General features: G+C 39.0%; 4 protein-coding genes across 4 annotated transcripts; all 4 read right to left on the reverse strand.

Moving 5' to 3' along the window:
• Positions 1-31586: 31586 nt before the first annotated feature.
• LOC124771053 (piggyBac transposable element-derived protein 2-like) lies at positions 31587-32981 on the reverse strand. Its single transcript, XM_047249277.1, has 4 exons — positions 32848-32981; positions 32597-32715; positions 31863-32506; positions 31587-31616 (listed from the first exon to the last, which is right to left on the reverse strand). Exons 1-4 carry the CDS (start codon positions 32979-32981, stop codon positions 31587-31589), a joined length of 927 nt encoding a protein of 308 aa, XP_047105233.1.
• Positions 32982-37527: 4546 nt separating this feature from the next.
• LOC124771054 (piggyBac transposable element-derived protein 4-like) lies at positions 37528-38244 on the reverse strand. Its single transcript, XM_047249278.1, has 2 exons — positions 37860-38244; positions 37528-37769 (listed from the first exon to the last, which is right to left on the reverse strand). Exons 1-2 carry the CDS (start codon positions 38242-38244, stop codon positions 37528-37530), a joined length of 627 nt encoding a protein of 208 aa, XP_047105234.1.
• A 2322-nt stretch (positions 38245-40566) lies between these two features.
• LOC124771055 (piggyBac transposable element-derived protein 2-like) lies at positions 40567-41961 on the reverse strand. The gene is made up of 3 exons (XM_047249279.1): positions 41577-41961; positions 40843-41486; positions 40567-40596 (listed from the first exon to the last, which is right to left on the reverse strand). The coding sequence occupies exons 1-3, from the start codon at positions 41959-41961 to the stop codon at positions 40567-40569; spliced, it is 1059 nt and encodes a 352-aa protein (XP_047105235.1).
• A 7712-nt stretch (positions 41962-49673) lies between these two features.
• Positions 49674-52764, reverse strand: LOC124771056 (piggyBac transposable element-derived protein 2-like). Its single transcript, XM_047249280.1, has 4 exons — positions 52380-52764; positions 51646-52289; positions 49863-49994; positions 49674-49685 (listed from the first exon to the last, which is right to left on the reverse strand). Exons 1-4 carry the CDS (start codon positions 52762-52764, stop codon positions 49674-49676), a joined length of 1173 nt encoding a protein of 390 aa, XP_047105236.1.
• Between the last annotated feature and the right edge of the window lie 19325 nt (positions 52765-72089).

Below are 72089 nucleotides of genomic sequence, written 5' to 3' on the forward strand. Positions count from 1 at the left end.
AAGGCACAATGCCGACGTAAATAGAAGAAGACTGACTTTTCTTACTGTCTATGTTTTGAACCTTTCCTGAGAGACCACGTCTAGATATCGATGCTTCACTTCAGGTTTACTGTATCCCTTGGACCTTCTTATTGACGATGAAACACAGAAATTGTGTCGGAATTTTCTATAAAAGGCACAATGCCAACTTAAGTAGAAGAATACTGACTCTGCTTACATTCAATGATTTGAACCTTACCTGTAAGACCGTTCTTAGATTCTGATGCTTCACTTCATGTTTACTGTATCCCTTGGACCTTCGTATTGACGATGGAACACAGATATGTCATCGGAATTAAATACAAAAGGCACAATGCCGACTTAAGTGCAAGAAGACTGACTCTTGTTACTGTCTCTGTTTTGAACCTTTCCTGTGAGACCAGTTTTAGATTCCGATGCATCACTTCAGGTTTACTGTATCCCTTGAACCTTCTTATTGACAATGAAGCACTGAAATTGCGTCCGAATTAAATACAAAAGGCACAATGCCGACTTAAGTACAAGAAGACTGTCTCTTCTTACTGTCTATGGTTTGACCCTTTCCTGTGAGACCAGTATTAGATTCCGATGCTTCACTTTAGGACTACTGTATCCCTTGAACCATCTTATTGACGTTGGAACACAGAAATTGAATCGGAATTAGATACAAAAGGCACAATGCCGACTTAAGTACAAGAAGACTGAATTTTCTTACTGTCTATGTTTAGAACCTTTCCTGAGAAACGACGTCTAGATATCGATGCTTCACTTCAGGTTTACTGTATCCCTTTGACCTTCTAATTGACGATGAAACACTGAAATTGCATCGGAATTCAATACAAAAGGCACAATGCCGACATAAGTACAAGAAGACTGACGCTTGTTACTGTGTATGATTTGAAGCTTTCCTGTGAGACCAGTATTGGATTCCGATGCTTTACTTCAGGTTCACTGTATCCCTTGGACCTTCTTATTGACGATGAAACATCGATATTGCATCGGAATTAAAGACAAAGGGCACAATGCCGACTTAAGTAGAAGAAGACTGACTCTTCATACAGTCAAAGTTTTGAACCTATCCTGTGAGACCAGTTTTTGATTCTGATGCTTCACTTCTGGATTACTGTATCCCTTGGACCTTCTTATTGACGATCAAACATAGAAATTGCATCGGAATTAAATACAAATGGCACAATGCCGACTTAAGTACAAGAAGACTGACTCTTCATTCAGTCAATGTTTTGAACCTATCCTGTGAGACCTGTTTTAGAGTCCCATGCTTCAGGTTTACTGTATCCCTTGGACCTTGGTATTGACGATGATACACAGAAATTGCATCGGAATTAAATACAGAATGCACAATGCCGACTAAAGTAATAGAAGGCTGACTCTTCTCACTGTCAATATTTTGAACCTTTCCTGTGAGACCAGTATTAGATTCCGATGCTTCACTTCAGGTTTACCGTATTCCTTGGACCTTGTTATTGACGATGAAACAAAGAACATTCATCGCAATGAAATACAAAAGGCAAAATGCCACTTAAGTACAAGAAGACTGACTCTCCCAACTGTCTGTGATTTGAACCTTTCCCGTGAGACCAGTTTTAGATTCCGATGCTTCACTTCAGGTTCACTGTATCCCTTGGACCTTCTTATTGACGATGAAACAAAGAAATTGCATCGGAAATAAATACAAAAGGCACAATGCCGACTTAAGTGCAAGGGGACTGACTCTTCTTACTTTCTATCTTTTTAGGCGTTCCTGTGAGGCCAGTTTTGGATATCGAAGCTTTACTTCAGGTTTACTGTATCTCTTGGGCCTTCTTATTGACGATGAAACCCAGAAATTGCATCAGAATTAAATACAAAAGGCGCAATGCCGACTTAAGTAGAAGGAGACTGACACTTCTTACTCTCGATGTTTTGATCCTATCCTGTGAGACTACTTTCAGATATCGATGCTTCACCTCAGTTTTACTGTGTCCCTTAGACCTTCTTATTGACGATGAGTCACTGAAATTGCATCGGAATTAAATACGAAATTCACAATGGCTACTTAACTACAAGAAGACTGACTCTCCATACTGTCTATGATCTGAACCTTTCCTGTGAGACAAGTTTTAGATTCCGATGCTTCAATTCAGGTTTACCGTAACCCTTGGACCTTCTTATGGACGATGAAACACAGAAATTACATCGGAATTAAATACAAAAGGCACAATGCCGACTTAAGTACAACAGGACTGACTCTTCTTACATTCCATGATTTAAGCCTTTCCTGTGGGACCAGTTTTAGATTCCGATGCTTCACTTCAGGTTTACTGTATCCCTTGGACTTTCTTATTGACGATGAAACACAGAAATTGCATCGGAATTAAATACAAAAGGCACAATGCCGACTTTACTACAAGAAGACTGATTTATCTCACTGTCTATGTTTTGGACCTTTCCTGAGAGACCACATGTAGATATCGATGCTTCACTTTGGGTTTACTGTATCCCTTGGACCTTCTAATTGACGATGAGACACTGAGATTGCATCGGATTTAAATACAAAAGGCACAATGCCGACTTAAATACATGAAGACTGACTCTTCTTACTGTCTATGATTTGAACCTTCCTGTGAGGCCAGTTTTAGTTTCCGATGCTTTACGTCTGGTATACTGTATCCCTTGGACCTTCTTATTGACGATAAAACACAGAAATTGCATCGGAATTAAATACAAAAGGCACAATGCCGACTAAAGTTAAAGAAGGCTGACTCTTCTCACTGTCAATGTTTGAACCTTTCCTGTGAGACCAGTATTAGAATCCGACGCTTCACTTCAGGTATACTGTATCCCTTGGACATTGTTATTGACGATGAAACACAGATATTGCATCAGAAATAAATACAAGAGGCACAATCATGACTTAAGTACAAGAAGTCTAACACTTCCTACTGTCTATGTTTAACACCTTTCCTGTGGGACCACTTCTAGATATCGATGTTTCACTTCAGGTTTACAGTATCCCTTGGACCTTCTTATTGACGATGAAACACTGAAATTGCAACGGAATTAAATACAAAAGGCACAATGCCGACTTAAGTACAAGAAGACTATTTCTTCTTACTGTCTATGTATTGAACGACACCTGTGTGACCATTTTTAGATTCCGATGCTTCACATCAGGTTTGCTGTATGCCTTGGACCTTCTTATTGACGGTGAAACACAGAAATTGCATCGGAATTAAATAAAAAATGCACAATGCAGACTCAAGCACAAGAAGACAATTTCTTCTTACTGTCTGTGTATTCAAACTTTCCTGTGACACCAGTTTTACATTCCGATGCTTCACTTCAGTTTTACTGTGTCCCTTGGACCTTTTTATTGACGATGAAACACAGAAATTGCATCGGAATTAAATACAAAACGCACAATGCCGTCTTAAGTACAAGAAGACTTTCTCTTCTTACTGTCTATGATTTGAACCTTTCCTGTGGGACCAGTTTTAGATTCCGATGCTTCACTTCAGGTTTACTGTTTCATTTGGACCTTCTTATTGACGATGAACCACAGAAATTGCATCGGAATTAAATACTAAAGGAACAATGCCGACTTAAGTACAAGAAGACTGACTCTTCTTACAGTCTATGCTTTGAGCCTTTCCTGTGAGACCAGTTTAAGATTCCGATGCCTCACTTCAGGTTTACTGTATCCCGTGGACCTTCGTATTGACGATCAAACGCAGAAATTGTATCGGAATTATACAAAAGGCACGATGCCGACTTAGGTACAAGAAGACTGACCCTTCTTACATTCTATGATATGAACCTTTCCTGTGAGACCAGTTTTACATTCCGATGCTTCACCTCAAGTTTACTGTGTCTCCTGGACCGTCTTATTGACGATCAAACACAGAAATTGCGTCGGAATTAAATACAAAAGGCACAATGCCGTCTTATGTACGAGAAGGCTGACTCCACTTACTGTCTATGTTTTGAACCTTTCTTGTGAGACCAGTTTTAGATTCCGATGCTTCACTTCATGTTTACTGTATCCCTTGGACCTTCGTATTGACGATGAAACACAGAAATTGCATCGGAATGACATACAAAAGACACAATGCCGACTTCAGTACAAGAAGATTGACTCTTCTTACTGTCTAGGTTTGAAACTTTCCTGAGAGACCAGTTTCAGATTCCGATGCTTCACTTCATGTTTACTGTAACTCCTGGACCTTCTTACTGACGATGAAACACAGTAAAGCCTTCAGAATTAAATACAAAAGGCACAATGCCGACTTTAGTACAAGACGACTGACTCCTCTTACTGTCTATAATTAGAACCTCTCCTGTGAGACCAGTTTTAGATTCCGATGCTTCACATCAGGTTTACTGTATGCCTTGGATCGTCTTACTGACGATGAAATACAGAAATTGCATCTGAATTGCATACAAAAGGCACAATGCCGACTTAAGTAGAAGAAGACCTATTCTTCTCACTGTCTATGATTTGAACCTCTCCTGTGTGACGAGATTCAGCTTTCGTTGCTTCACTTCAGGATTACTGTATCCCTTGGACCTACGTATTGACGATGGAACACAGAAATTGCATCGGAATTTAATACAAAAGGCACAATGCTGATTATGTACAAGAAGACTGACTCTTCTTACTGTCTCTGATTTGAACCTTTCCTGTGAGACCAGTTTTAGATTCCGATGCTTCACTTCAGGTTTACTGTATCCCTTGGACCTTCTTATTGGCGATGAAACACAGAAATTGCATCAAAATTAAATACAAAATGCACAATGCAGACTCTAGTACAAGAAGACTGATTTTTCTAACTGTCTATATTTTGAGCCTCCCTGTGAGACCTGTTTAGGATATCGATGCTTCACTTCAGGTTTACTGTATCCTTTGCACCTTCTTATTGACGATAAAACACAGAAACTGCATCGGACGTAAATACAAGAGGGACAAAGGTGACTGATGTACAAGAAGACTAACACTTCTTACTGTCTATGTTTTCAACATTTCCTGTGGGACCACTTCTAGATATCGATGCTTCACTTCAGCTTTACAGTACACCTTGGACCTTCTTATAGGCGAAGAAACACAGAAATTCAACCGGAATTAAATACAAAATGCACAATGCCACTTAAGGACAAGAAGACTGACGCTTCTTACTGTCAATGTTTTGAAACTTTCCTGTGAGACCAGTTTTACATTCCGATGCTTCACTTCAGGTTTACTGTATCCCTTGGACCTAGTTATTGACGATGAAACACAGAAACTGCATCGGAATTATTTACAAAATGCACAATGTCGACTGAAGTACAAGAAGACTGACTCTTCGCACTGTCTATGATTTGAACCCTTCCTGTGAGACCAGTTTTGGATTTCGATGCATCACTTCAGGTTTACTGTATCCGTTGGACCTTTTTATTGACGATGAAACACAGAAAATGCATCGGAAATAAATACAGAAGGCACGATGCCGACTTAGGTACAAGAAGACTGACCCTTCTTACATTCTATGATATGAACCTTTCCTGTGAGGCCAGTTTTACATTCCGATGCTTCACCTCAAGTTTACTGTGTCTCCTGGACCGTCTTATTGACGATCAAACACAGAAATTGCATCGGAATTAAATACAAAAGGCACAATGCCGTCTTATGTACGAGAAGGCTGACTCCACTTACTGTCTATGTTTTGAACCTTTCTTGTGAGACCAGTTTTAGATTCCGATGCTTCACTTCATGTTTACTGTATCCCTTGGACCTTCGTATTGACGATGAAACACAGAAATTGCATCGGAATGACATACAAAAGTCACAATGCCGACTTCAGTACAAGAAGATTGACTCTTCTTACTGTCTAGGTTTTGAAACTTTCCTGAGAGACCAGTTTCAGATTCCGATGCTTCACTTCATGTTTACTGTAACTCCTGGACCTTCTTACTGACGATGAAACACAGTAAAGCCTTCAGAATTAAATACAAAAGGCACAATGCCGACTTTAGTACAAGACGACTGACTCCTCTTACTGTCTATAATTAGAACCTCTCCTGTGAGACCAGTTTTAGATTCCGATGCTTCACATCAGGTTTACTGTATGCCTTGGATCTTCTTACTGACGATGAAATACAGAAATTGCATCTGAATTGCATACAAAAGGCACAATGCCGACTTAAGTAGAAGAAGACCTATTCTTCTCACTGTCTATGATTTGAACCTCTCCTGTGTGACGAGATTCAGCTTTCGTTGCTTCACTTCAGGATTACTGTATCCCTTGGACCTACGTATTGACGATGGAACACAGAAATTGCATCGGAATTTAATACAAAAGGCACAATGCTGATTATGTACAAGAAGACTGACTCTTCTTACTGTCTCTGATTTGAACCTTTCCTGTGAGACCAGTTTTAGATTCCGATGCTTCACTTCAGGTTTACTGTATCCCTTGGACCTTCTTATTGGCGATGAAACACAGAAATTGCATCAAAATTAAATACAAAATGCACAATGCAGACTCTAGTACAAGAAGACTGATTTTTCTAACTGTCTATATTTTGAGCCTCCCTGTGAGACCTGTTTAGGATATCGATGCTTCACTTCAGGTTTACTGTATCCTTTGCACCTTCTTATTGACGATAAAACACAGAAACTGCATCGGACGTAAATACAAGAGGGACAATGGTGACTGATGTACAAGAAGACTAACACTTCTTACTGTCTATGTTTTCAACATTTCCTGTGGGACCACTTCTAGATATCGATGCTTCACTTCAGCTTTACAGTACCCCTTGGACCTTCTTATAGACGAAGAAACACAGAAATTCAACCGGAATTAAATACAAAATGCACAATGCCACTTAAGGACAAGAAGACTGACGCTTCTTACTGTCAATGTTTTGAAACTTTCCTGTGAGACCAGTTTTACATTCCGATGCTTCACTTCAGGTTTACTGTATCCCTTGGACCTAGTTATTGACGATGAAACACAGAAACTGCATCGGAATTATTTACAAAATGCACAATGTCGACTGAAGTACAAGAAGACTGACTCTTCGCACTGTCTATGATTTGAACCCTTCCTGTGAGACCAGTTTTGGATTTCGATGCATCACTTCAGGTTTACTGTATCCGTTGGACCTTTTTATTGACGATGAAACACAGAAAATGCATCGGAAATAAATACAGAAGGCACAATGCCGACCCAAGTACAACAAGACTGACTCTTCTTACTTTCCATGATTTGAGCCTTTCCTGTGGGATCAGTTTTAGATACCGATGCTTCACTTCAGGTTTACTGTAACTCTTGGACTTTCATTTTGACGATGAAACACAGAAATTGCATCTGAATTAAATACAAGAAGCACAATTCCGACTTAAGTACACGAAGACTGACTCTTGTTACTGTCTATGATTTGATCCTTTCCAGTGAGTCCAGTTTTAGATTCCGATGCTTCACTTCAGGTTTACGGTATCCCTTGGACCTTGCTACTGACGATGAAACACAGAAATTGCATCGGAATTAAATACAAAATGCACAATGCAGACTCAAGTACAAGAAGACTATTTCATCTTACTGTCTATGTATTGAACGATTCCTGTGAGACCAGTTTTAGATTCCGATGCTTCACATCAGGTTTGCTGTATGCCTTGGACCTTCTTGTTGACGGTGAAACACAGAAATTGCATCGTATTAATTACAAATTGAACAATGCCGACATAAGTACTAGAAGACTAACTCTTCTTACTGTCTCTGTTTTGAACCTTTCCTGTGAGATCAGTTTTAGAGTCCGATGCTTCACTTCAGGTTTACTATATCCCTTGGACCTTCTTATTGGCGATTAAACACAGAAATTGCATCGGAATTAAATACAAAATGCGCAATGCAGACTCAAGTACAAGAAGACTATTTCTTCTTACTGTCTGTGTATTGAAACTTTCCTGTGACACCAGTTTTACATTCCGATGCTTCACTTCAGTTTTACTGTGTCCCTTGGACCTTTTTATTGACGATGAAACACAGAAATTGCATCGTAATTAAATACAAAAGGCACAATGCCGTCTTAAGTACAAAAAGACTTTCTATTCTTACTGTCTATGTTTTGAACCTTTCGTGTGGGACCAGTTTTGATTCCGATGCTTCACTGCCGGTTTACTGTATCCCTTGGTCCTTCTTATTGACAATGAACCACAGAAATTGCATCGGAATTAAATACACATGTCACAATGCCAACTTAAGTACAAGACGACTGACTCTTCTTACTGTCTATGTTTTGAGCCATTCCTGTGGGACCAGTTTTAGATTCCGATGCTTGTCTTCAGGTTTATTGTATCCCTTGGACGTTCTTATTGTCGATGAAATACAGTAATTGCATCGGAATTAAACACAAAAGGCACAATGCCGACTTAAGTACCAAAAGACTGACTCTTCTTACTGTCTATGTTCGAACCATTCCTGTGAGACCAGTTTTAGATTCCGATGCTTCACTTCAGGTTTACTGTATCCCTTGGACCTTCTTATTGACGATGAAACACAGAAATTGCATCGGAATTAAATAAAAAGGCACAATGCCGACTTTAGTACAAGAAGATTGACTTTTCTCACTGTCTATGTTTGGACCTTTCCTGAGAGACCAGTTCTAGATATCGATGCTTCACTTCAGGATTACTGTATCCCTTGGACCTTCTTATTGACGATGAAACACATAAATTGCATCGGAATTAAACACAAAAAGCACAATTCCGACTTAAGTACAAGAAGACTGACTCTTCTTACTGTCAATGTTTTAAACCTTTCCTGTGAGACTAAAATTAGATTCCGATGCTTCACTTCAGGATTACTGTATCCCTGGGACCTTGTTATTGACTATGAAACACAGAAATTGCATCGGAATTAAATACAAAAGGCACAATGCCGACTTAAGTATAAGAATACTGAATCTTCTTACATTCAGTGATTTGAACCTTCCCTGTAAGACAATTTTTAGATTCCGATGCGTCACTTCATGTTTACTGCGTCCCTTGGACCTTCTTATTGACGATGGAACTCAGATATTGCAACGGAATTAAATACAAAATCCACAATGCCGACTTAAGTACAAGAAGACTGACTCTTCTTACTGTCAATGTTTTAAACGTTTCCTGTGAGACTAAAATTAGATTCCGATGCTTCACTTCAGGTTTACTGTATCCCTTGGACCTTGTTATTGACTATGAAACACAGAAATTGCATCGGAATTAAATACAAATGGCACAATGCCGACATAAGTGCAAGAAGACTGACTCTTCTTACTGTCTCTGTTTTGTACCTTTCCTGTGAGACCTGTTTTAGTTATCGATGCCTTGCTTCAGGTTTACTGTATCCCTTGGACCTACTTATTGACGATGAAACACAGAAATTGCGTATGAATTAAATACAAAAGGCACAATTCCTACCTAAGTACAAGAATACTAACTCTTCTTGCTGTCTAGGTTTTGAAACTTTCCTGAGAGACCGGTTTCAGGTTCCGATGCTTCACTTCACGTTTACTGTAATTCCTGGACCTTCTTATTCACGATGAAACACAGTAAATGCATCGGAATTAATTACAAAAGGCACAATGGAGACTTAAGTACAAGAAGACTGATCTCTCTTACTGCCTATGATTTGAACCATTCCTGTGAGACCAGTTTTAGATTCCGATGCTTCACATCAGGTTTGCTGTATGCCTTGGATGTTCTTACTGACGATGAAATACAGAAATTGCATCGGAATTAAATTCAAAATGCACAATGCCGACATAAGTACAAGAAGACTGACTGTTCTTACTGCCTATGATGTGAATCTTTCCTGTGAGACCAGTTTTCGATATCGATGCCTCACATCAGGTTTACTGTATAACTTGGACATTCTTGTTGAGAATGAAACGCAAAAATTGCATCGGAATTAATACAAAAAAGCACAATGCCGACTTTAGTACAAAAAGATTGACGTTTCTCACTGTCTATGTTTGGACCTTTCCTGAGAGACCACTACTAGAAATCGATGCTTCACTCCAAGAATACTGCATCCCTTGGACCTTCTTATTGACGATGAAACACAGATATTGCTTCGGAATTAAATTCAAAACACACAATTCCAACTTAAGTACAAGAAGACTGACTCTTCTTACTGTTTAGGTTTTGAACTTTTCCTGTGAGACCAGTTTTAGATTCCGATATTCACTTCATGTTTACTGTATCCCTTGCACTTTATTATTGACGATGAAACACAGAAATTGTATCGGAATTAAATACATAAGTCACAATGCCGACTTAAGTACTAGGAGACTGATTCTTCTTGCTGTCTAGGTTTTGAAACTTTCCTGTGAGACCAGTTTCAGGTTCCGATGCTTCACTTCATGTTTACTGTAATTCCTGGACCTTCTTATTCACGATGAAACACAGTAAATGCATCGGAATTAAATACAAAAGGCACAATGGAGACTTAAGTACAAGAAGACTGACCCCTCTTACTGTCTATGATTTGAACCATTCCTGTGAGACCAGTTTTAGATTCCGATGCTTCACATCAGGTTTCGTGTATGACTTAGATATTCTTACTGACGATGAAATACAGAAATTGCATCTGAATTAAATACAAAAGGCACAATGCCGACTTAAGTAGAAGAAGACTGATTCTTCTCACTGTCTATGATTTGAACCTTTCCTGTGTGACGAGATTCAGATTCCGATGCTTCACTTCAGGTTTACTCTATCCCTTGGACCTACGTATTGACGACGAAACACAGAAATTGCATCGGAATTAATTACAAAAGGCACAATGCTGATTTAAGTACAAGAAGACTGAATCCTCTTACTGTCAATGATTTGAACCTTTCCTGTGCGACCAGTTTTAGATTCCGGTGCTTCACTTCAGGTTTACTGTATCCCTTGGACCTTGTTATTGACGATGAAACACAGAAATTGCATCGGAATTAAATACAAAAGGCGCAATGCCGACATAAGTACAAGAAGACTGACTCTTCATACAGTCTCTGTTACGAACCTCTCCTGTGAGACCAGTTTTGAATTCCGATGCTTCACTTCAGGTTTACTGTATCCCTTTGACCTTCTTATTGACGATGAAACACAGTAATTGCATCGGAATTAAATATGAAAGGCACAATGCCGACTTAAGTACAAGAGGAATGTCTATTCTTACTGTCTATGTTTTGAACATATCCAGTTTGACAAGTTTCCGATTCCGATGCTTCACTGCTAGTTTTCTGTATCCCTTGGACCTTCTTATTGACGATGAAACACAGAAATTGCATCGGAAATTTAATACAAAAGGCACAATGCCAACTTAAGTACCAGAAGACTGACTCTTCTTACTGTCTATGTTAGAACCTTTCCTGTGAGACCAGTTTTAGATTCCGATGCTTCACTTCAGAATTACTGTATCCATTGGATCTTCATATTGACGATGACACACTGAGATTGCATCGGATATAAATACAAAAGGCACAATGCCGTCTTAAATACAAGAAGACTGACTCTTCTTACTGTCTATGATTTGAACCTTTCCTGTGAGTCCAGATTTAGATTCAGATGCTGCACTTCAGGTTTACTGTATCCTTCGGACCTTCTTATTGACGATGAAACACAGATATTGCGTTAAATACAAAAGGCAGAATGCCGACTTAAGTACAAGAAGACTATTTCTTCTTACATTCAGTGATTTGAACCTTCCCTGTAAGACAATTTTTAGATACCGATGCTTCACTTCATGTTTACTGTATCCCTTGGACCTTCTTATTGACGATGGAACACAGATATTGCATCGGAATTAAATACAAAATCCACAATGCTGATTTAAGTACAAGAGGATTGACTCTTCTTATTGTCAATGATTTGAACCTTTCCTGTGAGACCAATTTTAGATTCCTGTGCTTCACTTCAGGTTTACTGTATTCCTTGGACCTTCGTATTGACGATGTAACACAGAAATTGCATCGGAATTAAATACAAAAGGCACAATGCCGTCTTATGTACAAGAAGACTGACTGCACCTACTGTCTATGTTTTGAACCTTACCTGTGAGACCAGTTTTAGATTCCGATGCTTCACTTCACGTTTACTGTATCCCTTGGACCTTATTATTGACGATGAAACACAGAAATTGCATCGGAATTAAATACAAAAGTCACAATGCCAACTTAAGTACAAGGAGACTGACTCTTCTACTGTCTAGGTTTTGAAACTTTCCTGAGAGGCCAGTTACAGTTTCCGATGCTTCTCTTTATGTTTACTGTAATTCCTGGACATTCTTATTCACGATGAAACACAGTAAATGCATCGGAATTAAATACGAAAGGCACAATGCCGACTTAAGTACAAGAGGAATGTCTCATCTTACTCTCTATGGTTTGAACCTTTCCTGTGAGGCCAGCTTCAGATTCCGATGCTTCACTTCACGTTTACTGTATCCCTTGGACCTTATTATTGACGATGAAACACAATAATTGCATCGGAATTAAATACAAAAGTCACAATGCCAACTTAAGTACAAGGAGACTGACTCTTCTACTGTCTAGGTTTTGAAACTTTCCTGTGAGACCAGTTTCAGGTTCCGATGCTTCTCTTTATGTTTACTGTAATTCCTGGACCTTCTTATTCACGATGAAACACAGTAAATGCATCGGAATTAAATACGAAAGGCACAATGCCGACTTAAGTACAAGAAGACTGACCCCTCTTACTGTCTATGATTTGAACCATTCCTGTGAGACCAGTTTTAGATTCCGATGCTTCACATCAGGTTTCGTGTATGACTTAGATATTCTTACTGACGATGAAATACAGAAATTGCATCTGAATTAAATACAAAAGGCACAATGCCGACTTAAGTAGAAGAAGACTGATTCTTCTCACTGTCTATGATTTGAACCTTTCCTGTGTGACGAGATTCAGATTCCGATGCTTCACTTCAGGTTTACTCTATCCCTTGGACCTACGTATTGACGACGAAACACAGAAATTGCATCGGAATTAATTACAAAAGGCACAATGCTGATTTAAGTACAAGAAGACTGAATCCTCTTACTGTCAATGATTTGAACCTTTCCTGTGCGACCAGTTTTAGATTCCGGTGCTTCACTTCAGGTTTACTGTATCCCTTGGACCTTGTTATTGACGATGAAACACAGAAATTGCATCGGAATTAAATACAAAAGGCGCAATGCCGACATAAGTACAAGAAGACTGATTCTTCATACAGTCTCTGTTACGAACCTCTCCTGTGAGACCAGTTTTGAATTCCGATGCTTCACTTCAGGTTTACTGTATCCCTTTGACCTTCTTATTGACGATGAAACACAGTAATTGCATCGGAATTAAATATGAAAGGCACAATGCCGACTTAAGTACAAGAGGAATGTCTATTCTTACTGTCTATGTTTTGAACATATCCAGTTTGACAAGTTTCCGATTCCGATGCTTCACTGCTAGTTTTCTGTATCCCTTGGACCTTCTTATTGACGATGAAACACAGAAATTGCATCGGAAATTTAATACAAAAGGCACAATGCCGACTTAAGTACCAGAAGACTGACTCTTCTTACTGTCTATGTTAGAACCTTCCCTGTGAGACCAGTTTTAGATTCCGATGCTTCACTTCAGAATTACTGTATCCATTGGATCTTCATATTGACGATGATACACTGAGATTGCATCGGATATAAATACAAGAGGCACAATGCCGTCTTAAATACAAGAAGACTGACTCTTCTTACTGTCTATGATTTGAACCTTTCCTGTGAGTCCAGATTTAGATTCAGATGCTGCACTTCAGGTTTACTGTATCCTTCGGACCTTCTTATTGACGATGAAACACAGATATTGCGTTAAATACAAAAGGCAGAATGCCGACTTAAGTACAAGAAGACTATTTCTTCTTACATTCAGTGATTTGAACCTTCCCTGTAAGACAATTTTTAGATACCGATGCTTCACTTCATGTTTACTGTATCCCTTGGACCTTCTTATTGACGATGGAACACAGATATTGCATCGGAATTAAATACAAAATCCACAATGCTGATTTAAGTACAAGAGGACTGACTCTTCTTATTGTCAATGATTTGAACCTTTCCTGTGAGACCAATTTTAGATTCCTGTGCTTCACTTCAGGTTTACTGTATTCCTTGGACCTTCGTATTGACGATGTAACACAGAAATTGCATCGGAATTAAATACAAAAGGCACAATGCCGTCTTATGTACAAGAAGACTGACTGCACCTACTGTCTATGTTTTGAACCTTACCTGTGAGACCAGTTTTAGATTCCGATGCTTCACTTCACGTTTACTGTATCCCTTGGACCTTATTATTGACGATGAAACACAGAAATTGCATCGGAATTAAATACAAAAGTCACAATGCCAACTTAAGTACAAGGAGACTGACTCTTCTACTGTCTAGGTTTTGAAACTTTCCTGAGAGGCCAGTTTCAGGTTCCGATGCTTCTCTTTATGTTTACTGTAATTCCTGGACCTTCTTATTCACGACGAAACACAGTAAATGCATCGGAATTAAATACGAAAGGCACAATGCCGACTTAAGTACAAGAGGAATGACTCATCTTACTCTCTATGGTTTGAACCTTTCCTGTGAGGCCAGCTTCAGATTCCGATGCTTCACTTCACGTTTACTGTATCCCTTGGACCTTATTATTGACGATGAAACACAATAATTGCATCGGAATTAAATACAAAAGTCACAATGCCAACTTAAGTACAAGGAGACTGACTCTTCTACTGTCTAGGTTTTGAAACTTTCCTGAGAGGCCAGTTTCAGGTTCCGATGCTTCTCTTTATGTTTACTGTAATTCCTGGACCTTCTTATTCACGATGAAACACAGTAAATGCATCGGAATTAAATACGAAAGGCACAATGCCGACTTAAGTACAAGAAGACTGACCCCTCTTACTGTCTATGATTTGAACCATTCCTGTGAGACCAGTTTTAGATTCCGATGCTTCACATCAGGTTTCCTGTATGCCTTGGATCTTCTTACCGACGATGATATACAGAAATTGCATCTGAATTAAATACAAAAGGCACAATGCCGACTTAAGTAGAAGAAGACTGATTCTTCTCACTGTCTATGATTTGAACCTTTCCTGTGTGACGAGATTCAGATTCCGATGCTTCACTTCAGGTTTACTGTATCCCTTGGACCTACGTATTGACGACGAAACACAGAAATTGCATCGGAATTAATTACAAAAGGCACAATGCTGATTTAAGTACAAGAAGACTGAATCTTGTTACTGTCCATGTTTCGAACCTCTCCAATGACACCAGTTTTAGATTCCGATGACTCACTTCCGGTTTACTGTATCCCTTGGACCTTCTCATTGACAATGAACCACAGAAATTGCATCGGAATTAAATACAATTTGAACAATGCCGACTTAAGTACAAGTGGACTGACTCTACTTACATTCTTAGGATTCAGCCTTTCCTATGAGACCAGATTTAGATTCCGATGCTGCACTTCATATTTACTGTATCCTTGGGACCTTCTTATTGACGATGTAACACAGAAACTGCATCGGAATTAAATACAAAAGGAACAATGCCGTCTTATGTACAAGAAGACTGACTCCACTTACTGTCTATGTTTTGAACCTTTCCTGTGAGACCAGTTTTAGATTCCGATGCTTCACTTCACGTTTACTGTATCCCTTGGACCTTATTATTGACGATGAAACACAGATATTGCATCGGAAATAAATACAAAAGTCACAAATATGACTCAAGTACAAGAGGGCTGACTCTTCTTACATTCTATGATTTGAGCCTCTCCCGTGAGACCAGATTAAGATATCGATGCTTCGCTTCTGGTTTACTGTATCCCATGGACCTTCTTATTGACGATGATACACAGAAGTTGCATCGGAATTAAATACAAAAGGCACAATGCCGACTTAAGTACAAGAACACTGACTCTTCTCACTGTCTATGCTTTGAACCTTTCCTGTGAGACCAGTTTTAGATTCCGCTGCTTCACTTCAGGTTTACTGTATCCCTTGGACCTTCTAATTGACGATGAAACACTGCAATTGCATCGGAATTAAATACAAAAGGCAAAATGCCGACTTATGTACAAGAAGACTGACTCTTCTTACTGTCTATGTTTGAACTTTACTTGTGAGACCACATTTAGTTTCCGATGCATCACTTCAGGTTTACTGTATCCCTTGGACCTTCTTGTTGACGATGAATCACAGACACTGCATCTGAATTAAATACAGAATGCACAATGCCGACTTCAGTACAAGAAGACTGACTCTTCTTACGGTCTATGCTTAAAAGATTTCCTGTTGGTCCAGTTTTAGATTCCGATGCTTCACTTCAGGTTTTCTGTATCCCTTGGTCCTTCGTATTGACGATGAAACACAGAAATTGCATCGGATTTAAATACAAAAGGCAATATGCCGATTTAACTACAAGAAGTCTAACTCTTCTTACTGTCTATGTTTTGAACCTTTCCTGTGAGACCAGTTTTAGATTCCGATGGTTCACTTCAAGTTTACTGTTACCCTTGGACCTTCTTATTGACGATGAAACACAGAAATTGCATGGGAATTACATACAAAAGCTACAATGATGACATAAGTACAAGACGAATCTTTCTTCTTACTGTCTATGCATTGAACCTTTCCAGTGAGACCAGTTTTAGATTCCGATGCTTCACTTCAGCGTAACTGTATCCCTTGGACCTTCTTATTGACGATGAAACACAGAAATTGCACCGGAATTAAATGTAAAAGTCACAATGCCGACTTACGTACAAGAAGGCTGACTCTTATTACTGTCTATCTTTAGAGCCTATCCTGTTACACCAGTTTTAGATTCCCATTCATCACTTCAAGTTTACTGTAACCCTTGGACATTGGTATTGACGATGGAACACAGAAATTGCAACGGAATTAAATACAAAAGGCACAATGCCGACTTAAGTACAAGTATACCGACTCTTCTTACTGTCTATGAGTTGATCCTTTCCTGTGAGACCAGTTATGGATATCGATGCTTCACTTCAGGGTTTCTGTATCCCTTGTACCATCTAATTGACGATGATACAGAGTAATTGCATCGGAAATAAATACAAATGCACAATGCACAAGTACAAGAAGACAGACTCATCTTACTCTCTAAGATTAGAGCCTTTCCTGTGAGACCAGCTTCAGATTCAGATGCTTCACTTCAGGTTTACTGTATCCCTTGGACCTTCTTATTGACGATGAAACACAGAAATTGCATCGAAATTAAATACCAAAGGCACATTGCCGACTTACGTACAAGAGGACTGACACTTCTAACATTCTATGATTTGAATCTTTCCTGTGAGACCAGTTTTAGTTTCTGATACTTCACTTCAGGTTTGCTGTATCCCTTGCACATTCTTATTGACGATGAAACACAGAAATTGCATCGGAATTAAATACAAAAGGCATAATGCCGACTTAACTACAAGGTGACTGTCTCTTCTTACTGTCTATGTTTTGAACCTTTCGTGTGAGACCAGTTTTAGATTCTGATGCTTCACTTCACGTTTACTGTAGCCCTTGGAACTTCTTATTGACGATGAAACACAGAAATTGCATCGGAATTAACTACAAAACGCACAATGCCGACTTAAGTACAAGAAGACTGACTCTTCTTACTCTCTATGTTATGAACCTTTCCTGTGAGACTGGTTTTTGAGTCCGATGCTTCACTTCAGGCTTGCTGGGTCCCTTGGCCCTTCTTATAGACGATGAAACACAGAAGTTGCATCGGAATTATATACAAAAGGCACATTGCCGACTTACGTGCAAGAGGACTGACCCTTCTAACATTCTATGACTTGAACCTTTCCTGTGGGACCAGTTTTGGATTCCGATGCTTCACTTCAGGTTTACTGTATCCCTTTCACCTTCTTATTGACGATGAAACACAGAAATTGCATCGGAATTAAATACAAAAGGCACAATGCCGACTTATGTTTAAGAGGACTGAGTCTTCTAACATTCTATGATATGAACCTTTCCTGTGAGACCTGTTTTATAGTGCGATGCTTCACTTCAGGCTTACTGCATTCCTTGGACCTTCTTATTGACGATAAAACACAGAAATTGCATCGGAATTAAATACAAAAGGCACAATGCCGACTTAAGTACAAGAAGACTGACTCTTCTTACTGTCTAAGATTTGAACCCTTCCTGAGAGACCAGTTTTTGGTTACGATGCTTCACTTCTCGTTTACTGTATCCCTTGGACCTTCCTATTGACGACAAAACACAGAAATTGCGTGGGAATTACATACAAACATCACAGAGCCGACTTAAGTACAAGAGGAATGTCTCTACTTACCGTCTAGGTTAAGAACTTTACCTGTAAGACCAGTTTTAGATTCCGATGCTTCACTTGAAGTCTACTGTATCCATTGGACCTTCTTAATGACGAAGAAACACAGAAATTGCATCGGAAATAAATACAAAATAGCCCAATGCCGACTTAAGTACAAGAAGACTGACTCTTCTTACTGTCTATGACTTGAGCCTTTCCTGTGAGACCAGATTTAGATTCCGATGCTTCACTATAGGTTTACTGCAACCCTTGGACCTTCTTATTTACGATGAAACACAGAAACATCACAGGAATTTAAAAGCAAATGGCACATGCCGACTTAAGTACAAGAGGACTGACTCTTCTTTCTTACTATGATTTGAACCTTTCCTGTGAGACCAGTTTCAGATTCCGATGCTTCACTTTATTTTTACTGTATCCCTTGGACCTTCTTATGGACGAAGAAACACAGAAATTGCATCGCAATTAAATACAAAAGGCACGATGCCGACTTAAGTACAAGAGGAATGTCTCATCTTACTCTCTATGGTTTGAACCTTTCCTGTGAGGCCAGCTTCAGATTCCGATGCTTCACTTCAGGTTTGCTGTTTCCTTTGGACATTCTTATTGACGACGAAACACAGATATGGCATCGGAATTAAATACAAAAATCACAATGCCGACTTAAGTACAAGAAGACTGCCTCTTCTTATTGTCTATTTTTTGAACCTTTCCTGTGTGACCAGTTTTGGATTCCAATGCTTCACTTCAGGTTCTCTGTATTTCTTGGACTTTCTTATTGACGATGAGTCACAGAAATTGCATCGCAATTAAATACAAAAGGCACGATGCCGACTTGAATACAAGAAGGCTGACTCTTCTCACTGTCAATGTTTGTACCTTTCCTGTGAGACCAGTTTTAGTTACCGATGCTTCACTTCAGAGTTACTGTATTCCTTTTACCTTCTTATTTACGATGAAACAGAGAAATTGCATCGGAATTAAATACAAAAGGCACATTGCCGACTTAAGTACAAGAGGACTGACTCTTCTAACATTCAATAAATTGAACCTGTCCTGTGACACCAGTTTTAGATTCCGAAGCTTGACTTCAGGTATACTCTAATCTTGGACCTTCTAATTGACGATGAAAAACAGAAATTTCATCGGAATTAAATAGAAATGGCACAATGCTGACTTAAGTACAAGAGGACTGACTCTTTTCACACACTATGATTTGAACTTTTAGTGTGAGACCAGTTTTAGATTCCAATGCCTCATTTCAGGTTTACTGTTTCCCTTAGACCTTATTATTGACGATAAAACACAGAAATTTCATCGGAATTAAATACAAAAGGCACAATGTAGACTTTAGTACAAGAAGACTGTCTCTGCTTACGGTCTATGTTATGAACCTTTGCTGTGATACCAGTTTTAGATTCCAATGTTTCACTTCAGGTTTACTGTATCCCTTGGAATTTCTTAATGACGATGACACACGGAAATTGCATCGAAAATAAATACAAAACCCACAATGCCGACTTAAGAAACAGAAGACTGACTCTTCTCACTGCCTATGTTTTGAGCCTTTCCTGTGGGACCAGTTTTAGATTCCGATGCTTCACTTCAGGTTTACTGTATCCCTTGGACCATCTTATTGACGATGAAACACAGATATTGCATGGGAATTAAATACAAACATCACAGAGCCGACTTAAGTACAAGAGGAATGTGTCTTCTTACGGTCTATGTTTAGAACTCTTCCTGTAAGACCAATTTTAGATTCCGATACTTCACTTCAAGTCTACTGTATCCATTGGACCTTCTTATTGACGAAGAAACAATGAAATACCATCGGAATTAAATACAAAAACGCCCAATGTCGACTAACTACAAGAAGACTGACTCTTCACACTGTCTATGATTTGAGCCTTTCCTGTGAGTCCACATTTAGATTCCGATGCTTCATTTTAAGTTTACTGTAACCTTTGGACCTTCTTATTCACGATGAAACACAGACATTTGATCGGAAATAAATACAAAAGGAACAATGCCGACTTAAGTACAAGAAGACTGACTCTTCTTACTGCCTATGTGTTGAACCGTTCCTGTGGGACCAGTTTTATATATCGATGCTTCACTTCTGGAATACTGTATCCCTTGGACCTTCTTATTCACGACGAAACACAGAAATTTCATCGGAATTAAATACAAAAGGCACAATGCCGACTTAAGTACTAGAAGACAGACTTTTCTTAATGTCGATGTTTTGGACCTTTCCTGTGAGACCAGTTTTACATTCCGATGCTTCACTTCAAGTTTACTTTATCCCTTGGAACTTCTTAATGACGATGAAACACGGAAATTGCATCGAAATTAAATACAAAACGCACAATGCCGACTTAAGTACAAGAAGACTGACTCTTCTTATTGCCTATGTTTTGAGCCTTTCCTGTGGGACCAGTTTTAGATTCCGATGCTTCACTTCAGGTTTACTGTATCCCTTGGACCATCTAATTGACGATGAAACGCAGAAATAGCATCGGAATTAAATACAAAAGTCACGATGCCGACATCAGAACAAGAAGACTGACACTTCTTACTGTCTACGATTTGAACCCTTCCTGTGAGACCAGTTTTTGATTACGGTGCTTCACTTAAGGTTTACTGTATCCCTTGGACCTTCTTATTGTCGATGAAACACAGAAATTGCATGGGAATTAAATACAAACATCACAGAGCCGACTTACGTACAAGAGGAATGCCTCTTCTTACCGTCTATGTTTAGAACTTTTCCTGTAAGACCAGTTTTAGATTCCGATGTTTCACTTCAAGTCTACTGTATCCATTGGACTTCTTATTGACGAAGAAACACAGAAATAGCATCGGAATTAAATACAAAAAACGCCCAATGCCGACTTAAGTACAAGAAGACTGACTCTTCTTACTGTCTATGATTTCAGCCTTTCCTGTGAGACCAGATTTAGATTCCGATGCTTCACTTTCGGTTTACTGTAACCCTTGGTCTTTCTTATTTACGATGAAACACAAAAATTTGATCGGAGTTAAATACATAAGGCACAATGCCGACTTAAGTACAAGAAGACTGACTCTTCTTACTGCCTATGTGTTGAACCTTTCGTGTAGGACCACTTTTAGATATCGATGCTTCACTTCTGGAATACTGTATCCCTTGGACCTTCTTATTCACGACGAAACTCAGAAATTGCATCGGAATTAAATAACAATGCATGATGTTGACTTAAGTACAAGAAGACTGACTCATCTTAATCTCTATGGTATGATCCTTCCCTCTGAGGCCTGCTTCAGTTTCCGATGCTTCACTTCAGGTTTGCTGTTTCCTTTGGACATTCTTATTGACGATGAAACACAGAAATTGCATCGGAATTAAATACAAAAGGCACAATGCCGAAATAAGTACAAGAAGACTGATTCTTCTTACTGTCAATATTTTGAATCTTTCCTGTGAGACCAGTTTTAAATTCCGATGTTTCACTTCCGGTTTACTGTATCCCTTGGACCATCTTATTGGCGATGAAGCACAAAAATTGCATCGGAATTAAATACAAAAGTCACGTAGCCGACTTAAGTACAAGAAGACTGACTCTTCTTACTGTCTACATCTACATCTACATTGATACTCCGCAAGCCACCCAACGGTGTGTGGCGGAGGGCACTTTACGTGCCACTGTCATTACCTCCCTTTCCTGTTCCAGTCGCGTATGGTTCGCGGGAAGAACGACTGTCTGAAAGCCTCCGTGCGCGCTCTAATCTCTCTAATTTTACATTCGTGATCTCCTCGGGAAGTATAAGTAGGGGGAAGCAATATATTCGATACCTCATCCAGAAACGCACTCTCTCGAAACCTGGCGAGCAAGCTACACCGCAATGCAGAGCGCCTCTCTTGCAGAGTCTGCCACTTGAGTTTATTAAACATCTCCGTAACGCTATCACGGTTACCAAATAACCCAGTGACGAAACGCGCCGCTCTTCTTTGGATCTTCTCTATCTCCTCCGTCAACCCGACCTGGTACAGATCCCACACTGATGAGCAACACTCAAGTATAGGTCGAACGAGTGTTTTGTAAGCCACCTCCTTTGTTGATGGACTACATTTTCTAAGCACTCTCCCAATGAATCTCAACCTGGTACCCGCCTTACCAACAATTAGTTTTATATGATCATTCCATTTCAAATCGTTCCGTACGCATACTCCCAGATATTTTACAGAAGTAACTGCTACCAGTGTTTGTTCCGCTATCATATAATCATACAATAAAGGATCCTTCTTTCTATGTATTCGCAATATATTACATTTGTCTATGTTAAGGGTCAGTTGCCACTCCCTGCACCAAGTGCCTATCCGCTGCAGATCTTCCTGTATTTCGCTACAATTTTCTAATGCAGCAACTTCTCTGTATACTACAGCATCATCCGCGAAAAGCCGCATGGAACTTCCGACACTATCTACTAAGTCATTTATATATATTGTGAAAAGCAATGGTCCCATAACACTCCCCTGTGGCACGCCAGAGGTTACTTTAACGTCTGTAGACGTCTCTCCATTGATAACAACATGCTGTGTTCTGTTTGCTAAAAACTCTTCAATCCAGCCACACAGCTGGTCTGATATTCCGTAGGCTCTTACTTTGTTTATCAGGCGACAGTGCGGAACTGTATCGAACGCCTTCCGGAAGTCAAGAAAAATAGCATCTACCTGGGAGCCTGTATCTAATATTTTCTGGGTCTCATGAACAAATAAGGCGAGTTGGGTCTCACACGATCGCTGTTTCCGGAATCCATGTTGATTCCTACATAGTAGATTCTGGGTTTCCAGAAATGACATGATACGCGGGCAAAAAACATGTTCTAAAATTCTACAAGAGATCGACGTAAGAGATATAGGTCTATAGTTTTGCGCATCTGCTCGACGACCCTTCTTGAAGACTGGGACTATCTGTGCTCTTTTCCAATCATTTGGAACCCTCCGTTCCTCTAGAGATTTGCGGTACACGGCTGTTAGAAGGGGGGCAAGTTCTTTCGCGTACTCTGTGTAGAATCGAATTGGTATCCCGTCAGGTCCAGTGGACTTTCCTCTATTGAGTGATTCCAGTTGCTTTTCTATTCCTTGGACACTTATTTCGATGTCAGCCATTTTTTCGTTTGTGCGAGGATTTAGAGAAGGAACTGCAGTGCGGTCTTCCTCTGTGAAACAGCTTTGGAAAAAGGTGTTTAGTATTTCAGCTTTACGCGTGTCATCCTCTGTTTCAATGCCATCATCATCCCGTAGTGTCTGGATATGCTGTTTCGAGCCACTTACTGATTTAACGTAAGACCAGAACTTCCTAGGATTTTCTGTCAAGTCGGTACATAGAATTTTACTTTCGAATTCAATGAACGCTTCACGCATAGCCCTCCTTACGCTAACTTTGACATCGTTTAGCTTCAGTTTGTCTGAGAGGTTTTGGCTGCGTTTAAACTTGGAGTGGAGCTCTCTTTGCTTTCGCAGTAGTTTCCTAACTTTGTTGTTGTACCACGGTGGGTTTTTCCCGTCCCTCACAGTTTTACTCGGCACGTACCTGTCTAAAACGCATTTTACGATTGCCTTGAACTTTTTCCATAAACACTCAACATTGTCAGTGTCGGAACAGAAATTTTCGTTTTGATCTGTTAGGTAGTCTGAAATCTGCCTTCTATTACTCTTGCTAAACAGATAAACCTTCCTCCCTTTTTTTATATTCCTATTAACTTCCATATTCAGGGATGCTGCAACGGCCTTATGATCACTGATTCCCTGTTCTGTACATACAGATTCGAAAAGTTCGGGTCTGTTTGTTATCAGTAGGTCCAAGATGTTATCTCCACGAGTCGGTTCTCCGTTTAATTGCTCGAGGTAATTTTCGGATAGTGCACTCAGTATAATGTCACTCGATGCTCTGTCCCTACCACCCGTCCTAAACATCTGAGTGTCCCAGTCTATATCTGGTAAATTGAAATCTCCACCTAAGACTATAACATGCTGAGAAAATTTATGTGAAATGTATTCCAAATTTTCTCTCAGTTGTTCTGCCACTAATGCTGCTGAGTCGGGAGGTCGGTAAAAGGAGCCAATTATTAACCTAGTTCGGTTGTTTAGTGTAACCTCCACCCATAATAATTCACAGGAACTATCCACTTCTACTTCACTACAGGATAAACTACTACTAACTGCGATGAACACTCCACCACCGGTTGCATGCAATCTATCCTTTCTAAACACCGTGTGTACCTTTGTAAAAATTTCGGCAGAATTTATCTCTGGCTTAAGCCAGCTTTCTGTACCTATAACGATACAGCTTCGGTGCTTTCTATCAGCGCTTGAAGTTCCGGTACTTTACCAACGCAGCTTCGACAGTTGACAATTACAATACCGATTGCTGCTTGGTCCCCGCATGTCCTGACTTTGCCCCGCACCCGTTGAGGCTGTTGCCCTTTCTGTACTTGCCCAAGGCCATCTAACCTAAAAAACCGCCCAGCCCACGCCACACAACCCCTGCTACCCGTGTAGCCGCTTGTTGTGTGTAGTGGACTCCTGACCTATCCAGCGGAACCCGAAACCCCACCACCCTATGGCGCAAGTCGAGGAATCTGCAGCCCACACGGTCACAGAACCGTCTCAGCCTCTGATTCAGACCCTCCACTCGGCTCTGTACCAAAGGTCCGCAGTCAGTCCTGTCGACGATGCTGCAGATGGTGAGCTCTGCTTTCATCCCGCTAGCGAGACTGGCAGTCTTCACCAAATCAGATAGCCGCCGGAAGCCAGAGAGGATTTCCTCCGATCCATAGCGACACACATCATTGGTGCCGACATGAGCGACCACCTGCAGATGGGTGCACCCTGTACTCTTCATGGCATCCGGAAGGACCCTTTCCACATCTGGAATGACTCCCCCCGGTATGCACACGGAGTGCACATTGGTTTTCTGTCCATAATTTGAACCTTACCTGTGAGACCAGTGTTGGATTCCGATGCTTCACTTCAGATCTACTGGATCCCATGGCTCTTCTTCTTGACGACGAAACACAGATATTGCATCGGAATTAAATACAAATATCACAATGCCGACTTAATTACAAGAAGACTGCCACTTCTTACTGTCTATATTTTGAACCTTTCCTGTGTGACCAGTTTTGGATTCCAATGCTTCACTTCAGGTTGTCTGTATTTCTTGGACTTTCTTATTGACGAGGAATCTCAGAAATTGCATCGCAATTAAATACAAAGGGCACAATGGCGACTTAAGTACAGGATGACTGACTCTTCTTACCGTCCATGTTCTGAACCTTTCCTGTGAGACCAGTTTTAGTTTACGATGCTTCACTTCAGGGTTACTGTATTTCTTTTACCTTCTTATTTACGATGAAACAGAGAAATTGCATCGGAATTAAATACAAAAGGCACATTGCCGACTTAAGTACAAGAGGAATGTCTCTTATTACTTTCTATGTCTTGAACCTTTCCTGTGAGACCAGTCTTACATTCCGATGCTTCACTTCTGGTTTACTGTAACCATTGGACTTTCTTATTGGCGATGAAACACAGAAATTGCATCGGATTTAAATGCAAAACGCACAATGCCGACTTAAGTACAAGAAGACTGATTCTTCTTACTGTCTATGCTTTGAGCCTTTCCTGTGAGACCAGTTTTAGATTCCGATGCTTCACTTCAGGTTAACCGTATTCCTTGGACCATCTCATTGACGATGAAACACAGATATTTCATCGGAATTAAATACAAAAGGCCCAGTGCCGACTTAAGTACAAGAGGACTGACTCTTCTTTCATTCTATGATTTGAACCTTTCCTGTGAGACCAGTTTCGGATTCCGATGCTTCACTTTATTTTTACTGTATCCCTTGGACCTTCTTATGGACGAAGAAACACAGCAATTGCATCGCAATTAAATACAAAAGGCACGATGCCGACTTAAGTACAAGAGGAATGTCTCATCTTACTCTCTATGGTTTGAACCTTTCCTGTGAGGCCAGCTTCAGATTCCGATGCTACACTTCAGGTTTGCTGTTTCCTTTGGACATTCTTATTGACGACGAAACACAGATATTGCATCGGAATAAAATACAAAAATCACAATGCCGACTTAAGTACAAGAAGACTGCCTCTTCTTATTGTCTATTTTTTGAACCTTTCCTGTGTGACCAGTTTTGGATTCCAATGCTTCACTTCAGGTTCTCTGTATTTCTTGGACTTTCTTATTGACGATGAGTCACAGAAATTGCATCGCAATTCAATACAAAAGGCACGATGCCGACTTGAATACAAGAGGGCTGACTCTTCTCACTGTCAATGTTTTGTACCTTTCCTGTGAGACCAGTTTTAGTTTCCGATGCTTCACTTCAGAGTTACTGTATTCCTTTTACCTTCTTATTTACGATGAAACACAGAAATGTCATCGGAATTAAATACAAAAGGCACAATGTAGACTTTAGTACAAGAAGACTGTCTCTGCTTACGGTCTATGTTATGAACCTTTGCTGTGATACCAGTTTTAGATTCCAATGTTTCACTTCAGGTTTACTGTATCCCTTGGACCATCTTATTGACGATGAAACACAGAAATTGCATGGGAATTAAATACAAACATCACAGAGCCGACGTAAGTACAAGAGGAATGTGTCTTCTTACGGTCTATGTTTAGAACTTTTCCTGTAAGACCAATTTTAGATCCCGATACTTCACTTCAAGTCTACTGTATCCATTGGACCTTCTTATTGACGAAGAAACAATGAAATACCATCGGAATTAAAAACAAAAACGCCCAATGTCGACTAAGTACAAGAAGACTGACTCTTCACACTGTCTATGATTTGAGCCTTTCCTGTGAGTCCACATTTAGATTCCGATGCTTCATTTTAAGTTTACTGTAACCTTTGGACCTTCTTATTCACGATGAAACACAGACATTTGATCGGAAATAAATACAAAAGGAACAATGCCGACTTAAGTACAAGAAGACTGACTCTTCTTACTGCCTATGTGTTGAACCGTTCCTGTGGGACCAGTTTTATATATCGATGCTTCACTTCTGGAATACTGTATCCCTTGGACCTTCTTATTCACTACGAAACACAGAAATTTTATCGGAATTAAATACAAAAGGCACAATGCCGACTTAAGTACTAGAAGACAGACTTTTCTTACTGTCGATGTTTTGGACCATTCCTGTGAGACCAGTTTTACATTCCGATGCTTCACTTCAAGTTTACTGTATCCCTTGGAACTTCTTAATGACGATGAAACACGGAAATTGCATCGAAATTAAATACAAAACGCACTATGCCGACTTAAGTACAAGAAGACTGACTCTTCTTATTGCCTATGTTTTGAGCCTTTCCTGTGGGACCAGTTTTAGATTCCGATGCTTCACTTCAGGTTTACTGTATCCCTTGGACCATCTAATTGAAGATGGAACACAGAAATAGCATCGGAATTAAATACAAAAGTCACAATGCCGACATCAGACCAAGAAGACTGACACTTCTTACTGTCTACGATTTCAACCCTTCCTGTGAGACCAGTTTTTGATTACGGTCCTTCACTTAAGGTTTACTGTATCCCTTGGACCTTCTTATTGTCGATGAAACACAGAAATTGCATGGGAATTAAATACAAACATCACAGAGCCGACTTACGTACAAGAGGAATGCCTCTTCTTACCGTCTATGTTTAGAACTTTTCCTGTAAGACCAGTTTTAGATTCCGATGCTTCACTTCAAGTCTACTGTATCCATTGGACTTCTTATTGACGAAGAAACACAGAAATAGCATCGGAATTAAATACAAAAAACGCCCAATGCCGACTTAAGTACGAGAAGACTGACTCTTCTTACTGTCTATGATTTCAGCCTTTCCTGTGAGACCAGATTTAGATTCCGATGCTTCACTTTAGGTTTACTGTAACCCTTGGTCTTTCTTATTTACGATGAAACACAAAAATTTGATCGGAGTTAAATACATAAGGCACAATGCCGACTTAAGTACAAGAAGACTGACTCTTCTTACTGCCTATGTGTTGAACCTTTCGTGTAGGACCAGTTTTAGATATCGATGCATCACTTCTGGAATACTGTATCCCTTGGACCTTCTTATTCACGACGAAACTCAGAAATTGCATCGGAATTAAATAACAATGCATGATGTTGACTTAAGTACAAGAAGACTGACTCATCTTCATCTCTATGGTTTTATCCTTCCCTGTGAGGCCTGCTTCAGTTTCCGATGCTTCACTTCAGGTTTGCTGTTTCCTTTGGACATTCTTATTGACGATGAAACACAGAAATTGCATCGGAATTAAATACAAAAGACACAATGCCGAATTAAGTACAAGAAGACTGATTCTTCTTACTGTCAATATTTTGAATCTTTCCTGTGAGACCAGTTTTAAATTCCGATTTTTCACTTCCGGTTTACTGTATCCCTTGGACCATCTTATTGGCGATGAAGCACAAAAATTGCATCGGAATTAAATACAAAAGTCACGTAGCCGACTTAAGTACAAGAAGACTGACTCTTCTTACTGTCCATAATTCGAACCTTACCTGTGAGACCAGTGTTGGATTCCGATGCTTCACTTCAGATTTACTGGATCCCTTGGGTCTTCTTCTTGACGACGAAACACAGATATTGCATCGGAATTAAATACAAATATCACAATGCCGACTTAATTACAAGAAGACTGCCACTTCTTACTGTCTATATTTTGAACCTTTCCTGTGTGACCAGTTTTGGATTCCAATGCTTCACTTCAGGTTGTCTGTATTTCTTGGACTTTCTTATTGACGATGAATCTCAGAAATTGCATCGCAATTAAATACAAAGCGCACAATGGCGACTTAAGTACAGGATGACTGACTCTTCTTACCGCCCATGTTCTGAACCTTTCCTGTGAGACCAGTTTTAGTTTACGATGCTTCACTTCAGGGTTACTGTATTTCTTTCACCTTTGTATTGACGATGAAACACAGAAGTTGCATCGGAATTAAATACAAAAGGCACTTGCCGACTTAAGTACAACAGGACTGACTCTTTTCACTGTCCATAATTTGAACCTTTCCTGTGAGACCAGTTTCAGATTACGATGCTCCACTTCAGGTTTACTGTATCCCCTGGACCTTCTTGTTGACGATGAAACACAGAAATTGCATCGGATTTAAATGCAAAACGCACAATGCCGACTTAAGTACAAGAAGACTGATTCTTCTTACTGTCTATGCTTTGAGCCTTTCCTGTGAGACCAGTTTTAGATTCCGATGCTTCACTTCAGGTTAACCGTATTCCTTGGACCATCTCATTGACGATGAAACACAGATTTTTCATCGGAATTAAATACAAAAGGCCCAGTGCCGACTTAAGTACAAGAAGACTGACTCATCTTACTGTCTAAGTTTTGAACCTTTCCTGTGAGACCAGTTTTAGTTTCCGATGCTTCAGTACAGGTTTACTGTATCCGTTGTACCTTCTTATTGACGATGAAATTGCATCGGAATTGAATACAAAAGACACAATGCCGACTAAGTACAAGAGGACTGACTCTTCTTCCATTATATAATTTGAGCCTGTCCTGTGGCACCAGTTTTAGATTCCGATGCTTGACTTCAGGTTTACTCTATTCTTGGACTTTCTAATTGACGATGAAAAACAGAAATTTCATCGGAATTAAATACAAATGGCACAATGGCGACTTAAGTACAAGAGCACTGACGCTTCTCACATACTATGATTTGAACTTTTAATGTGAGACCAGTTTTAGATTCCGATGTTTCACTTCAGGATTACAGTATCCCTTGTTCCTTCTTATTGACGATGAAACACAGAAATTTCACCGGAATTAAATACAAAAGGCACAATGTTGACTTTAGTACAAGAAGACTGTCTCTGCTTACGGTCTTATTTTGAACCTTTGCTGTGAGACCAGTTTTAGATTTCGATGCTTCACTTCAGGTTTACTGTATCCCTCGGACCTTCTTATTGACGATGAAACACAGAAATTGCATCGGAATGAAATAGAAAACGCACAATGCCGACTTAAGTACAAGAGGACTTACTCTTCTTACTGTCTATGTTTTTAACCTTTCCTGTGAGACCAGTTTTAGATTCCGATGCTTCACTTCAGGCTTACAGGATCCCTTGGAACTTCTTATTGACGATCAAACACAGAAATTTGATCGGAATTAAATACAACGGGCACAATGCCGACATAAGTACAAGAGGACTGACTCTTCTTACATTCTATCATTTGAACCTGTCTTGTGACACCAGTTTTAGATTCCGATGCTTGACTTCAGGTTTACTCTATTCTTGGACTTTCTAATTGACGATGAAAACAGAAATTTCATCGGAATTTAATAGAAATGCACAATGCCGACTTAAGTACAAGAGGACTGACTCTTTTCACATACTATGATTTGAACTTTTAGTGTGAGACCAGTTTTAGATTCCGATGCTTCACTTCAGGTTTACTGTTTCCCTTAGACCTTCTTATTGACGATGAAACACAGAAATTTCATCGGAATTAAACACAAAAGGCACAATGTAGACTTTAGTACATGAAGACTTTATCTGCTTACGGTCTATGTTTTGAACCTTTGGTGTGATACCAGTTTTAGATTCCAATGTTTCACTTCAGGTTTACTGTATCCCTTGGACCTTCTTAATGCCGATGAAACACAGAAACTGCTTCGAAATTAAATACAAAACGCACAATGCTGACTTAAGTACAAGAAGACTGACTCTTCTTACTGCCTATGTTTTGAGCCGTTCCTGTGGGACCAGATTTAGATTCCGATGCTTCACTTTAGGTTTACTGTAAGCCTTGGACTTTCTTATTTACGATGAAACACAGTAATTTGATCGGAATTAAATACAAAAGGCACAATGCCGACTTAACCCTTAAATGCATGATTTTTTTTTTCAAGCTGTAAAAATTACCGTATTTAGTTTATAGTGCCTGCATTTCGAAAAAAATATTGTAAATTTTTTTAAATTAAATTAACATAGCACTATTGTTGGAAATCGCTTTGTAGCTGAGCAGCTACATTTTGAGTTAACACCTTACAAGCCACAATAAATGTGCTTATTTTGCTCCCTCAATTTTGACCAATTCTCTCGTAATTTAATTGTTGATTATGATTAAATACTCTGTATAGGAAGGGAAAAATCCTAAAATAATAAATAGGTCATTAATGTTGTAAATATTGAGCATTTATTGTATATTTTATACACTTTTATATATGAACAATAAGGTATCTAATTCCAACAGGTTTGTACCCAGGCATGTGATAATCACTTTACATGAAAAGTTTGAAAACAGTTCTTTTGTTTGTGCAAACACAATGCAACTGCACATTTATTACACTGAACCCAGGAAAATCCCTTGCATCCTGGCATTTTGCACCTCCGTCTCACTTGCAAGTACGAAGGCAGGTGACCTACTTGATCCAGCCTTACATCTTGTGGAGGTACATATGCTGTGGGCCCCTTTGTCTTCTTAGCTTGTATTTGGTTTTCGAGTTCATTACTTGGCCTTCCACGTTTTGCTGAAGTTTGACCTGAGCGACACAAACAGTGAGCAATTTCCATTCGAAATTCGGAGAGTTTCATAGTTCTCCTAATCCCTTTGGTTTCTGCTACTCTCCTATACAACAGCCAGGAATTGACTACTCCCATGTCCAGGAGATGGTAAAGCAATCTTATATACCATTTTCGACTTTTCACAAGAATTTTATGTCGACCCATTATGCTGTCAAGAAGGTCAACACCTCCCATATGTTTATTGTAGAGCTTAATTATTTGTGGACAAGGTATTGTTATTCTTGACTTTGTTTCTTTGTCATACCTCCCTGCTTCATGAATAGGCTGCTGTCCAGCAAGTGTAGAAAGCAACATCACACTCTTGTTATCTTTCCACACTACATTTGATATGTCGACACCATACACTGTTGCGACGTCCTCTACTGATGCACCTCGTGCCATTTTCTTCAGCTCAGCTTCTGAAGGGAGCTTGCAGTCTGGCACTCTGTTTCTTCTGACTGTCCCAAGTGAGTAAATTCCTTGTTTATGTAACCATACAAGCAGTGGCAGACTTGTCTAATAATTGTCACAGTACAGTTTGTGGTTCATATTTCTTGGTAGTATCCTACTGAGTCGAACTACAACATTTGCACTTGCTCCCAAGTCTTCCTCCCGAGTCACTCTTTTTTCTGGTTCATTTTCATCTCCAGTAAAAATCTCAAAATCGTAGGCATAACCAGATATGCCACTAATAACAAATAATTTGTATCCATATTTATGAGGTTTGTTTGGCATGTATTGTTTCAAATAACTTCCAGCCTTTGTTGAACATATCTGTTCATCAACAGAAACACACTCCTCAACAGGTATTGTTTAAAACCGAGATCTCATCAATTCTATTATGGGTCTTATCTTGAAGAGTCTATCATGACCTTCTTCACCCCTGGGTATCATTGCACTGTTGTCATTGAAGTGAAGAAACTTACGTATTTGCTCATACTGATTCACTGTCATTGTTATCTAGATCAGATAAGTACCAGTAACTTCTCGCCAGTAATCCCTCGTATTAGGTACATGAACTATTGACATTACGAGACAGATGCCTATAAATTTTTTTATGTCATCACAGGATAAATCCATTGGTCTATCAGGATTACACTGCACACTGTATCTATGAGACGCTTCGACAATTAGATCAAACAATTAAGATGGAAATATATGTTTGAAGAATTGGTATGGAGTATTTAAGTTTATTACTTCTTCTGGTAACGAAGTACTGCCATGAAATGTTGACTGCAGTTCGAGAATAATCAACTGTTTATCTTTCCAAACCACACTCCTGCTGTTTTTGGTAACACTTTTGCTGCTGCATGGCAGTTTCAGAGCATTATCAAACAACTGTGACGTCGATTCCTTCATTATAACATCAGATTGTATTGTTCCAGAAACATCTTCAGTCCTAATTACTGGTACTTGACTTTCTTCGTCACTACTGTCACTATCACAATCAACAGATTCTGGAGCAACATATGTCTCATCCTGAATGGATTGCCGACTTAAGTACAAGAAGACTAACTCTTCTTACTGTCTACGTTTCGAGCCTATCCTGTGAGACCAGTTTTATATTCCGATGCTTCACTTTAAGTCTACTGTATCTATTGGACCTTCTTATTGACGAAGAAACACAGAAATAGCATCGGAATTAAATACAAAAACGCCCAATGCCGACTTAAGTACAAGAAGACTGACTCTTCTTACTGTCTATGACTTGAGCCTTTCCTGTGAGACCAGATTTAGATTCTGATGCTTCACTTTAGGTTTACTGTAAAGCTTGGACCTTCTTATTTACGATGAAACACAGAAATTTGATCGGAATTAAATACAAAAGGCACAATGCAGACTTAAGTACAAGAAGACAGACTCTTCTTACTGTCGATGTTTTGAACCATTCCTGTGAGACGAGTTTTAGAGTCCGATGCTTCACTTCATGCTTACTGTATTCCTTGGACCTTCTTATTGACGATGAAACAGAGAAATTGCATCGGAATTAAATACCAAGGGGACAATGCCGACTTAAGTACGAGAGGACTGACTCTTCTTACATTCTATAATTTGATCCTGTCCTGTGAGACCAATTTCAGATTCCGATGCTTGACTTCAGGTTTGCTGTATTCTTGGCCCTTCTTATTGACGATGAAACACAGAAATAACAACGGAATTAAAAACAAATGGCACAATGCCGACTTAAGTACAAGAGGACTGACTCTTCTTTCATATTATGATTTGAACCTTACCTGTGAGACCAGTTTTAGATTCCGTTGCTTCACTTTATTTTTACTGTATCCCTTGGTCCTTCTTATGGAGGATGAAACACAGAAATTGCATCGCAATTAAATACAAAAGCACGATGCCTACTTAAGTACAAGAGGAATGTCTCTTCTAACTGTCTATGTTTTGAACCTTTTCTGTGTGACCAGTTTTAGATTCCGATGCTTCACTTCAGGTTTACTGTATCCCTTGGACCTTCTAATTGACGATAAAACACAGAAATTTCACGGGAATTAAATACAACAGGCAGATTACCGACTTAAGTACAAGAAGACTAACTCTTCTTACTGTCTACGTTTTGAGCCTATCCTGTGAGACCAGTTTTAGATTCCGATGCTTCACTTCAAGTTAACTCTATCCCTTGGAATTTCTTATTGACGATGGAACACAGAAATTGCATCGGAATAAAATATAAATGCACATTGTTGACTTCAGTGCAAGAAGACTGACTCATCTTACTCTCTATGGTTTGAACCTTCCTGTGAGGGCAGCTTCAGATTCCGATGCTTCACTTCAGGTTTGCTGTTTCTTTCGGAAATTCTTATTGACGATGAAACACAGAAATTGCATCGGAATTAAATACAAAAGTCACGTTGCCGACTTAACTACAAGAAGACTGACTCCTCTTACTGTCCATAATTTGAACCTTACCTGTGAGAACAGTTTTAGATTCCGATGCTTGACTTCAGGTTTACTGTATCCCGTGGATCTTCTAATTGACGATGTAACATAAAAATTGCACCGGAATTAAATACAAAATGCACAATGCCGACTTACGTACAAGAGGACTGACTCTTCTTAGCTTCTAAAATTTGGACCTTTCCTGTGAGACCAGTTTTAGATTCCATTGCTTCACTTCCAGTTTACTGTATCCCTTACACCTTCGTATTGGCGATGAAACACAGAAACTGCATCGGAATTAAATACAAAAGGCACAGTGCCGACTTAAGTACTAAAAGACTGACTCTTCTTACTGTCTAAGTTTTGAACCTTTCCTGTGAGACCAGTTTTAGTTTCCGATGCTTCAGTTCAGGTTTACTGTATCCCTTGTACCTTCTTATTGACGATGAAATTGCATCGGAATTGAATACAAAAGACACAATGCCGACTAAGTACAAGAGGACTTACTCTTCTTCCATTATATAATTTAAGCCTGTCCTGTGGCACCAGTTTTAGATTCCGATGCTTGACTTCAGGTTTACTCTATTCTTGGACCTTCTAATTGACGATGAAAAACAGAAATTTCATCGGAATTAAATACAAATGGCACAATGTTGACTTTAGTATAAGAAGACTGTCTCTGTTTACGGTCTTATTTTGAACCTTTGCTGTGAGACCAGTTTTAGATTTCGATGCTTCACTTCAGGTTTACTGTATCCCTCGGACCTTCTTATTGACGATGAAACACAGAAATTGCATCGGAATGAAATAGAAAACGCACAATGCCGACTTAAGTACAAGAGGACTTACTCTTCTTACTGTCTATGTTTTTAACCTTTCCTGTGAGACCAGTTTTAGATTCCAATGCTTCACTTCAGGCTTACAGGATCCCTTGGACCTTCTTATTGACGATCAAACACAGAAATTTGATCGGAATTAAATACAACGGGCACAATGCCGACATAAGTACAAGAGGACTGACTCTTCTTACATTCTATCATTTGAACCTGTCCTGTGACACCAGTTTTCGATTCCGATGCTTGACTTCAGGTTTACTCTAATCTTGGACCTTCTAATTGACGATGAAAAACAGAAATTTCATCGGAATTTAATAGAAATGCACAATGCCTACTTAAGTACAAGAGGACTGACTCTTTTCACATACTATGATTTGAACTTTTAGTGTGAGACCAGTTTTAGATTCCGATGCTTCACTTCAGGTTTACTGTTTCCCTTAGACCTTCTTATTGACGATGGAACACAGAAATTTCATCGGAATTAAACACAAAAGGCACAATGTAGACTTTAGTACATGAAGACTTTATCTGCTTACGGTCTATGTTTTGAACCTTTGCTGTGATACCAGTTTTAGATTCCAATGTTTCACTTCAGGTTTACTGTATCCCTTGGACCTTCTTAATGGCGATGAAACACAGAAACTGCATCGAAATTAAATACAAAACGCACAATGCCGACTTAAGTACAAGAAGACTGACTCTTCTTACTGCATATGTTTTGAGCCGTTCCTGTGGGACCAGATTTAGATTCCGATGCTTCACTTTAGATTTACTGTAACCCTTGGACTTTCTTATTTACGATGAAACACAGAAATTTGATCGGAATTAAATACAAAAGGCACAATGCCGACTTAACCCTTAAATGCATGATTTTTTATTTCAAGCTGTAAAAATTACCGTATTTAGGTTATAGTGCCTACATTTCGAAAAAAATATTGAAAATTTTTTTAAATTAAATTAACATAGCACTATTGTTGGAAATCGCTTTGTAGCTGAGCAGCTACATTTTGAGTTAACACCTTACGAGCCACAATAAATGTGCTTATTTTGCTCCCCCAATTTTGACCAATTCTCTCGCAATTTAATTGTTGATTATGATTAAATACTCTGTATAGGAAGGGAAAAATCCTATAACAATAAATAGGACATTAATGTTGTAAATATTGATCATTTATTGTATATTTTATACACTTTTATATATGAACAATAAGGTATCTAGTTCCAACAGGTTTGTACCCAGGCATGTGATAATCACTTTACATGAAAAGTTTGAAAACAGATCTTTTGTTTGTGCAAACACAATGCAACTGCACATTTATTACACTGAACCCAGGAAAATCCCTTGCATCCTGGCATTTTGCACCTCCGTCTCACTTGCAAGTACGAAGGCAGGTGACCTACTTGATCCAGCCTTACATCTTGTGGAGGCACATGTGCTGTGGGCCCCTTTGTCTTCTTAGCTTGTATTTGGTTTTCGAGTTCATTACTTGGCCTTCCACGTTTTGCTGAAGTTTGACCTGAGCGACACAAACAGTGAGCAATTTCCATTCGAAATTCGGAGAGTTTCATAGTTCTCCTAATCCCTTTGGTTTCTGCTACTCTCCTATACAACAGCCAGGAATTGACTAATCCCATGCCCAGGAGATGGTAAAGCAATCTTATATACCATTTTCGACTTTTCACAAGAATTTTATGTCGACCCATTATGCTGTCAAGAAGGTCAACACCTCCCATATGTTTATTGTAGAGCTTAATTATTTGTGGACAAGGTATTGTTATTCTTGACTTTGTTTTTTGTCATACCTCCCTGCTTCATGAATAGGCTGCTGTCCAGCAAGTGTAGAAAGCAACATCACACTCTTGTTATCTTTCCACACTACATTTGATATGTCGACACCATCCACTGTTGCGACGCGCTCTACTGATGCACCTCGTGCCATTTTCTTCAGCTCAGCTTCTGAAGGGAGCTTGCAGTCTGGCACTCTGTTTCTTCTGACTGTCCCAAGTGAGTAAATTCCTTGTTTATGTAACCATACAAGCAGTGGCAGACTTGTCTAATAATTGTCACAGTACAGTTTGTGGTTCATATTTCTTGGTAGTATCCTACTGAGTCGAACTACAACATTTGCACTTGCTCCCAAGTCTTCCTCCCGAGTCACTCTTTTTTCTGGTTCATTTTCATCTCCAGTGAAAATCTCAAAATCGTAGGCATAACCAGATATGCCACTAATAACAAATAATTTGTATCCATATTTATGAGGCTTGTTTGGCATGTATTGTTTCAAATAACTTCTAGCCTTTGTTGAACATATCTGTTCATCAACAGAAACACACTCCTCAACAGGTATTGTTTGAAACCGAGATCTCATCAATTCTATTATGGGTCTTATCTTGAAGAGTCTATCATGACCTTTTTCACCCCTGGGTATCATTGCACTGTTGTCATTGAAGTGAAGAAACTTACGTATTTGCTCATACTGATTCACTGTCATTGTTGTCTAGATCAGATAAGTACCAGTAATTTCTCGCCAGTAATCCCTCGTATTAGGTACATGAACTATTGACATTACGAGACAGATGCCTATAAATTTTTTTATGTCATCACAGGATAAATCTATTGGTCTATCAGGATTACACTGCACACTGTATCTATGAGACTCTTCGACAATTAGATCAAACAATTAAGATGGAAATATATGTTTGAAGAATTGGTATGGAGTATTTAAGTTTATTACTTCTTCTGGTAACGAAGTACTGCCATGAAATGTTGACTGCAGTTCGGGAATAATCAACTGTTTATCTTTCCAAACCACACTCCTGCTGTTTTTGGTAACATTTTTGCTGCTGCATGGCAGTTTCAGAGCATTATCAAACAACTGTGACGTCGATTCCTTCTTTATAACATCAGATTGTATTGTTCCAGAAACATCTTCAGTCCTAATTACTGGTACTTGACTTTCTTCATCACTACTGTCACTATCACAATCAACAGATTCTGGAGCAACATATGTCTCATCCTGAATGGAATCGTCAGAGAAACACTCAAGATCGTCATCACTGCTTAGTGGAATCTCTAACCATTCCATAAGCATTTCTTCTTGACCCTTTCGAGACATTTTTACGTCAGCGCCTGAAATGCAGTAAATGAAAAATGTAGCTGATAAGCTACATACACAAAACAAGGTCTCATTTCAAATCTATTGCAAAGACACTCGAATTAACTGTTTACACCATATCTACTTACGTTTTCAAAATGAAAAAGTAATTTTTAAACCCAGAAATCAGTGCACAAACACCAAAAACACACCTCAACATTCCGCCAAAACACACACTTGGCAGTATGTCCACACAGCTCACTGTCGAACTGCTTCAGCTCGTCCTGCCATCTATGATCGCAATGGAGAACTGCTACAAACTGCAGCGGAGTGTATACGCTTAGCTACATAACGAATTTGATCGAAAATGTTTCTCCATATGGAATAAATCGAAGGAATGAGGTCTGTAGCTTATCAGCTACAGTATGCATTAAAGGGTTAAGTACAGGAAGACAGACTCTTCTTACTGTCGATGTTTTGAACCTTTCCTGTGAGACGAGTTTTAGAGTCCGATGCTTCACTTCAGGCTTACTGTATCCCTTGGACCTTCTTATTGACGATGAAACAGAGAAATTGCATCGGAATTAAATACCAAGGGGACAATGCCGACTTAAGTACGAGAGGACTGACTCTTCTTAGATTCTATATTTTGAACCTGTCCTGTGAGACCAATTTCAGATTCCGATGCTTGACTTCAGGTTTACTGTATTCTTGGACCTTCTTATTGACGACGAAACACAGAAATGAGGTCTGTAGCTTATCAGCTACAGTATGCATTAAAGGGTTAAGTGTAAGAAGACAGACTCTTCTTACTGTCGATGTTTTGAATCTTTCCTGTGGGACAAGTTTTAGAGTCCGATGCTTCACTTCAGGCTTACTGTATCCCTTGGACCTTCTTATTGACGATAAAACAGAGAAATTGCATCGGAATTAAATACCAAGGGGACACTGCCGACTTAAGTACGAGAGGACTGACTCTTCTTACATTCTATAATCTGAACCTGTCCTGTGAAACCAATTTCAGATTCCGATGCTTGATTTCAGGTTTACTGTATTCTTGGACCTTCTTATTGACGATGAAACACAGAAATTTCAACGGAATTAAAAACAAATGGCACAATGACGACTTAAGTACAAGAGGACTGACCCTTCTTTCATTCTATGATTTGAACCTTTGCTGTGATACCAGTTTTAGATTCCAATGTTTCACTTCAGGTATACTGTATCCCTTGGACCTTCTTAATGCCGATGAAACACAGAAACTGCATCGAAATTAAATACAAAACGCACAATGCCGACTTAAGTACAAGAAGACTGACTCTTCTTACTGCCTATGTTTTGAGCCGTTCCTGTGGGACCAGATTTAGATTCCGATGCTTCACTTTAGATTTACTGTAACCCTTGGACTTTCTTATTTACGATGAAACACAGAAATTTGATCGGAATTAAATACAAAAGGCACAATGCCGACTTAACCCTTAAATGAATGATTTTTTATTTCAAGCTGTAAAAATTACCGTATTTAGTTTATAGTGCCTACATTTCGAAAAAAAGTATTGTAAATTTTTTTAAATTAAATTAACATAGCACTATTGTTGGAAATCGCTTTGTAGCTGAGCAGCTACATTTTGAGTTAACACCTTACAAGCCACAATAAATGTGCTTATTTTGCTCCCTCAATTTTGACCAATTCTCTCGTAATTTAATTGTTGATTATGATTAAATACTCTGTATAGGAAGGGAAAAATCCTAAAATAATAAATAGTACATTAATGTTGTAAATATTGATCATTTATTGTATATTTTATACACTTTTATATATGAACAATAAGGTATCTAGTTCCAACAGGTTTGTACCCAGGCATGTGATAATCACTTTACATGAAAAGTTTGAAAACAGTTCTTTTGTTTGTGCAAACACAATGCAACTGCACATTTATTACACTGAACCCAGGAAAATCCCTTGCATCCTGGCATTTTGCACCTCCGTCTCACTTGCAAGTACGAAGGCAGGTGACCTACTTGATCCAGCCTTACATCTTGTGGAGGTACATGTGCTGTGGGCCCCTTTGTCTTCTTAGCTTGTATTTGGTTTTCGAGTTCATTACTTGGCCTTCCACGTTTTGCTGAAGTTTGACCTGAGCGACACAAACAGTGAGCAATTTCCATTCGAAATTCGGAGAGTTTCATAGTTCTCCTAATCCCTTTGGTTTCTGCTACTCTCCTATACAACGGCCAGGAATTGACTACTCCCATGTCCAGGAGATGGTAAAGCAATCTTATATACCATTTTCGACTTTTCACAAGAATTTTATGTCGACCCATTATGCTGTCAAGAAGGTCAACACCTCCCATATGTTTAATGTAGAGCTTAATTATTTGTGGACAAGGTATTGTTATTCTTGACTTTGTTTTTTTGTCATACCTCCCTGCTTCATGAATAGGCTGCTGTCCAGCAAGTGTAGAAAGCAACATCACACTCTTGTTATCTTTCCACACTACATTTGATATGTCGACACCATCCACTGTTGCGACGCGCTCTACTGATGCACCTCGTGCCATTTTCTTCAGCTCAGCTTCTGAAGGGAGCTTGCAGTCTGGCACTCTGTTTCTTCTGACTGTCCCAAGTGAGTAAATTCCTTGTATATGTAACCATACAAGCAGTGGCAGACTTGTCTAATAATTGTCACAGTACAGTTTGTGGTTCATATTTCTTGGTAGTATCCTACTGAGTCGAACTACAACATTTGCACTTGCTCCCAAGTCTTCCTCCCGAGTCACTCTTTTTTCTGGTTCATTTTCATCTCCAGTGAAAATCTCAAAATCGTAGGCATAACCAGATATGCCACTAATAACAAATAATTTGTATCCATATTTATGAGGCTTGTTTGGCATGTATTGTTTCAAATAACTTCTAGCCTTTGTTGAACATATCTGTTCATCAACAGAAACACACTCCTCAACAGGTATTGTTTGAAACCGAGATCTCATCAATTCTATTATGGGTCTTATCTTGAAGAGTCTATCATGACCTTTTTCACCCCTGGGTATCATTGCACTGTTGTCATTGAAGTGAAGAAACTTACGTATTTGCTCATACTGATTCACTGTCATTGTTGTCTAGATCAGATAAGTACCAGTAATTTCTCGCCAGTAATCCCTCGTATTAGGTACATGAACTATTGACATTACGAGACAGATGCCTATAAATTTTTTTATGTCATCACAGGATAAATCTATTGGTCTATCAGGATTACACTGCACACTGTATCTATGAGACTCTTCGACAATTAGATCAAACAATTAAGATGGAAATATATGTTTGAAGAATTGGTATGGAGTATTTAAGTTTTTTACTTCTTCTGGTAACGAAGTACTGCCATGAAATGTTGACTGCAGTTCGGGAATAATCAACTGTTTATCTTTCCAAACCACACTCCTGCTGTTTTTGGTAACATTTTTGCTGCTGCATGGCAGTTTCAGAGCATTATCAAACAACTGTGACGTCGATTCCTTCTTTATAACATCAGATTGTATTGTTCCAGAAACATCTTCAGTCCTAATTACTGGTACTTGACTTTCTTCATCACTACTGTCACTATCACAATCAACAGATTCTGGAGCAACATATGTCTCATCCTGAATGGAATCGTCAGAGAAACACTCAAGATCGTCATCACTGCTTAGTGGAATCTCTAACCATTCCATAAGCATTTCTTCTTGACCCTTTCGAGACATTTTTACGTCAGCGCCTGAAATGCAGTAAATGAAAAATGTAGCTGATAAGCTACATACACAAAACAAGGTCTCATTTCAAATCTATTGCAAAGACACTCGAATTAACTGTTTACACCATATCTACTTACGTTTTCAAAATGAAAAAGTAATTTTTAAACCCAGAAATCAGTGCACAAACACCAAAAACACACCTCAACATTCCGCCAAAACACACACTTGGCAGTATGTCCACACAGCTCACTGTCGAACTGCTTCAGCTCGTCCTGCCATCTATGATCGCAATGGAGAACTGCTACAAACTGCAGCGGAGTGTATACGCTTAGCTACATAACGAATTTGATCGAAAATGTTTCTCCATATGGAATGAATCGAAGGAATGAGGTCTGTAGCTTATCAGCTACAGTATGCATTAAAGGGTTAAGTACAGGAAGACAGACTCTTCTTACTGTCGATGTTTTGAACCTTTCCTGTGAGACGAGTTTTAGAGTCCGATGCTTCACTTCAGGCTTACTGTATCCCTTGGACCTTCTTATTGACGATAAAACAGAGAAATTGCATCGGAATTAAATACCAAGGGGACACTGCCGACTTAAGTACGAGAGGACTGACTCTTCTTACATTCTATAATCTGAACCTGTCCTGTGAAACCAATTTCAGATTCCGATGCTTGATTTCAGGTTTACTGTATTCTTGGACCTTCTTATTGACGATGAAACACAGAAATTTCAACGGAATTAAAAACAAATGGCACAATGACGACTTAAGTACAAGAGGACTGACCCTTCTTTCATTCTATGATTTGAACCTTTGCTGTGATACCAGTTTTAGATTCCAATGTTTCACTTCAGGTATACTGTATCCCTTGGACCTTCTTAATGCCGATGAAACACAGAAACTGCATCGAAATTAAATACAAAACGCACAATGCCGACTTAAGTACAAGAAGACTGACTCTTCTTACTGCCTATGTTTTGAGCCGTTCCTGTGGGACCAGATTTAGATTCCGATGCTTCACTTTAGATTTACTGTAACCCTTGGACTTTCTTATTTACGATGAAACACAGAAATTTGATCGGAATTAAATACAAAAGGCACAATGCCGACTTAACCCTTAAATGAATGATTTTTTATTTCAAGCTGTAAAAATTACCGTATTTAGTTTATAGTGCCTACATTTCGAAAAAAAGTATTGTAAATTTTTTTAAATTAAATTAACATAGCACTATTGTTGGAAATCGCTTTGTAGCTGAGCAGCTACATTTTGAGTTAACACCTTACAAGCCACAATAAATGTGCTTATTTTGCTCCCTCAATTTTGACCAATTCTCTCGTAATTTAATTGTTGATTATGATTAAATACTCTGTATAGGAAGGGAAAAATCCTAAAATAATAAATAGTACATTAATGTTGTAAATATTGATCATTTATTGTATATTTTATACACTTTTATATATGAACAATAAGGTATCTAGTTCCAACAGGTTTGTACCCAGGCATGTGATAATCACTTTACATGAAAAGTTTGAAAACAGTTCTTTTGTTTGTGCAAACACAATGCAACTGCACATTTATTACACTGAACCCAGGAAAATCCCTTGCATCCTGGCATTTTGCACCTCCGTCTCACTTGCAAGTACGAAGGCAGGTGACCTACTTGATCCAGCCTTACATCTTGTGGAGGTACATGTGCTGTGGGCCCCTTTGTCTTCTTAGCTTGTATTTGGTTTTCGAGTTCATTACTTGGCCTTCCACGTTTTGCTGAAGTTTGACCTGAGCGACACAAACAGTGAGCAATTTCCATTCGAAATTCGGAGAGTTTCATAGTTCTCCTAATCCCTTTGGTTTCTGCTACTCTCCTATACAACGGCCAGGAATTGACTACTCCCATGTCCAGGAGATGGTAAAGCAATCTTATATACCATTTTCGACTTTTCACAAGAATTTTATGTCGACCCATTATGCTGTCAAGAAGGTCAACACCTCCCATATGTTTATTGTAGAGCTTAATTATTTGTGGACAAGGTATTGTTATTCTTGACTTTGTTTTTTTGTCATACCTCCCTGCTTCATGAATAGGCTGCTGTCCAGCAAGTGTAGAAAGCAACATCACACTCTTGTTATCTTTCCACACTACATTTGATATGTCGACACCATCCACTGTTGCGACGCGCTCTACTGATGCACCTCGTGCCATTTTCTTCAGCTCAGCTTCTGAAGGGAGCTTGCAGTCTGGCACTCTGTTTCTTCTGACTGTCCCAAGTGAGTAAATTCCTTGTATATGTAACCATACAAGCAGTGGCAGACTTGTCTAATAATTGTCACAGTACAGTTTGTGGTTCATATTTCTTGGTAGTATCCTACTGAGTCGAACTACAACATTTGCACTTGCTCCCAAGTCTTCCTCCCGAGTCACTCTTTTTCTGGTTCATTTTCATCTCCAGTGAAAATCTCAAAATCGTAGGCATAACCAGATATGCCACTAATAACAAATAATTTGTATCCATATTTATGAGGCTTGTTTGGCATGTATTGTTTCGAATAACTTCTAGCCTTTGTTGAACATATCTGTTCATCAACAGAAACACACTCCTCAACAGGTATTGTTTGAAACCGAGATCTCATCAATTCTATTATGGGTCTTATCTTGAAGAGTCTATCATGACCTTTTTCACCCCTGGGTATCATTGCACTGTTGTCATTGAAGTGAAGAAACTTACGTATTTGCTCATACTGATTCACTGTCATTGTTGTCTAGATCAGATAAGTACCAGTAATTTCTCGCCAGTAATCCCTCGTATTAGGTACATGAACTATTGACATTACGAGACAGATGCCTATAAATTTTTTTATGTCATCACAGGATAAATCTATTGGTCTATCAGGATTACACTGCACACTGTATCTATGAGACTCTTCGACAATTAGATCAAACAATTAAGATGGAAATATATGTTTGAAGAATTGGTATGGAGTATTTAAGTTTATTACTTCTTCTGGTAACGAAGTACTGCCATGAAATGTTGACTGCAGTTCGGGAATAATCAACTGTTTATCTTTCCAAACCACACTCCTGCTGTTTTTGGTAACATTTTTGCTGCTGCATGGCAGTTTCAGAGCATTATCAAACAACTGTGACGTCGATTCCTTCTTTATAACATCAGATTGTATTGTTCCAGAAACATCTTCAGTCCTAATTACTGGTACTTGACTTTCTTCATCACTACTGTCACTATCACAATCAACAGATTCTGGAGCAACATATGTCTCATCCTGAATGGAATCGTCAGAGAAACACTCAAGATCGTCATCACTGCTTAGTGGAATCTCTAACCATTCCATAAGCATTTCTTCTTGACCCTTTCGAGACATTTTTACGTCAGCGCCTGAAATGCAGTAAATGAAAAATGTAGCTGATAAGCTACATACACAAAACAAGGTCTCATTTCAAATCTATTGCAAAGACACTCGAATTAACTGTTTACACCATATCTACTTACGTTTTCAAAATGAAAAAGTAATTTTTAAACCCAGAAATCAGTGCACAAACACCAAAAACACACCTCAACATTCCGCCAAAACACACACTTGGCAGTATGTCCACACAGCTCACTGTCGAACTGCTTCAGCTCGTCCTGCCATCTATGATCGCAATGGAGAACTGCTACAAACTGCAGCGGAGTGTATACACTTAGCTACATAACGAATTTGATCGAAAATGTTTCTCCATATGGAATAAATCGAAGGAATGAGGTCTGTAGCTTATCAGCTACAGTATGCATTAAAGGGTTAAGTACAGGAAGACAGACTCTTCTTACTGTCGAAGTTTTGAACCTTTCCTGTGAGACGAGTTTTAGAGTCCGATGCTTCACTTCAGGCTTACTGCATCCCTTGGACCTTCTTATTGACGATGAAACAGAGAAATTGCATCGGAATTAAATACCAAGGGGACAATGCCGACTTAAGTACGAGAGGACTGACTCTTCTTAGATTCTATATTTTGAACCTGTCCTGTGAGACCAATTTCAGATTCCGATGCTTGACTTCAGGTTTACTGTATTCTTGGACCTTCTTATTGACGACGAAACACAGAAATGAGGTCTGTAGCTTATCAGCTACAGTATGCATTAAAGGGTTAAGTGCAAGAAGACAGACTCTTCTTACTGTCGATGTTTTGAATCTTTCCTGTGGGACAAGTTTTAGAGTCCGATGCTTCACTTCAGGCTTACTGTATCCCTTGGACCTTCTTATTGACGATAAAACAGAGAAATTGCATCGGAATTAAATACCAAGGGGACACTGCCGACTTAAGTACGAGAGGACTGACTCTTCTTACATTCTATAATCTGAACCTGTCCTGTGAAACCAATTTCAGATTCCGATGCTTGATTTCAGGTTTACTGTATTCTTGGACCTTCTTATTGACGATGAAACACAGAAATTTCAACGGAATTAAAAACAAATGGCACAATGACGACTTAAGTACAAGAGGACTGACCCTTCTTTCATTCTATGATTTGAACCTTTGCTGTGATACCAGTTTTAGATTCCAATGTTTCACTTCAGGTATACTGTATCCCTTGGACCTTCTTAATGCCGATGAAACACAGAAACTGCATCGAAATTAAATACAAAACGCACAATGCCGACTTAAGTACAAGAAGACTGACTCTTCTTACTGCCTATGTTTTGAGCCGTTCCTGTGGGACCAGATTTAGATTCCGATGCTTCACTTTAGATTTACTGTAACCCTTGGACTTTCTTATTTACGATGAAACACAGAAATTTGATCGGAATTAAATACAAAAGGCACAATGCCGACTTAACCCTTAAATGAATGATTTTTTATTTCAAGCTGTAAAAATTACCGTATTTAGTTTATAGTGCCTACATTTCGAAAAAAAGTATTGTAAATTTTTTTAAATTAAATTAACATAGCACTATTGTTGGAAATCGCTTTGTAGCTGAGCAGCTACATTTTGAGTTAACACCTTACAAGCCACAATAAATGTGCTTATTTTGCTCCCTCAATTTTGACCAATTCTCTCGTAATTTAATTGTTGATTATGATTAAATACTCTGTATAGGAAGGGAAAAATCCTAAAATAATAAATAGTACATTAATGTTGTAAATATTGATCATTTATTGTATATTTTATACACTTTTATATATGAACAATAAGGTATCTAGTTCCAACAGGTTTGTACCCAGGCATGTGATAATCACTTTACATGAAAAGTTTGAAAACAGTTCTTTTGTTTGTGCAAACACAATGCAACTGCACATTTATTACACTGAACCCAGGAAAATCCCTTGCATCCTGGCATTTTGCACCTCCGTCTCACTTGCAAGTACGAAGGCAGGTGACCTACTTGATCCAGCCTTACATCTTGTGGAGGTACATGTGCTGTGGGCCCCTTTGTCTTCTTAGCTTGTATTTGGTTTTCGAGTTCATTACTTGGCCTTCCACGTTTTGCTGAAGTTTGACCTGAGCGACACAAACAGTGAGCAATTTCCATTCGAAATTCGGAGAGTTTCATAGTTCTCCTAATCCCTTTGGTTTCTGCTACTCTCCTATACAACGGCCAGGAATTGACTACTCCCATGTCCAGGAGATGGTAAAGCAATCTTATATACCATTTTCGACTTTTCACAAGAATTTTATGTCGACCCATTATGCTGTCAAGAAGGTCAACACCTCCCATATGTTTATTGTAGAGCTTAATTATTTGTGGACAAGGTATTGTTATTCTTGACTTTGTTTTTTTGTCATACCTCCCTGCTTCATGAATAGGCTGCTGTCCAGCAAGTGTAGAAAGCAACATCACACTCTTGTTATCTTTCCACACTACATTTGATATGTCGACACCATCCACTGTTGCGACGCGCTCTACTGATGCACCTCGTGCCATTTTCTTCAGCTCAGCTTCTGAAGGGAGCTTGCAGTCTGGCACTCTGTTTCTTCTGACTGTCCCAAGTGAGTAAATTCCTTGTATATGTAACCATACAAGCAGTGGCAGACTTGTCTAATAATTGTCACAGTACAGTTTGTGGTTCATATTTCTTGGTAGTATCCTACTGAGTCGAACTACAACATTTGCACTTGCTCCCAAGTCTTCCTCCCGAGTCACTCTTTTTCTGGTTCATTTTCATCTCCAGTGAAAATCTCAAAATCGTAGGCATAACCAGATATGCCACTAATAACAAATAATTTGTATCCATATTTATGAGGCTTGTTTGGCATGTATTGTTTCGAATAACTTCTAGCCTTTGTTGAACATATCTGTTCATCAACAGAAACACACTCCTCAACAGGTATTGTTTGAAACCGAGATCTCATCAATTCTATTATGGGTCTTATCTTGAAGAGTCTATCATGACCTTTTTCACCCCTGGGTATCATTGCACTGTTGTCATTGAAGTGAAGAAACTTACGTATTTGCTCATACTGATTCACTGTCATTGTTGTCTAGATCAGATAAGTACCAGTAATTTCTCGCCAGTAATCCCTCGTATTAGGTACATGAACTATTGACATTACGAGACAGATGCCTATAAATTTTTTTATGTCATCACAGGATAAATCTATTGGTCTATCAGGATTACACTGCACACTGTATCTATGAGACTCTTCGACAATTAGATCAAACAATTAAGATGGAAATATATGTTTGAAGAATTGGTATGGAGTATTTAAGTTTATTACTTCTTCTGGTAACGAAGTACTGCCATGAAATGTTGACTGCAGTTCGGGAATAATCAACTGTTTATCTTTCCAAACCACACTCCTGCTGTTTTTGGTAACATTTTTGCTGCTGCATGGCAGTTTCAGAGCATTATCAAACAACTGTGACGTCGATTCCTTCTTTATAACATCAGATTGTATTGTTCCAGAAACATCTTCAGTCCTAATTACTGGTACTTGACTTTCTTCATCACTACTGTCACTATCACAATCAACAGATTCTGGAGCAACATATGTCTCATCCTGAATGGAATCGTCAGAGAAACACTCAAGATCGTCATCACTGCTTAGTGGAATCTCTAACCATTCCATAAGCATTTCTTCTTGACCCTTTCGAGACATTTTTACGTCAGCGCCTGAAATGCAGTAAATGAAAAATGTAGCTGATAAGCTACATACACAAAACAAGGTCTCATTTCAAATCTATTGCAAAGACACTCGAATTAACTGTTTACACCATATCTACTTACGTTTTCAAAATGAAAAAGTAATTTTTAAACCCAGAAATCAGTGCACAAACACCAAAAACACACCTCAACATTCCGCCAAAACACACACTTGGCAGTATGTCCACACAGCTCACTGTCGAACTGCTTCAGCTCGTCCTGCCATCTATGATCGCAATGGAGAACTGCTACAAACTGCAGCGGAGTGTATACACTTAGCTACATAACGAATTTGATCGAAAATGTTTCTCCATATGGAATAAATCGAAGGAATGAGGTCTGTAGCTTATCAGCTACAGTATGCATTAAAGGGTTAAGTACAGGAAGACAGACTCTTCTTACTGTCGAAGTTTTGAACCTTTCCTGTGAGACGAGTTTTAGAGTCCGATGCTTCACTTCAGGCTTACTGCATCCCTTGGACCTTCTTATTGACGATGAAACAGAGAAATTGCATCGGAATTAAATACCAAGGGGACAATGCCGACTTAAGTACGAGAGGACTGACTCTTCTTAGATTCTATATTTTGAACCTGTCCTGTGAGACCAATTTCAGATTCCGATGCTTGACTTCAGGTTTACTGTATTCTTGGACCTTCTTATTGACGATGAAACACAGAAATGAGGTCTGTAGCTTATCAGCTACAGTATGCATTAAAGGGTTAAGTGCAAGAAGACAGACTCTTCTTACTGTCGATGTTTTGAATCTTTCCTGTGGGACAAGTTTTAGAGTCCGATGCTTCACTTCAGGCTTACTGTATCCCTTGGACCTTCTTATTGACGATAAAACAGAGAAATTGCATCAGAATTAAATACCAAGGGGACACTGCCGACTTAAGTACGAGAGGACTGACTCTTCTTACATTCTATAATCTGAACCTGTCCTGTGAAACCAATTTCAGATTCCGATGCTTGACTTCAGGTTTACTGTATTCTTGGACCTTCTTATTGACGATGAAACACAGAAATTTCAACGGAATTAAAAACAAATGGCACAATGACGACTTAAGTACAAGAGGACTGACCCTTCTTTCATTCTATAATTTGAACCTTTGCTGTGATACCAGTTTTAGATTCCAATGTTTCACTTCAGGTATACTGTATCCCTTGGACCTTCTTAATGCCGATGAAACACAGAAACTGCATCGAAATTAAATACAAAACGCACAATGCCGACTTAAGTACAAGAAGACTGACTCTTCTTACTGCCTATGTTTTGAGCCGTTCCTGTGGGACCAGATTTAGATTCCGATGCTTCACTTTAGATTTACTGTAACCCTTGGACTTTCTTATTTACGATGAAACACAGAAATTTGATCGGAATTAAATACAAAAGGCACAATGCCGACTTAACCCTTAAATGAATGATTTTTTATTTCAAGCTGTAAAAATTACCGTATTTAGTTTATAGTGCCTACATTTCGAAAAAAAGTATTGTAAATTTTTTTAAATTAAATTAACATAGCACTATTGTTGGAAATCGCTTTGTAGCTGAGCAGCTACATTTTGAGTTAACACCTTACAAGCCACAATAAATGTGCTTATATTGCTCCCTCAATTTTGACCAATTCTCTCGTAATTTAATTGTTGATTATGATTAAATACTCTGTATAGGAAGGGAAAAATCCTAAAATAATAAATAGTACATTAATGTTGTAAATATTGATCATTTATTGTATATTTTATACACTTTTATATATGAACAATAAGGTATCTAGTTCCAACAGGTTTGTACCCAGGCATGTGATAATCACTTTACATGAAAAGTTTGAAAACAGTTCTTTTGTTTGTGCAAACACAATGCAACTGCACATTTATTACACTGAACCCAGGAAAATCCCTTGCATCCTGGCATTTTGCACCTCCGTCTCACTTGCAAGTACGAAGGCAGGTGACCTACTTGATCCAGCCTTACATCTTGTGGAGGTACATGTGCTGTGGGCCCCTTTGTCTTCTTAGCTTGTATTTGGTTTTCGAGTTCATTACTTGGCCTTCCACGTTTTGCTGAAGTTTGACCTGAGCGACACAAACAGTGAGCAATTTCCATTCGAAATTCGGAGAGTTTCATAGTTCTCCTAATCCCTTTGGTTTCTGCTACTCTCCTATACAACGGCCAGGAATTGACTACTCCCATGTCCAGGAGATGGTAAAGCAATCTTATATACCATTTTCGACTTTTCACAAGAATTTTATGTCGACCCATTATGCTGTCAAGAAGGTCAACACCTCCCATATGTTTATTGTAGAGCTTAATTATTTGTGGACAAGGTATTGTTATTCTTGACTTTGTTTTTTTGTCATACCTCCCTGCTTCATGAATAGGCTGCTGTCCAGCAAGTGTGGAAAGCAACATCACACTCTTGTTATCTTTCCACACTACATTTGATATGTCGACACCATCCACTGTAGCGACGCGCTCTACTGATGCACCTCGTGCCATTTTCTTCAGCTCAGCTTCTGAAGGGAGCTTGCAGTCTGGCACTCTGTTTCTTCTGACTGTCCCAAGTGAGTAAATTCCTTGTTTATGTAACCATACAAGCAGTGGCAGACTTGTCTAATAATTGTCACAGTACAGTTTGTGGTTCATATTTCTTGGTAGTATCCTACTGAGTCGAACTACAACATTTGCACTTGCTCCCAAGTCCTCCTCCCGAGTCACTCTTTTTTCTGGTTCATTTTCATCTCCAGTGAAAATCTCAAAATCGTAGGCATAACCAGATATGCCACTAATAACAAATAATTTGTATCCATATTTATGAGGCTTGTTTGGCATGTATTGTTTCAAATAACTTCTAGCCTTTGTTGAAAATATCTGTTCATCAACAGAAACACACTCCTCAACAGGTATTGTTTGAAACCGAGATCTCATCAATTCTATTATGGGTCTTATCTTGAAGAGTCTATCATGACCTTTTTCACCCCTGGGTATCATTGCACTGTTGTCATTGAAGTGAAGAAACTTACGTATTTGCTCATACTGATTCACTGTCATTGTTATCTAGATCAGATAAGTACCAGTAAGTTCTCGCAAGTAATCCCTCGTATTAGGTACATGAACTATTGACATTACGAGACAGATGCCTATAAATTTTTTTATGTCATCACAGGATAAATCTATTGGTCTATCAGGATTACACTGCACACTGTATCTATGAGACTCTTCGACAATTAGATCAAACAATTAAGATGGAAATATATGTTTGAAGAATTGGTATGGAGTATTTAAGTTTATTACTTCTTCTGGTAACGAAGTACTGCCACGAAATGTTGACTGCAGTTCGGGAATAATCAACTGTTTATCTTTCCAAACCACACTCCTGCTGTTTTTGGTAACATTTTTGCTGCTGCATGGCAGTTTCAGAGCATTATCAAACAACTGTGACGTCGATTCCTTCATTATAACATCAGACTGTATTGTTCCAGAAACATCTTCAGTCCTAATTACTGGTACTTGACTTTCTTCGTCACTACTGTCACTATCACAATCAACAGATTCTGGAGCAACATATGTCTCATCCTGAATGGAATCGTCAGAGAAACACTCAAGATCGTCATCACTGCTTAGTGGAATCTCTAACCATTCCATAAGCATTTCTTCTTGACCCTTTCGAGACATTTTTACGTCAGCGCCTGAAATGCAGTAAATGAAAAATGTAGCTGATAAGCTACATACACAAAACAAGGCCTCATTTCAAATCTATTGCAAAGACACTCGAATTAACTGTTTACACCATATCTACTTACGTTTTCAAAATGAAAAAGTAATTTTTAAACCCAGAAATCAGTGCACAAACACCAAAAACACACCTCAACTTTCCGCCAAAACACACACTTGGCAGTACGTCCACACAGCTCACTGTCGAACTGCTTCAGCTCGTCCTGCCATCTATGATCGCTATGGAGAACTGCTACAAACTGCAGCGGAGTGTATACACTTAGCTACATAACGAATTTGATCGAAAATGTTTCTCCATATGGAATAAATCGAAGGAATGAGGTCTGTAGCTTATCAGCTACAGTATGCATTAAAGGGTTAAGTACAGGAAGACAGACTCTTCTTACTGTCGATGTTTTGAACCTTTCCTGTGGGACAAGTTTTAGAGTCCGATGCTTCACTTCAGGCTTACTGTATCCCTTGGACCTTCTTATTGACGATGAAACAGAGAAATTGCATCGGAATTAAATACCAAGGGGACATTGGCGACTTAAGTACGAGAGGACTGACTCTTCTTACATTCTATAATTTGAACCTGTCCTGTGAAACCAATTTCAGATTCCGATGCTTGACTTCAGGTTTGCTGTATTCTTGGACCCTCTTATTGACGATGAAACACAGAAATTTCAACGGAATTAGAAACAAATTGCACAATGACGACTTAAGTACAAGAGGACTGATCCTTCTTTCATTCTATGATTTGAACCTTTCCTGTGAGACCAGTTTTTACTGTATCCCTTGGACCTTCTTATGGACGATGAAACACAGAAATTGCATCGCAATTAAATAGAAAAGGCACGATGCCGAATTAAGTACAAGAGGAATGTCTCTTCTTACTGTCTATGCTTTGAACCATTCCTGTGAGACCAGTTTTAGATTCCGATGCTTCACTTCAGGTTTACTGTATCCCTTGGACCTTCTTATTGACGATGAAACACCGAAATTGCATCGGAATTAAATACAAAAGGCAGATTGCCGACTTAAGTACAAGAAGACTAACTCTTCTTACTGTCTACGTTTTGAGCCTATCCTGTGAGACCAGTTTTAGATTCCGATGCTTCACTTCAGGTTTACTGTATCCCTTGAACCTTCTTATTGACGATGAAACACAGAAATTGCATCGGAATTAAATACAAAAGGCAGATTGCCGATTTAAGGACAAGAAGTCTAACTCTTCTAACTGTCTACGTTTTGAGCCCATCCTGTGAGACCAGTTTTAGATTCCGATGCTTCACTTCAAGTTAACTGTATCCCTTGGAACTTCTTATTGACGATGGAACACAGAAATTGCATCGGAATTAAATATAAATGCACAATTTTGACTTCAGTACAAGAAGACTGACTCATCTTACTCTCTATGGTTTGAACCTTCCTGTGAGGCCCGCTTCAGATTCCGATGCTTCACTTCAGGTTTGCTGTTTCCTTTGGACAATTTTAATGACGATGAAACACAGAAATTGCATCGGAATTACATACTAAGGGCTTAATGCCGACTTAAGTACAAGAAGACTGACTCTTCTAACTGTCTATGTTTTGAACCTTTCCTGTGGGACCGGTTTTAAATTCCGATGTTTCACTTCAGGTTTACTGTATACATTGGACCATCTTATTGACTATGAAGCACAGATACTGCATCGGAATTAAATACAAAAGTCATGTTGCTGACTTAGGGACAAGAAGACTGACTCTTCTTACTGTCCATTATATGAACATTACCTGTGAGACCAGTTCTAGACTCCGATGCATCACATCAGGTTTATTGGATCCCTTGGACCTTCTTCTCGACGATGAAACACAGATATTGCATCGCAAATAAAGACATAAGGCACAATGCGGACTTAAGTACAAGAAGACTGACTCTTCTTACTGTCTATGATTTGAACCCTTCCTGTGGGACCGATTGTAGATTCCGATGCCTTACTTCAGGTTTACTGGATCCCTTGGACCTTCTTATTGACGATGAACACAGAAATTGCATCGGAATTAAATCCAAATGCAGATTGTCGACTTTAGTACAAGAAGACTGACTCTTCTCACGGTCTATGATTTGAGCCTTTCCTGTGAGACTAGATTTAGATTCCGATGCTTCACTTTAGGTTTACTGTAACCCTTGGACCTTCTTATTTTCGATGAAACACAGAAATTTGATCGGAATTAAATACAAAACGCACAATGCCGACTTAAGGACAAGAAGACACTCTTCTTACAGTCGATGTTTTGAACCATTCCTGTGAGACGAGTTTTAGAGTCCGATGCTTCACTTCAGGCTTACTGTATCCCTTGGACCTTCTTATTGACGATGAAGCAGAGATATTGCATCGGAATTAAATACAAGGGGACAATGCCGACTTAAGAACGAGAGGACTGACTCTTCTTACATTCTATAATTTGAACCTGTCCTGTGAGACCAATTTCAGATTCCGATGCTTGACTTCAAGTTTACTGTATTCTTGGACCTTCTTATTCACGATGAAACACAGAAATATCAACGGAATTAAAAACAAAGGCACAATGCCGGCTTAAGTACAAGAGGACTGACTCTTCTTTCATTCTATGATTTGAAACTTTCCTGTGAGACCAGTTTTAGATTCCGTTGCTTCACTTTATTTTTACTGCATCCCTTGGTCCTTCTTATGGAGGATGAATCACAGAAATAGCATCGCAATTAAATACAAAAGCACGATGCCTACTTAAGTACAAGAGGAATGTCCCTTCTAACTGTCCATGCTTTAAACCATTCCTGTGAGACCAGTTTTAGATTCCGATGCTTCACTTCAGGTTTACTGTATCCCTTGAACCTTCTTATTGACGATGAAACACGGAAATTGCATCGCAATTAAATACAAAAGGCAGATTGCCGACTTAAGGACAAGAAAGGTAACTCTTCTAACTGTCTACGTTTTGAGCCCATCCTGTGAGACCAGTTTTAGATTCCGATGCTTCAGTTCAAGTTAACTGTATCCCTTGGAACTTCTTATTGCCGATGAAACACAGAAATTGCATCGGAATTAAACACATAAGGCACAATGCCGACATGAGTACAAGAAGACTGACTCTTCTTACTGTCTATGATTTGAACGTTTCCTGTGAGACCAGTTTTCGATTCCGATGCTTCACCTTAGGTTTACTGTATCCCTTGGACTTTCTTATTGACAATGAAAAACAGAAATTGCATCGGAATTAAATACAAAGGGCACAATGCCGACATAAGTACAAGAGGAATGTCTCTTCTTACTGTCTATGCTTTGAACCTTTCCTGTGAGACAAGTTTTGGAATCCGATGCTTCACTTAAAGTTTACTGTATCCCTTGGACCTTCTCACTGACGATTAATCACATAAATTGCTTCGGATTTAAATACAAAAGGCACGATGCCAACATAAGTACGAGATGACTGACACATCTTACTGTCTATGATTTGAACCTTTCCTGTGAGTCCGGTTTTAGATTCAGATGGCCCACTGCAGGTTTGCTGTATCCCTTGGACCTTCTTATTGACGACGAAACACAGATATTGCATCGGAATTAAATACAAAAGGCACAATGCCAACTTAAGTACAAGAAGACTGACTCTTCTTCCTGTCTATGATTTGAACCTTTCCTGTGAGACTACTTTTAGATTCCGATGCTCCACTTCAGGTTTACTGTATCCCTAGGACCTTCGTATTGACGGTGAAACACATAGATTGCATCGGAATTTAATACAAAAGGCACAATGCCGACTTAAGTACAAGAAGACTGTCTCTTATAACTGTCTATGTTTTGAACCTATCCTGTGAAACCAGTTTTATATTCCGATGCTTCACTTCAGGTTTACTGTATCTCTTGGACCTTCTTATTGACGATGAACCACAGAAATTGCGTCGGAATTAAATCCAAAAGGCACAATGCCGACTTAAGTACAAGAGGAATGTCTCTTCTCACAGACTATGATTTGAACCTGACCTGTGAGACCAGTTTTAGACTCCGATGCTTGACTTCACTTTTACTGTATCCCTTTGGCCTTCTTATTGAAGATGAATCACAGAAATTGCATCGGAATCAAATTAAAAAGGCACAATGCCGACTTAAGCACAAGAGGACTGACTCTTCTTACTGTCTATGTTTGAACCATTCCTGTGAGACTAGTTTTAGGTCTCGATGATTCACTTGTGGTTAACCCTATCCCTTGGACCATATTATTGACGATGAAACACAGTAATTGCAATGGAATTAGAGACAAAATTCACAACGCCGACTTAGGAACACGAGGACTGACTCTTCTTACGTTCTATGATCTGAACCTGTCCTGTGAGAACAGTTTTAGATTCCGATGCTTGACTTCACTTTTACTGTATCCCTTGGACCTTCTTATTGACGATGAAACACAGAAATTGCATCTTAATTAAATACAAAAGGCACAATGCCGACTTAAGTACAAGAGGACTGTCTCTTCTCACATTCTATGATTTGAACCTGACCTGTGAGACCAGTTTTAGATTCCGATGTTTCACTTCAGTTTTACTGTATCCCTAGGACCTTCTTATTGACGTTGAAACAGAAATTGCATCGGAATTAAATACAAGACCTACACTGCCGACTGAAGTACAAGAACACTGACTCTTCTTAGTGTCATTGTTTTGAGCCTTTCCAGTGAGACCAGTTTTAGATACCGATGCTTCACTTTACGTTTACTGTATCCCTTGGACCTTCTTATTGACAATGAAACACAGATATTGTATCGCAATTAAATACATAAGGCACAATGCCGACTTAAGTACAAGCAGACTGACTCTTATAACTGTCTACGGTTCGAACCTTTCCTGTGAAACCAGATTTATATTCCGATGCTTCACTTCAGGTTTACTGTATCTCTTGGACCATCTTATTGACGAAGAATCACAGGAATTGCATCGGAATTAAATACCAAACTCACACTGCCATCTAAAGTTCAAGAAGACTGACTCTTCTTAAAGCCTATGTTTTGAATGTTTCCTGTGGGACCAGTTTTACTTCCGATGCTTCACTTCAGGTTTACTGTATCGCTTGGACCTTCTTATTGACGATGAAACACAGAAATAGCATCGGAATCAAATACAAAAGGAACAATGCCGACTTAAGTACAAGATGACTAACTCTTCTTACTGTCTATCATTTGAACCTTTCCAGTGTGACCAGTTTTAGGATCCGATGCTTCACTTCTGGTTTACTGTATCCCTTGGACCTTCTTATTGACGATGAAACACAGAAATTGCATCGGAATTAAAAACATAATTCGCAATGCCGACTTAAGTACAAGAGGACTGACTCCTCTTAAATTCTATGATTTGAACATTTCCTGTGAGACCAGTTTTTGATTCCGATGCTTCACTTCACGTATTCTGTATCCCTTGGACCTTCTTATTGACGATAAAAAATAAAAATTGCAGCGGAATTAGATACTAAGGGCACAATTCCGACTTAAGTACAAGAAGAATGTCTCTTCTTACTGTCCATGCTTTGAACCTTTCCTGTGAGACCAGTTTTAGTTTCCGATGCTTCTCTTCAGGTTTACTGTATCCCTTGGACCTTCTTATTGACAATGAATACAGACATTGCATCGCAATTAAATACATAAGGCACAATGCCGACTTAAGTACAAGAAGATTGACTCTTCATACTGTCTATGTTTTGAGCATTTCCTGTGACCTCAGTTTTAGATTCCGATGCTTCACTTCAGGTTTACTGTATCCCTTGGACCTTCTTATTGCCGATGAAACACAGAAATTGCATCGAATTAAACACATAAGGCACAATGCCGACATGAGTACAAGAAGACTGACTCTTCTTACTGTCTATGATTTGAACGTTTCCTGTGAGACCAGTTTTCGATTCCGATGCTTCACCTTAGGTTTACTGTATCCCATGGACTTTCTTATTGACAATGAAAATCAGAAATTGCATCGGAATTAAATTCAAAGGGCACAATGCCGACATAAGTACAAGAGGAATATCTCTTCTTACTGTCTATGCTTTGAACCTTTCCTGTGAGACAAGTTTTGGAATCCGATGCTTCACTTAAAGTTTACTGTATCCCTTGGACCTTCTCATTGACGATTAATCACATAAATTGCTTCGGATTTAAATACAAAAGGCACGATGCCAACATAAGTACGAGATGACTGACACATCTTACTGTCTATGATTTGAACCTTTCCTGTGAGTCCGGTTTTAGATTCAGATGGCCCACTGCAGGTTTGCTGTATCCCTTGGACCTTCTTATTGACGACGAAACACAGATATTGCATCGGAATTAAATACAAAAAGCACAATGCCAACTTAAGTACAAGCAGACTGACTCTTCTCCCTGTCTATGTTTTGAACCTTTCCTGTGAGACTTCTTTTAGATTCCGATGCTTCACTTCAGGTTTACTGTATCCCTAGGACCTTCGTATTGACGATGAACCACAGAAATTGCGTCGGAATTAAATCCAAAAGGCACAATGCCGACTTAAGTACAAGAGGAATGTCTCTTCTCACAGACTATGATTTGAACCTGTGAGACCAGTTTTAGACTCCGATGCTTGACTTCACTTTTACTGTATCCCTTGGGCCTTCTTATTGAAGATGAATCACAGAAATTGCATCGGAATCAAATTAAAAAGGCACAATGCCGACTTAAGCACAAGAGGACTGACTCTTCTTACTGTCTATGTTTGAACCATTCCTGTGAGACTAGTTTTAGGTCTCGATGATTCACTTCTGGTTAACCCTATCCCTTGGACCATATTATTAACGATGAAACACAGTAATTGCAATGGAATTAGAGACAAAATTCACAACGCCGACTTAGGAACACGAGGACTGACTCTTCTTCCGTTCTATGATCTGAACCTGTCCTGTGAGAACAGTTTTAGATTCCGATGCTTGACTTCACTTTTACTGTATCCCTTGGACCTTCTTATTGACGATGAAACACAGAAATTGCATCTTAATTAAATACAAAAGGCACAATGCCGACTTAAGTACAAGAGGACTGTCTCTTCTCACATTCTATGATTTGAACCTGACCTGTGAGACCAGTTTTAGATTCCGATGTTTCACTTCAGTTTTACTGTATCCCTAGGACCTTCTTATTGACGTTGAAACAGAAATTGCATCGGAATTAAATACAAGACCTACAATGCCGACTGAAGTACAAGAACACTGACTCTTCTTAGTGTCATTGTTTTGAGCCTTTCCAGTGAGACCAGTTTTAGATACCGATGCTTCACTTTACGTTTACTGTATCCCTTGGACCTTCTTATTGACAATGAAACACAGACATTTCATCGCAATTAAATACATAAGGCACAATGCCCACTTAAGTACAAGCAGACTGACTCTTCTTACTGTCTATGTTTTGAACCTTTCCTGTGAGACTACTTTTAGATTCCGATGCTTCACTTCAGGTTTACTGTATCCCTAGGACCTTCGAATTGACTAGGAAACACAGAGATTGCATCGGAATTTAATACAAGAGGCACAATGCCGACTTAAGTACAAGAAGACTGACTCTTATAACTGTCTACGTTTTGAACCTTTCCTGTGAAACCAGTTTTATGTTACGATGCTTCACTTCAGGTTTACTGTATCTCTTGGACCATCTTATTGACGAAGAATCACAGGAATTGCATCGGAATTAAATACCAAACTCACACTGCCAACTAAAGTACAAGAAAACTGACTCTTCTAACAGCCTATGTTTTGATTGTTTCCTGTGCGACCAGTTTTACTTCCGATGCTTCACTTCAGGTTTACTGTATCGCTTGGACCTTCTTATTGACGATGAAACACAGAAATTGCATCGGAATTAAAAACATAATTCGCAATTCCGACTTAAGTACAAGAAGACTGACTCTTCTTACATTCTATGATTTGAACATTTCCTGTGAGACCAGTTTTAGATTCCGATGCTTCACTTCAGGTTTACTGTATCCCTTGGACCTACTTATAGACGATGAAACACATATATTGCATTGGAATTAAATACAAAAGGCACAATGCCGACTTAAGTACAAGAGGACTGACTCCTCTTAAAATCTATGATTTGAACATTTCCTGTGATACCAGTTTTTGATTCCGATGCTTCACTTCACGTATTCTGTATCCCTTGGACCTTCTTATTGACGATAAAAAATAAAAATTGCAGCGGAATTAAATACAAAGGGCACAATGCCGACTGAAGTACAAGAGCACTGACTCTTATTGCTTTCATTGCTTTGCGCCTTTCCAGTGAGCCCAGATTTAGATTCCGATGTTTCACTTTACGTTTACTGTATCCCTTGGACCTTCTTATTGACAATGAAACACAGACATTGCATCACAATTAAATACATAAGGTACAATGCCGACTTAAGTACAAGACGACTGACTCTTCTTACTGTCTATCATTTGAATCTTTCCAGTGAGACCAGTTTTAGGATCCGATGCTTCACTTCAGGTTTACTGTATCCCTTGGACCTTCTTATTGACGATGAAACACAGAAATTGCATCGGAATTAAAAACATAATTCGCAATTCCGACTTAAGTACAAGAGGACTGACTCTTCTTACATTCTATGATTTGAACATTTCCTGTGAGCTCAGTTTTACATTCCGATGCTTCACTTCAGGTTTACTGTATCCCTTGGACCTTCTTATTGCCGATGAAACACAGAAATTGCATTGGAATTAAACACATAAGGTACAATGCCGACATGAGTACAAGAAGACTGACTCTCCTTACTGTCTATGATTTGAACGTTTCCTGTGAGACCAGTTTTCGATTCCGATGCTTCACCTTAGGTTTACTGTATCCCTTGGACCTTCTTATTGACAATGAAAAACAGAAATTGCATCGGAATTAAATACAAAGGGCACAATGCCGACATAAGTAACAGAGGAATGTCTCTTCTTACTGTCTATGCTTTGAACCTTTCCTGTGAGACTAGTTTTAGGTCTCGATGATTCACTTCTGGTTTACTGGATCCCTTGGACCATCTTATTGACGATGAAACACAGAAATTGCAACTTAATTAAATACAAAAGGCACAATGCCGACTTAAGTACAAGAGGACTGTCTCTTCTCACATTCTATGATTTGAACCTGACCTGTGAGACCAGTTTTAGATTCCGATGTTTCACTTCAGTTTTACTGTATCCCTAGGACCTTCTTATTGACGTTGAAACAGAAATTGCATCGGAATTAAATACAAGACCTACACTGCCGACTGAAGTACAAGAACACTGACTCTTCTTAGTGTCATTGTTTTGAGCCTTTCCAGTGAGACCAGTTTTAGATACCGATGCTTCACTTTACGTTTACTGTATCCCTTGGACCTTCTTATTGACAATGAAACACAGATTTTGCATCGCAATTAAATACATAAGGCACAATGCCGGCTAAAGTACAAGAAGACTGACTCTTCATACTGTCTATGATTTGAACATTTCCTGTGGGACCAGTTTTAGATTCCGATGGTTCACTTCAGGTTTTACTGTATCTCTTGGACCTACGTATAGACGATGAACCACAGAAATTGCATCGGAATTTAATACAAAGGACACAATGCCGACTTAAGTACAAGAGGAATGTCTCTTCTTAGTGTCCATGTTTTGAACCTTTCCTGTGAGACCATTTTTAGATTCCGATGCCTCACTTCAGGTTTACTGTTTCCCTTGGACCTTCTTATTGACGATGAAACACAGAAATTACATCGCAATTAAATACGAAACCACAATGCCGACTTAAGTACAAGAGGACTGACTCTTCTTACTTTCTACGATTTGAACCATTCCTGTGGGGCCAGTTTTAGATTCCGACGCTTCACTTCACGTTTACTGTTTCCCTTGGACCTTCTTATTGACGATGAAACACAGAAATTCCATCGGAATTAAATACAAAACGCACAATGCCGACTTAAGTACAAGAAGACCGACTCTTCTTACTGCCTATGCTTTGAACCTTTCCTGTGAGACCGATTTTAGATTTCGATGCTTTACTTCAGGTTTACTGTATCCATAGGACCTTCTTATTGACGACGAAACACAGAAATTGCATCGGACTTATATACAAAAGTACAATGTGACTTAAATACAAGAAGACTGACTCTTCTAACTGCCTATGTTTTGAACCTTTCCAGTGTGTCCAGTTTTAGATTACGATGCTTCACTTCAGGTTTACTGTATCCCTCTGACTTTCTTATTGACGGTGAAACATAGAAATTTCATCGGAGGTAAATACAAATCGCACAATGCCGACTTAAGTACAAGAACACTGTCTCTTCTTTCTGTCTATGTGTTGGCCTTTCTTGTGAGACCAGTTTTAGATTCCGATGCTTCACTTCAAGTTTATGTGTCTCCCTGGGACCTTCTTATTGACGATGAAACACAGAAATTACATCGGTATTGAATACGAAACCACAATGCCGACTTAAGTACAAGAGGACTGACTCTTCTTACTTTCTACGATTTGAACCATTCCTGTGGGGCCAGTTTTAGATTCCGATGCTTCACTTCAGGTTTACTGTTTCCCTTGGACCTTCTTATTGACGATGAAACACAGAAATCGCATCGGAATTAAATGCAAAAGGCAGAATGCCGACTTAAGTACAAGAGGACTGACTCTTCTTACTTTCTATGATTTGAACCTGTCCTGTGAGGCCATTTTTAGATTCCGATGCTCGACTCCAGGTTTAATGTATCCATTGGAACATGTTATTGACGATGAAACACAGAAATCGCATCGGAATTAAATGCAAAAGGAACAATGCCGACTTAAGTACAAGAGGACTGACTCTTCTTACTCTCTATGATTTGAACCTTTCCTGTGAGACCAGTTTTAGTTTCCGATGCTTCACTTCAGGATTACTGTATCCCTAGGACCTTCTTGTTGACGATGAAACCCAGAAATTGCGTCGGAATTAATTACAAAATGCACAACGCCAACTTAAGTACAAGAAGTCTTTCTCTTCTTACCGTCTATGTTTTGAACCTTTCCTGTGAGATCAGTTTTAGATATCGATGCTTCACTTGAGTTTTAATGTAACCCCAGGAACTTAATATTGACGATGAAACACAGAAATTGCATCAGAATTGTATACAAAAGGCACAATGCCGACTTCAGTACAAGTAGACTGACTCTTCTTACTGTCTATGCTTTGAACCTTTCCTGTGAGACCAGGTTTAGATTCCGATGCTTCACTTCAGGTTTACTGTAACCCTTGGACGTTCTTCTTGGCGATGAAACACAGAAATTGCGTCGGAATTAAATACAAAGGGCACAATGCCGACCTAAGTACAAGACGTATGTCTCTTCTTACTCTCTATGACTTGAACCTTTCCTGTGAGACCAGTTTTAGATTCCGATGCTGCACTTCAGGTTTACTGTATCCATTGGACCTTCTTATTGACGATGAAACACAGAAATCGCATCGGAAGTAAATACAAAAGGCACAATGCCGACTTAAGTACAAGAAGGCTGACTCTTCTTACTGTCTATGTTATGAACCTTTCCTGTGAGACCAGTTTCAGATTCCGATGCTTCACTTCAGGTGTACTGTATCCCTTGGACGTTATTATTAACGATGAAACACAGTATTTGCACCGAAATTACATTCGAAGGGCACAATGCCTACTGAAGTACAAGAGGAATGTCTCTTCTTACTATCTTTGTTTTGAACCTTTCCAGTGTGTCCAATTTTAGATTACGATGCTTCACTTCAGGTTTACTGTATCCCTTAGACCTTCTTATTGACGATTATATACAGAAATCGCATCGGAATTAAATGCAAAAGGCACAATGCCGACTTAAGTACAAGAGGACTATCTCTTCTTAGTGTCTATGTGTTGGTCTTTCTTGTGAGACCAGTTTTAGATTCCGATGCTTCACTTCAAGTTTATGTGTCTCCCTTGGACCTTCTTATTGACGATGAACCACAGAAATTGCATCGCAAATAAATACAAAGTGCACAACGCCGACATAAGTACAAGAAGACTGATTCCGCTTACCGTCTATGTTTTAAACCCTTTCAGTGACACCAGTTTTAGATTCCGATGTTTCACTTCAGTTTTACGGTAATACTTGGAACTTGTAATTGACGATGAAACACAGAAATTGCATCGGAAATTTATACAAAAGTCACAATGCCGAATTAAGTTCAAGAAGACTGACTCTTCTTCCTGTCTATGATTTGAACCATTCCTGTGTGTCCAGTTGCAGATTACGATGCTTCACTTCAAGTTTACTGTATCCCTTGGACTTTCTTATTGACGATGAAACATAGAAATTGCATCGGAAGTAAATACAAAAGGCACAATGCCGACTTAAGTACAAGAGGAATGGGTCTTATTACAGTCTTTGTTTTGAACCTCTCCTGTGAGACCAGTTTTAGATTACGATTCTTCACTTCAGGTTTTGCTGTTTCCCTGGGACCATCTTATTGACGATGAAACACAGAAATTGCATCGGAATTAAATACAAAAGGGACAATGCCGACTTAAGTGCAAGAGGAGTGACCCTTCTTACATTATATGATATGAACTTGTCCTGTGAGACCAATTTTAGATTCCGATGCTTGACTTCAGGTTTACTGTATCCCTTGGGCCTTCTTATTGACGATGAAACACAATAATTACATCGGAATTAAATACGAAACTACAATGCCGACTTAAGTACAAGAGGACTGACTCTTCTCACTTTCTACGATTTGAACCATTGCTGTGGGACCAGTTTTAGATTCCGATGCTCGACTTCAGGTTTACTGTATCCCTTGGGCCTTCTTATTGACGATGAAACACAGAAATTACATCGGAATTAAATACGAAATCACAATTCCGACCTAAGTACAAGAAGTATGACTCTTCTTACTGTCTATGATTTGAACCTTTCTTCTGAGACCAGTTTTAGATATCGAAGCTTCACTTCTGGTTAACTGTATCCTTTGGACCTTCTTGTCAACCATATAACACAGAAATTGCATCGGAAGTAAATACAAAAGGCACAATGCTGACTTAAGTACAGGAAGTCGGACTCTTCTTACTGTCTATGTTATGAACCTTTGCTGTGAGACCAGTATTAGATTCCGATGCTTCACTTCAGGTGTACTGTATCCCTTTGGACATTCTTATTGACAATGAGACACAGAAATCGCTTCGGAATTAAATACAAAGGGCACATTGCCGACTTAAGCACAAGAGGACTGACTCTTCTTACATTCTATGATTTGAACCTGTATTGTGAGACCATTTTTAGATTCCGATGCTTCACTTCAGGTTTACTCTATCCCTTGGATCTTTTTATCGACGATGAAACACAGAAATTGCGTCGGAAGTAAATACAAAAGGCACAATGCCGACTTATGTACAAGAAGACTGACTCTTCTTACTGTCTATGTTCTGAACCTTTCCTGTGAGACCAGTTTTAGATTCCGATTCTTCACTTCAAGTTTACTCTATCTCTTGGACATTGTTATTGACGATGGAACACAGAAATTGCATCGCAAATAAATACAAAAGGCACAACGCAGACTTCAGTACATGAAGACTGACTCTTCTTACCGTCTATGTCTTAACCTTTCCTGTGAGACCAGTTTTAGATTCCGATGCTTCACTTCAGGTTTACTGTATCCCTTGGACTTTTTTATTGATGATGAAACACAGAAATTGCATCGGAATTTAATACAAAAGGCACATTGCCGACTTAAGTACAAGAAGACTGACTCTTCTTACTGTCTATGATTTGTACCTCTCCTGTGTGACCAGTATTAGATTTCGATGCGTCACTTCAGGTTTACTGAATCCCTTGGAACGTCTTATTGACGATGAAACACAGAAATTGCATCGCAATTAAAGACAAAAGACACAATGCCGACTTAAGTACAAGAAGACGTTCTCTTCTTACTGTCTATGCTTTGAACCTTTCCTGTGAGACCAGTTTTAGGTATCGATGCTTCACTTCAGTTGTACTGAATCCCTTGGACATTCTTATTGACGATGAAACACAGAAATTTAATGGGAATTAGATACAAAAAGCACAGTGCAGACTTAAGTACAAGAAGGCTTACTCTTCTTACTGTCTACACTTTGAACCTTTCCTGTAAGACCAGTTTTAGATTCCGATGCTTCACTTCAGGTTCACTGTATCCCTAGGACCTTCTTGTTGACGATGAAACCCTGAAATTGCGTCGGAATTAATAACAAAATGCACAATGCCAACTTAAGTACAAGAAGTCTTTCTCTTCTTACCGTCTATGTTTTGAACCTTTCCTGTGAGATAAGTTTTAGATATCGATGCCTCACTTGAGTTTTAATGTAACCCCAGGAACTTAATATTGACGATGAAACACAGAAATTGCATCAGAATTTTATACAGAAGGCACAATGCCGACTTCAGTACAAGTAAACTGACTCTTCTTACTGTCTATGTTTTGAACCTTTCCTGTGAGACCAGTTTTAGATTCCGATGCTTCTGTTCATTTTCACTGTATCCCTTGGACCTTCTTATTAACGATAAAACACAGAAATTGCATCGGATTTAAATACAAAAGGCACAACGCCAACTTAAGTACAAGGAGACTCACTCTTCATACTGTCTATGTATTCAACCTTTCCTGTGAGAACAGTATTTGATTCCGATGCTTCACTTCAGGTTTGCTGTATCCCTTGGAACTTCTTATTGACGATGAAACACAGAAATTGCATCGGAATTAAAAACAAAAGGCACAGTGCCGACTTAAGTACAAGTAGACTTACTCTTCTTACTGTCTATGTGTTTAACCTTTAGTGTGAGACCAGTTTTAGATATTGATGATTCACTTCAGGTTTACTGTATCCTTTGGACCCTCATATTGACGAGAAACACAGAAATTGCATGGGAATTACATACAAAAGGCACAATAACGACTTAAGTACAAGAAGACTTACTCATCTTACTGTCTATGCTATGAAACTTTCCTGTGAGACCAGGTTTAGATTCCGATGCTTCACTTCAGGTTTACTGTAACAATTGGACCTTCGTCTTGGCGGTGAAGCACAGAAATTGCGTCGGAATGAAATACAAAGGGCACAATGCCGACCTAAGTACAAGAAGTATGACTCTTCTTACTGTCTCTGATTTGAACATTTCCTGAGAAACCAGTTTTAGATTCCGATGCTGCACTTCAGGTTTACTGTATCCCTCGGACCTTCTTATTGACGATGAAACACAGAAATCGCATCGGAAGTATATACAAAAGGCACAATGCCGACGTAAGTACAAGAAGACTGACTCTTCTTTCTGTCTATGTTTTGAACCTTTCCTGTGAGACAAGATTTAGATTCCGATGCTTCGCTTCAGGTTTACTGTATCCCTTGGACCTTCTTATTAACGATGAAACACAGAAATTGCATAGGAATTAAATACATAAGTCACAACGCCAACTTAAGTACAAGGAGACTGACTCATCTTACTGTCTACGTATTCAACCTTTCCTGTGAGACCAGTATTTGATTCCGATGCTTCACTTCAGGTTTGCTGTATCCCTTGGAACTTCTTATTGACAATGAGACACAGAAATTGCTTCGGAATTAAATACAAAAGGCACATTGCCGACTTAAGCACAAGAGGACTGACTCTTCTTCCATTCTATGACTTGAACCTGTATTGTGAGACCATATTGAGATTCATATGGTCGACTTCAGGCTTACTGTATCCCTTGGACCTTCTTATTGACGATGAAACACAGATATTGCACCGGAATTAAATACAAAATGCACAATGCCGACTGAAACACAAGAGGAATGTCTCTTCTTACTGTCTTTGTTTTGAACCTTTCCTGAAGTCCAGTTTTAGACTCCGATGCTTCACTACAGGTTTACAGTATTCCTTGGACCATCTTATTGCCGATGAAACACAGAAATTACATCGGAATTAAATACAAAAGGCACAATGCCGACTTAAGTAAATGAACACTAATCTTGTTACAGTCTATGTGTTGAACCTTTCCTGTGAGACCAGTTTTATATATCGATGCTTCACTTCAGGTTTACTGTATCATTTGGACCTTCTTATTGACAATGAACCACAGAAATCGCATGGGAATTAAATACAAAAGGAACAATGCCGACTTCAGTACAATAAGACTTACCCATCTCACTGTCTATGCTTTGAACCTTTCCTGTGAGACCAGTTTTAGATTCCAATGCTTCACCTCAGACTTACTTTATCCCTTGGCCCTTCTTATCGACGATGAAACACAGAAATTGCATCGGAAGTAAATACAAAAGGCACAATGCCGACTTAAGTATAAGTAGACTTACTCTTCTTACTGTCTATGTGTTTAAACTTTCGTGTGAGACCAGTTTTAAATATCGATGCTTCACTTCAGGTTTACTGTATCTTTTGGACCTTCTTAGTGACAATGAAACACAGAAATAGCATGGGAATTACATACAAAAGACACAATGCGGACTTAAGTACAAGAAGACTTACTCTTCTTACTGTCTATGCTCTGAACCTTTCCTGTGAGACCAGTTTTGGATTCCGATGCTTCACTCCAGGTTTACTGTAACACTTATACCTTCTTCTTGACGAAGAAACACAGAAATTGGGTCGGAATTAAATACAAAAGGCACAATGGTGACCTAAGTACAAGAAGTATGACTCTTCTTACTGTCAATGATTTGAACCTTTCCTGTGAGACCAGTTTTAGATATCGAAGCTTCACTTCTGGTTAACTGTATCCTTTGGACCTTCTTGTCAACCATATAACACAGAAATTGCATCGGAAGTAAATGCAAAAGGCGCAATGCTGACTTAAGTACAGGAAGTCTGACTCTTCTTACAGTCTATGTTATGAACCTTTCCTGTGAGACCAGTATTAGATTCCGATGCTTCACTTCAGGTGTACTGTATCCCTTTGGACATTCTTATTGACAATGAGACACAGAAATCGCATCGGAATTAAATACAAAGGGCACATTGCCGACTTAAGCACAAGAGGACTGACTCTTCTTACATTTTATGATTTGAACCTGTATTGTGAGACCATTTTTAGATTCCGATGCTTCACTTCAGGTTTTTTGTATCCCTTGGACCTTCTTAGTGACGATGAAACACAGAATTTGCACCGGAAAATACAAAATGCACAATGCCGACTGAAGTACAAGAGGAATGTTTCTTCTTACTGTCTTTGTTTTGAATCCTTCCTAAAGTCCAGTTTTGGACTCCGATGCTTCACTACAGGTTTACTGTGTCCCTTGGACCTTCTTACTGACGATGAAACACAGAACTTGCATCGAAAATGAATACAAAAAGCACAACGTCAACTTAAGTACAAGTAGACCTACTCTTCTTACTGTCTATGTGTTTAACCTTTAGTGTGAGACCAGTTTTAGATATTGATGCTTCACTTCAGGTTTACTGTATCCTTTGGACCCTCTTCTTGACGAGAAACACAGAATTTGCATGGGAATTACATACTATAGGCACAATAACGACTTAAGTACAAGAAGACTTACTCTACTTACTGTCTATGCTTTGAACCTTTCCTGTGAGACCAGGATTAGATTCCGATGCTTCACTTCAGGTTTACTGTAACCCTTGGACCTTCTTCTTGGCGATGAAACACTGAAATTGCGTCGGAATTAAATACAAAGTGCACAATGCCGACCTAAGTACAAGATTTATGACTCTTCTTACTCTCTATGATTTGAACCTTTCCTGTGAGAGCAGTTTTAGATTCCGATGCTGCACTTCAGGTTTACTGTATCCCTTGGACCTTCTTATTGGCGATGAAACACAGAAATCGCATCGGAAGTAAATACAAAAGGCACAATGCCGACTTAAGTACAAGAAGGCTGACTCTTCTTACTGTCTATGTTATGAACCTTTCCTGTGAGACCAGTTTTAGATTCCGATGCTTCACTTCAGGTGTACTGTATCCCTTGGACCTTCTTTTTAACGATGAAACACAGTATTTGCACCGAAATTAAATTCAAAGGGCACAATGCCGACTGAAGTACAAGAGGAATGTCTCTTCTTACTGTCTTCGTTTTAAACCTTTCCCGTGAGTCCAGTTTTAGATCCGATGTTTCACAACAGGTTTACTGTATCCCTAGGCCCATCTTATTGACGATGAAACACAGAAATTGCGTCGTAATTAAATACAAAAGGCGCAATGTCGACTTTAGTACAAGAGGACTGACTGTTCTTACATTCTATGATTTGAACCTTTCCTGTGAGACCAGTATTTGATTCTGATGCTTCAACTTCAGGTTTACTCTATCCCTTGGAGCTTCTTATTGACGATGAACCACAGGAATTTCATCGGACTTAAATACAAAAGTACAATGCGACTTAAATACGAGAAGACTGACTCTTCTAATTACCTATGTTTTGAACCTTTCCAGTGTGTCCAGTTTCAGATTACGATGCTTCAATTCAGGTTTACTGTATCCATTGGAACATCTTATTGACGATGAAACACAGAAATTGCATCGGAATTAAATACGGAAGGCATAATGCCGACTTAAGTACATGGGGATAGACTCTTCGTACATTCTATGATTTGAACTTTTCCTGTGTGACCAGTATTAGATTTCGATGCGTCGCTTCAGGTTTACTCTATCCCTTGGAACGTCTTATTG

Source organism: Schistocerca piceifrons, unplaced genomic scaffold, assembly GCF_021461385.2.
Source record: "Schistocerca piceifrons isolate TAMUIC-IGC-003096 unplaced genomic scaffold, iqSchPice1.1 HiC_scaffold_883, whole genome shotgun sequence".
Classification (NCBI taxonomy): Eukaryota; Metazoa; Arthropoda; class Insecta; order Orthoptera; family Acrididae; genus Schistocerca; species Schistocerca piceifrons.

What these genes read in the sequence shown, in the direction of transcription:
- LOC124771053 (XM_047249277.1), bottom strand. Translation starts at nt 32,981, where the DNA reads ATGACAGTGAATCAGTATGAGCAAATACGTAAGTTTCTTCACTTCAAT. An exon ending in ATAGAATTGATGAGATCTCG is followed by an intron (nt 32,716 to 32,847) that starts GTTTTAAACAAT and finishes ATTTGTTATTAG; the next exon opens with TGGCATATCTGGTTATGCCT. An exon ending in ACCTGCCTTCGTACTTGCAA is followed by an intron (nt 31,617 to 31,862) that starts GTGAGACGGAGG and finishes TTATTATTTTAG; the next exon opens with GATTTTTCCCTTCCTATACA.
- LOC124771056 (XM_047249280.1), bottom strand. Translation starts at nt 52,764, where the DNA reads ATGACAGTGAATCAGTATGAGCAAATACGTAAGTTTCTTCACTTCAAT. An exon ending in AAATGTTGTAGTTCGACTCA is followed by an intron (nt 52,290 to 52,379) that starts GTAGGATACTAC and finishes TACATAAACAAG; the next exon opens with GAATTTACTCACTTGGGACA. An exon ending in ACCTGCCTTCGTACTTGCAA is followed by an intron (nt 49,995 to 51,645) that starts GTGAGACGGAGG and finishes TTCGTTATGTAG; the next exon opens with CTAAGTGTATACACTCCGCT.
- LOC124771055 (XM_047249279.1), bottom strand. Translation starts at nt 41,961, where the DNA reads ATGACAGTGAATCAGTATGAGCAAATACGTAAGTTTCTTCACTTCAAT. An exon ending in AAATGTTGTAGTTCGACTCA is followed by an intron (nt 41,487 to 41,576) that starts GTAGGATACTAC and finishes TACATATACAAG; the next exon opens with GAATTTACTCACTTGGGACA. An exon ending in ACCTGCCTTCGTACTTGCAA is followed by an intron (nt 40,597 to 40,842) that starts GTGAGACGGAGG and finishes TTATTATTTTAG; the next exon opens with GATTTTTCCCTTCCTATACA.
- LOC124771054 (XM_047249278.1), bottom strand. Translation starts at nt 38,244, where the DNA reads ATGACAGTGAATCAGTATGAGCAAATACGTAAGTTTCTTCACTTCAAT. An exon ending in AAATGTTGTAGTTCGACTCA is followed by an intron (nt 37,770 to 37,859) that starts GTAGGATACTAC and finishes TACATAAACAAG; the next exon opens with GAATTTACTCACTTGGGACA.